At 36.0% G+C, this 72,089-nt stretch overlaps 1 protein-coding gene across 2 annotated transcripts; it reads left to right on the top strand.

Annotated features, from left to right (window-relative positions):
* Positions 1-39,958: 39,958 nt before the first annotated feature.
* Positions 39,959-43,357, top strand: LOC145049940 (cysteine-rich receptor-like protein kinase 15). Of its 2 annotated transcripts, none has more exons than XM_078998277.1 (7): positions 39,959-40,952; positions 41,054-41,164; positions 41,304-41,446; positions 41,523-41,733; positions 41,841-42,078; positions 42,412-42,562; positions 42,802-43,357. In XM_078998277.1, the coding sequence occupies exons 1-7, from the start codon at positions 40,013-40,015 to the stop codon at positions 43,120-43,122; spliced, it is 2,115 nt and encodes a 704-aa protein (XP_078854403.1). In that variant the 5' UTR covers positions 39,959-40,012; the 3' UTR covers positions 43,123-43,357. The 2 variants fall into 2 exon arrangements, with proteins under 2 accessions (XP_078854403.1, XP_078854400.1); XM_078998274.1 differs by having other exon boundaries at positions 39,961-40,952; positions 41,045-41,164.
* Positions 43,358-72,089: the final 28,732 nt, after the last annotated feature.

Genomic DNA, 72,089 nt, shown 5'->3' with positions numbered 1-72,089 from the left:
TTTGGGGCAGCTTTGTTTCCATTGCCCTTTATCATTACAATGGAAGCGTTTTGCTTCCTTTGCATTGGAAGAGGGTTTAGCAGAACCAACTTTGGTCCCACTAGGAGAGGATCCATCATGGGACATTCCATTGTGGCTCTTAGAAGGAGCCTTCCTCTTCTTTCCCTTCCCATGTCCAACTCCCAAGACAGGGGCAGTAGTAGGAGTAGACACAAACATATTTTCCTTTTAAACTACTTTCAGCAGTTCTCAAAAGGCCCTAAAGTTTGCTTAGAGTGACTTCCTCCTTGTTCATATGATAGGTCATTCTGAACTGAACATAAAAACGAGTTACAGTGTAGGATAATGTCAATAGCCAACTCTTTGTCGAAGTTAACATTCAACTTTAGCAAGCGGTCCACTAACCTTTGCATCTTTTGCAAGTGGGTCGTGATGGGCTCTCCATCCTTTATTTTTGTTGAGATCATGGAGGCTATGATTTTTATACCTTTCCTGCCGAGTACTTTGATGGTACCTTTCCATCAAATCTTGGTGCATCTCATAGGGCCAAGTGTCCTCATACGAATTTTGATGCATAGCAGTCATGGTATCAATCATGGTACACAACACCTTTCTCGCGTCTCTCTCATGAGCTTTATATTCAACAATATGTTTAGGAGTGCCAGTGTTTTCATTAATCTCCTTTAGCTCCTTATCGAGAAAATATTTTTTCTCCTTGTAGCGAATGTCCTTGCAAATGGTTTGAATCCATTCATTGAAGTTCGATCTAGCAAAGATGACCCTCCCACATAAGTTCATGAGGGAGAAAGAGACGGAAGGGATTGGGTTTGAAGCAGTTTTTTAAGTAGACATCTGGAAAAAAAAAAAAAAAAGACAAAGTTTAGATTACATTAGGATCGTGAATATAACACTCAAATGAAATATTAAGGCTAGGACCCAACACAATATTCTACAATTCGGAGCAGGGATGTCGTAATCCAATTGTAAAATATTTGAAGGTAGGTAATTGACGATTTACCAATTTCCACCATGAAAAACAAAAATGCAGATTAAGTTTTAAATGAATTGAAATTCATAGATTCTTTTGAGATTCATTGAACCTTTCAATGGCATGTTTAAATCTTTATTATGCCCTTCAAGTTCCTGATTGGGATACTGAGGATCACAAACAAGGTGTGAATAACCATGCAAATGTGCTTGGTACTCTTGATGTTACTTATCACCTAATCAATGTGTCAGTTAACCACATACGCTCCATTGATCCATGATTAACATCAAGCTACCCTTTGCCACTCTTTCTTGTCCCAAATTACTATGTCGGCTAACCACACACACTCCACTAACGACTTAGCAAGGTGCAAAGTGCCATTTCATGGAATGGCACCAACTTTACATTTTTCTAAGGTAACTAAGATTGGGAATATATAAAAGTTTAGTTACTTTATAATATCATTATACTTATTAGTGAGGATTAATGTCCTATCTTTCCCGTTCAACTAACGACTCTCCGCTAGTCAAGAGTACGGTAGGCAAGAGTAGATACCCAATGGCGGTCATATTATAGGCCGCTTCCTTAAACACCCCTTATAGCCTAGCTTCATGAATGATCCCTACAAATGGTAAGACTGACTTGTCATATGTATATATATATATATATATATATATATATATATATATATGTGTGTGTGTGTGTATTAAACTTTTAATATTATAATAGTATAAGGTTGAATTTTAAACTTTTAAAATTCTAGGGTTTGGAATTAAAGTTTCATAAATGTGACTTTTCAAGTTTCAAAACATGAGGGCATATTTTGAAACACTTTAAAAAAACTCTTGAGTTTAAGAATTTAATGTTACATAAAATAGACTTTCCAATTTCCATAACTTGAGGGCAAGTTATGAAACTTTTCAAGAGTTTTGAATTCCATAACTTAAGGAGTTAAAGTTTCATGAATGAGACTTTTCGTATTTCATAACTTGAGGACAAGTTATGAAACTCTTCAAGAAACATTTAGATCAAATTTAAATAATAAAAATAATTATATAATTTATCATTACGAATTTGACCTAATACTACTCATATAGCAAGATAATTTCAAATTCTACAAATAATTAGTTTTTCTCAAAATCAAGTAATTATCTTAAAATTTGACAATCACCAAGTTACTGGAAGAGGATAACCATTACCATATAATTAAAAATGAATTTTATGAACCAAAACAGTTTGTGGTAATGATCCTAATCCAAAACAGACCAAAAACTAGAAAATTTTGCTAACAGATGATCCAACTCGTCAAGCCAAGCAATGGACTCGTCGAGTTCATCATCATATGATACAACTCATCGAGTTCCCTTATGGACTCAATGAGTTCATCTGGCAGAATCCAAAATTGTAATTTTTTCAGCTTTGAAAATCTCACAATTGCATCAATATAACAGAAAACACCCATGGCTCTGATATCACTGATGGGTTTTATGTACCCTAACATCCCTATGGTGCACATACAACCCAAATGATTTAAATCTAAGTTTTCTCTAATTATACATACAATATTCTTTATGCAAAGCATGAACCCTAAATAGCATGCAATTTTGATATATGTATCATAAAAACTAGTTAGAAGATTACCTTTCTATGTAGCTTGTAGAACATGGCCTTATAAGAGCTTAGCACCCCAAGTAAGATGCCTCAAACAAGTCACAAACACCAATAACAATTAGATGAATATGAGAGAGGTTTAGGAGACACGAAAATCGGCTAGCTTCTTCATGAAATGCAAGGGGTGCCAATTTTGGAGCTAAAGCAACACATTTATAGTGTAGAATTCCAAGAGGCATTTGTAAACCCTAATTCATACACTTAGGCTTATAATCCAACAACTGATTTAGACTAACACTTCATGGACTATCTCATAAGCTTAGTTCATCACAAATCAATCATGGATCATTACCCTAAACCATACGTTTCACTAATTTACATAATCAGTCCCTGTTTATTTAATCAGTCTCTTTTGACCACTAAAAAAATTCCAAATTAATTCTTGATCAATACTAATTTAAATAATATGATTTCTCAATTAATATATTATTTTTATTATATATTATTAAATCATAAATAACCTCTTTCTCAAATATCCATCCAATCAAATTGTTCTGATGAAGGCAACCTGAAATGGACCATGCTACTATCAGGTCAAGTACATACCAATTATACTTATGGGCTTAGACACCTAATCCAACACTTTTGGCTTTGGTACCAATTTCCATACTTTATTTATTTCACACTCTATGAGCTCCTCTTGCATTAAAACAATCCAGTCGGGTTCCAAAAGTGCTTATTTTGTTGTTCTTGGCTCGACCAAAGACATGAATGCTACATAATGATAATGGTTATTTAAATCACTAGAGGATCGAGTTTGAATACCTGAGGATGGGTTATCGATGATTTGACCCGACGGGTGATCTCTTGTCCAGACATGTAGTCGGGATTGTTGAAGGTCTGCAATTGCGGTTGAGGGAATGTCTTCAACGTCGAAGGATTTTGTGGTAGTGGAAGGTAGTTCCCCCTTGATTTTAGAAGCAAATCAGATGAGTCATGGTTTGTTGGGGTGGGGATTGTGGTAGATAGATGAAGTTCCTCCTGAATCGTCGATGGTTCCCCCTGTACAATTGACGTTGGTTCCCCATGAACTAATAAGTGATGAACAATCCTTGGCTCTGACCTAGTGTCAATGTTTTCAGCTTCTTCATCGTCTGTGTCTTCAGATATGTTTGAGTGAATGGTTGGTCTGCGGATGGATTCTGGAGCAATTTCTTCAAGTACTTGAACCTCTGCGATTGTAACTTCCAAAGGAACAGATCTTGCCCCCTCAATCGGAGAGGTGGAAGAATTTTGTGATGTGCCTTCAAATATGATTGGTCCAGATACGTGTGTGTCTGTGTGTGTGTTATTGTGTTGAGCCATCGGAGACAACAAGACTGCTGAAAGATGAGCTATTTCGGTAGGATCGTAGATGGTGTTGTAGTTCACTTTAACTATGTTCAATGGACCCAAAGATATTGGGATATCACTTTCCATGACGTACTTGGTTTCGACGGAAGGAGCAGTAAACAAACGTAATAGTCATTAAACATAACAACAAAGCTTTCGACAATCAGTCAGGTATGTCGTATGAGAACTCTGTAAGCAACCTTGTTGGTGGAGTAACCCAAGAATATGTCTTCATCATCAGACTTTGGTGCAAATTTGTTAAGATGATCCTTATTGTTGATCACAAAACATTTGTAGCCAAAAATATGAAAGAAACACACATTGGGTTTGCGGTTGTTGAGGCCTTCATATGGGGTCTTGTTCAGGCGTTTGCAAATGATGCTTTTATTTTGAACAAAGCTTGCAGTTGCCACTTCTTCCGCCTACAAATATAGAGGATGGTTGGCAAAGTTTAACATCGATCTAGCTGCTTCAACCAATGTTCGATTTCTTTGCTCTACTACTCCGTTTGTTGTGGTGTGTAGGGTGCTGAGAAGTTGTGACTGATTCGCTTGGAAACTATGAATTTATTAAAGAGCTGGTTCGGAAATTAAGTACTATTGTCACTTCTTATCCGTCTGACAGGTTGTTTGATCTGGAACTCTATTTCTTATATGAAGTTGATCATGACCTACAGTGTGTCTGATTTGAGTCTCAAGAAGAAGACCCAAGTAAATCGACTGAAGTCATCTACTATAACTAGAATGTATTTCTTATGATGAAGGCTCGCTACAGTAAATGGACCACAGAGATCAATGTGAAGTAGCTCTAAGGGTTCAACGATCGAAGAATTTACTATCATAGGATGACTACCCTTTGTTTGTTTTCCATATTCACAAGCTAAGCACAACGTATCATTTTTGTATTTCAGTTTAGGAAAACCATGGATTAGCTTTTCAGTTACCAGGTTGTTGATGTATTTAAAGTTAAGGTGATCTGGTTTGCGGTGCCGTAACAAGCTTGCTTAAGATACTGCTTTGAACAGAAAGCACAACTATGGTTTCCCAATGATCTAAGAGACATCAAGTGGATACATCGTCCCTTCAGCTTTGGACTTAATAAGGAATGTGTTACTATCACTTGTCATGATGTAGCAATATTCATTGTCGAACTCAACTCAATGCCCAACTTTGCACAACTGACCAATACAAATTAGATTATGCTTCAGTCCCTCTACGTAAGAAACTCTTTGAATTGTGAAGATCCCTGTAGTTAATACTCCATATCCTCTAATTTTTCCATTTGCATTGTTTCCAAAAGTGACGTGTCTACCACTGCTGATTGGCTTGAAGTCTGGAAGGTATGCCAACTTTCTCGTCATGTGCAAGGAGCATACACTGTCATTAACCATTCTTCTTCTTGTTCCTCCTTTCACATTGCCTACAAATCAAAGAGTTAGTTTGGGCACCCAAACGAATTTGCATCCTGGGGTTACATGTGAAAATTTCTTAATGGATGCATGCATAATAGAGTTAGGAACATATTGTTTTTCACAATTTGAAGTTGGCCCCGGGTGTTTCACAACTTTTGGAGCTGAGGTTTGATTGGACATGACGTTTCTAGTGGGTAAAATCCAAAGACGAGATTTTTCTCGTTTATCCAGACACTGTATTTTGTCAACAGTCTGGAAGGTGTGGTAGGAGCCTTGTGACCGGTCCTTCAGCGATATTGGGTTGTGGTGCCCTTGGGACGTGAAAAAGGTTTGTCACGTGAATTACTCTTGGGTTTTGACCTGATAACTGTGACAACCGTCAAAATTCGAGTCGGTTCTAGATTTGACTAGACTTAGTTACACATATAGGCACTACACACACTAGACTTAATAACTGGAAGCTAAGTTATAACCTACTAGAAACTTGGAAACAATTAGAATCAATGGATAGTGTACTTAGATTTCACATTGATATGTGAATTCTACATCTACTAAGCTGTAGTGACTATCCATATTTGGGTCACTCTTTGACTCGAACAACATTTCATGAATCATATACACACATCATGCACTTAACCTAGTAGTAGAAATTAGGTCAAAGTCACATAGAAACTTAAGTCAAAGTTGAAGACTAGGACTAGTATACTTGATTCCTCATTAACAATTACTCTTAATTTATAAGTCAAAAATCAAGAGTTTTATGCATAAAAACTAGGTTAAGGTGCACACTTTATAAAAAGTTGGATAATTTTTATAAAAGATTTGAAATTTTATAAAGAAAAATGAAGGAGAGAGGGATATTATACCCTCAAAAGTCGGATTCCCCTCTCTCTCCTCTCTCTCCTCTTCCCAACACACTCAATCAATTCCCCATTACACTCCATCTTCTCTCTCACTCTACCCCTCATTCTCTCTCACACTCTTCATCACCACCACTCCATTTCTTTCTTCATTTCTCCATGCTCACGAAATTTTCCAAAGAATAAGTCCAATAACACACCTCATACTCAAAATCATCATCATCTAATGGTGTTCATTAAGGTAGAACACGATTTCCTTTCATTTTCCTTCAAGTTTTCATGGATTTTCTTGCATTTCTTTGTTCTTCTACACCATTCTAATGAAATATCATGAACACATAAAAATACACACACACAAACTCACGGTTTTGATGATGATGGTGGTAGTATTTCACCCAAAAACAACATGCATGTTGTTAATGGTGAAATCCATGGACCAAAACCTAAGTCAAAATCAACATAATGCCCTTTTATACAAGTTTTGGGTAAAAATCACCACATGCATCCAAAGTTTTCTATCAAAAATGATTTTTGAACATTTGAAACTCACGAATTGTCTTCAAAACAACATGCATGTGATGATCTTCAAGCTTAGATGCTTGATGATCAAAGTTGTGGTCAAAAAGCTTTCAAATATGTTAATGAAAGATTTATTTCCAAATAAATATCTAAAAATCATTTTCTGACCAAATCCGATTTTTCCCAGATTCTCATAAACAGAATAAGATGCTCTGTAAATGTCCAGAAGATAATTCATTTTTCTCGAATTATTATAATTAATGCAATAAAATAGGGTAATAAATCATATAAAATACTTCCAGAGGTCTATAAATCCGGAATAAATTCGTGGATGACCCCTACGGTAATAATGATCTATCATTAAATTTCATCGATTTATGTTGCTGTTTAGTATGATTTTCGATTTTCTTTTTTTTTGGGTATAATAAATCACAAAACCACTTTAGAAAGTGTGAAAATTGTATCTAACTATTTTCGCAGCTCGTACCTGTGGTGGGAAACTCAGAAAAATAATTTCAGAAGTTTTCATCATGTCTTCCTATTTTTCCCAATTTTTGGTAATTATAATCGCCTAAAAATAGGAAAAATAGTTCTGGTCATCCAAAATTCATGACATTTTTCCAGAAAATCGTGTTCTACAGTAGGAGGTTACATAAAAATTTTGATGATTTTTCTCAACAGTATACTATTTTTCTCCTATTTTCTAAGGTTAAATACACTTAAATACACATAAATACCCAAAACCGGAATATACAATATGAAAACCACTTTTGGAATTTTTTTTCCATATTACGTACACTGTAAATGATGTTACAAATTTTTTTTTGTAATTTACTTTAACTGTTTAATAATTATTCTCCAATTAATGATTATTTAAGAGGATAAAACAATGAAAAATAGAAAGACTAATTTAAAAATATCTTTTATATTTTTCACACCTTCTACATGTATATTAAAAGTGTTACAAACAATTTGGGCAATTTTGGAAACTGTTTCCTATTTATTTCAATTTTTATTTGAATAAATGCTCGAAATCCGAAAATTTAGTTAAACAGTTTAGAAATATATTTTTATATTTTTTTCAGCTTAATAATGTTTAATAACAGTGGTACAAAAATTTTGGATAATTTCGGAAACAGATTTCTATTTTTCATGAATTTGTATCTATTTAGTGAATTAAATATAAGAAAATTGGTTATACATATCTATAAACCATGAAAATTTATATGGATGTCTTTTAATGTAGTTAGAACCAAAATCTGAAGTTTGGTCATTTTTATTAACTTTTTACTATTTTTCCATGATTTTATGATTATTCAAGGAATTAAATGGTGAAAAATAATTAGACAAATCAAAAAGTCAAGAAAATTTATCTTAAGGTCTTTGAATTCAATTAAAACTGAAATGCAAACTTTGGGAAATTTTATAACTAAATTGATTTAGTTTTTGAATATTTAATCATTGGAACACTTCTAAAATGTTAAATATTAACATTTCAATAATGGAAATTTTTCCACTTAAATTGTGATATAACAACTGATTCTTTGACACTTAATTTCCACAGAAAAATGTTTGTAACTTATCAATATTAAATTTTGACACAATATTTGCATAATTCTATTGTAGTAGTATGTATACTAGTGTTAGATTTCGATTAGACACTTATTCGTGTGTAACATCGTTGTAGGAAAACGATAGTGGTAACAGTGGAGCATAGATCAATGCATCATTTGCATCATCTCAATGCATATTGTGAGTATTCACGCACTCCCCTATTTTTAGTTTTTATGTTCTGGGGTGGAAAAGCATGTCCAGAAAAACTACTGTTTGCATGTTGTATTTAAATTGATTATTATCAAACATGATTGCTATTGTATTGCTATGTCTCTCTATGTATGTCTATGCAACACGGAACATGAGAACTTATCGTACTAAGGCCCTTCCTTTATCGCTAACCATTAACTCTTTGAGCCAATGGTCATTATGGATAGCGCTATTAGGAATTGACAACTCCTCACTCGCCCTATTGCTGGAGTGCATGATACCATATTCATCTATGGAACGATAAGCATAGATATCGATAGGGCTTCAGTCATAAGTTTGGTTGAGACTCATTGTTTGCTCATACACATACAAACTTGTTTCTCGTTATAGCAATAAACTTGTTATCAATAATAGCAATCAACTTGTTTCTCATTATAGCAATGAACTTGGTATCTCATTATAACAACGAACTTTTGTTACTAAATACTTATTTACTTGTTTTAGCAACAAACTTGGTTGCCTCTTATAGTAACAAACTTGTTTGCTCCTTGTAGCAATGAAACTTGATTACTTATTTTAGTAACAAACTTTATTTCCCATGAGGATATGATCGTTGCATTTCTTTTGGGCAACATACTTTATTTCTCATGGTGACAAAGAAATCTGAACTTTGTTTATACAAACTTATTTACTCATTTTAACAATATACTTTTGTTATTGGAAACTCTTATCATAACTTTGATTTCAATTCATGAAACCAATATTATTTTCAAACTTGTGAGTACTCACCAACTATTTTCATAGTTGACGCTCGTTTTACATGCTTTTTCAGGAATTATCGAGTAAGTGGCACTTAGGGACAATTCACTTTTAGGAGCATTCGCATGTGTTGTATTTCTATTTTCATTGTAATTTGTTGTAAAAGTTGTTCAAACCCATTGTAAATTTGTAATGATTTTTAATACTATGGTTGGTGTTGTTTTTTAACTTTTGCTATGAAACTCTTTATACTGCAACGCCTCGTGTTTCCGCTTTAGCGAGGTGTGACAGGAAATGGTATCAAAGCCGAAGGTTATAGAGAATACCGGTTTTACTTTGAAAAACCACAACTATAGCCAAAAAAATTTCAAAATGTTTTTAAAATACCGAACGTACTACTAGTATAACTAATTCGAGTACACATTATTGGACTTTAATTAAGTATAGCCTAGCCAACTATGTTTAATTAAGGAAACTTAATGCGAGGCTTGAAATGGTTATAGTAAAATTATGTTCAAAACGATTTTCAGCTTGAACTTTTGAAAAACAATGTTTTTCGGTGTGTGTACGGGCATTGCATATTATAGACATTCATCTAGATACACTTAGAAACTAAGTGCACTTTTATAACAATGCCTTTATTTAGAAATATTCTTACCCCTTATCAAGTGCTAGGTTAACCACTTACGTTATATCACTAGCCGCTCTAGAAGCAATGCACATAGTACTAAGAATGGGTATTCCTTGGTAACTATTGACTTTAGATGTAAGATTAGTAGCTAGATATGCACTAGTAATAATCTTAAGTCGAAACCTATACCAATAATTCCTTAATACCTCTTCATCGTCTTCGTATTAGAGTTACAACTAGGAAAAAGCGTTTCGATATCGACACGAATAATAATTGGAGCATCGCGTAAGGAGATAGGTGAGTCGCCACTAAGCAATCACTTGGATATCGTTGGCGGGCATTCCGGGTTCGAGTCACAAGGAGAAACGGAGGTTGAACCCAAACGTGAGACTTCTCTACTACGCTACGAATTTAGCTTTAGGTTGTTTCCACCTTGAGCTTAAAACTTAACATAGGATATCCCTTTAACCTCTATAAAGGGTCATAAACTGCATTGACACCATAAAACGTCTTACTAACAAATTCTCTTGTTCTTTATCTTGGGGAAAAGACATTGGTACTCGCCTTGTACTCGCCTTAGTATTTAAGTATGATTAGGTATAGTAACATACTTATTCCTTACTTCTTAATCTTCCATCGAAAAATTATTTCGCTTCATCGGTTTTATTTATCATCGATAAAATGTTTTATATCCACTTCATTCAACTTAGTAGACATTTCCTAACAATTTAAGCCATATTCTCGCTAAAACTCTTTTGACAACTTGCTTTAACTTAACGATTTTCTCCAGAACTCAACTTAACCAATATTTGTTTTTACCTTGCTATTTGAATTTCATTTCAAATCCATTTTAATGGATAGATGTGCTTTTAAAGGGCATAGAAACCATTTTAAACCTTGATTACCATTTTGGCACGTTTTCGAAAAACTTAGAAACATTTTCTTTTATAAAAGTGTTTAAATTGTATGCTATAAAACATAGACATATGACATTGAAGTTCATATTACGTGTAAAAGCTTCATCGGATCTTTCAAACCACTTTTGTTTTGACTCTTTGGCTACTTTCTCATTTAGACATTGTAATTTACTTTAATGTGTTTTCTCGAAAACGCAACATGATATTTATGCAGATTTCTACTTCAAACATGTTTATAAGACATATTTAACTCTTGTAATTCAAAACATACATTATTTGTGTACTTTGCTTCAATATAGTTTTATAATCTATAAAGATTCTAAAATATAAAGCACTGTAAAAATTAGTGTTCACTTTCAAATTTCCAGTGGTGCACTTTCGACAATGCACAATTATTCATCTAAATATGTTAAGTCTTTACCTTATCCGTTTAACCATTGTTGGACTCCAGTCAAAAAGGTCAAAGCTGTCGGAATTTCAATTACAAGTTTTAGTGTTTCTTCTTTTTCACAATGAAGATTAACTTAATAGACAACTTGTGAATTTTTAGCAATCCTTGGCAAACACTTTAATACTCGCATATGTTTATTTAATCAGCAATATAAAACAAATATTGAAGTTTGAAATATATTTCAACCTGGTTTTAAATCTACCTATAGGTATTGTTCTTATAATTTTAACAATAACAATCATTGTCGCTGCTACCTTCCTTTTTCTTTCCCCCAAACTTTATTTCTCGCTCTCCTTCTGATTTTAGATCTCGCACACCATAATACTAACATAATACATTGTCTAACTTTGTTTCTGTCTATTTTGCTTCTCGTGGTATCATGTTCATATACATAAAGACTAGAAGTCTACCCTTTCGTTTTGAGCGATTAATACGTGTATAGTCATGAGGCATACTTTAATTTTAGTCAACTTTGATATATTCAATTACGCCTTTTACCATATACATCTTGTTTTTATTTTGAAATCTAGTATAAACAAGTGATCCTTATTTATATTTACTCTTTCGTTCTAAATTCAAAAACTTGATATAAAATGCAATCTTCATTGTATTTTTCCTTATAGCTAATACACAAGATGAATACATTTATGCTTATAATTTTGCTATATCTGAAAAATATATGTGAAGGGTATGTATCCTTATGTTTCTTCTTTTATTTAAATACATCAAAAGTTTTGAATTTTACGATGATCTATTCTCTAAATGATTGTTTTTGTAGAAACACTAAACTATGAATGCACTATTTTCAATGATTGACATTTTTACACCTTTCTTAAAATAGTATTTTACTTTGCAATTTTCAGCGAGTTCCTAAAACTCTCAAACTTGTTTTCATAAGTATTCTGACTTGTCTTAAACTTGTATTTGTTTTGACTTAGACAATTAGTCAATTTTACAAAAAGCGTAATGTCAATATTTCTAAAAAAAATCCCTTAATGAGGACTTAAACATTTAACTTTAATTAAACTTTATATTATTTTACTACTTCGTTTGGTCGCCACACATGTATTTTCATTATCTTGGAATTATTACATATTTTGATAATAGTGAGATTAATTATCATTTCTAAACATACATTTTGATAACAGTGAAATTTTTATCACTTCTAAGCACTTAAAGTGCTATCTACACAATGTGATTTAATTTATCATAAACTTTCACTGCCTTCATTAGAAACAATGACTCTCTAATTATATATATTCTTCGAATATAGTTCCATTATTGTAAGAGTAACCGTAGTAGTAATTATAGCATCGGAGATCCTCAATCATTTCGTAACTTATTTTGTAGGCGACACTTAAAAAGCCTTTACATTCGAGAGGTACCAAAACTTCGTTGCCTACCCTTAGTACGTATCTTTAGGAACTTACCCTTGATCATTTATTTTCTTTCGTGCTACCCATTTTTATTTCAAAATATATCTTTTCCAGATGTAGTAAGCAACCCGGAAGTGAACAAATTGTCCCTAATCTCTTCTTTATTAAGCGGCGAAGTTACACTTAGTGAAAATTTAGAATGCTTCTTAAAGATCAATGCAGATTTAATGCTCAGTGCAATTGGTGCATCATCGAAACTTATACCGCTCTCTTAATTCAGATAATATATAACTAGATAATCTTTTCAACTAGGTCGCCATGGTCGGATCATGATTTCCATGATCAAAATTTCTTGCAATCTAGACTGTAGATAATATATAACTAGATAATCTCTTCAAGTCACCACCTCTCAAATTATACAATTTTGTCCGGCTTAGTTCTAATAGAATGTATCACGAATTGAATTTTAGGACGAAATTCTTTCAACCGGGGGAGACTGTGACAACCGTCAAAATTCGAGTCGATTCTAGATTTGACTAGACTTAGTTGCACATATAGGCACTACACACACTAGACTTAGTAACTGGAAGCTAAGTTATAACCTACTAGAAACTTGGAAACAATTAGAATCAATGGATAGTGTACTTAGATTTCACATTGATATGTGAATTCTACATCTACTAAGCTGTAGTGACTATCCATATTTGGGTCACTCTTTGACTCGAACAACATTTCATGAATCATATACACACATCATGCACTTGACCTAGTAGTAGAAATTAGGTCAAAGTCACATAGAAACTTAAGTCAAAGTTGAAGACTAGGACTAGTATACTTGATTCCTCAATTTCGCTTGAATCTTGGAATCACTACATAAAATGCCAATAAACCGACAAAAATAAATTACAATCATTATTTCTAACTTGAATAAGAGTTAGAAAACACAAAAATAATTTGAAGTCTCAAAATTTAATTAATTTTGATATCCAAGACTTACAAACTCTCAAAAACCCTAAATGCCCTAAAAACTCATATTCACAAACTTTAACCATAAAAATTCTATAAAAATAATTATGAAGCTTCTAATATTATCTTATAATAATTAAAATTATAAAAATGCATTTAAGGAAATAAAATTGAACTCATTTATAATTACTCTTAATTTATAAGTCAAAAATCAAGAGTTTTATGCATAAAAACTAGGTTAAGGTGCACACTTTATAAAAAGTTGGATAATTTTTATAAAAGATTTGAAATTTTATAATGAAAAATGAAGGAGAGAGGGATACTATACCCTCAAAAGTCAGATTCCCCTCTCTCTCCTCTCTCTCCTCTTCCCAACACACTAAATCAATTCCCCCTTACACTCCATCTTCTCTCTCACTCTACCCCTCATTCTCTCTCACACTCTTCATCACCACCACTCCATTTCTTTCGTCATTTCTCCATGCTCACGAAATTTTCCAAAGAATAAGTCCAAGAACACACCTCATACTCAAAATCTTCATCATCTAATGGTGTTCATTAAGGTAGAACACAATTTCCTTTCATTTTCCTTCAAGTTTTCATGGATTTTCTTGCATTTCTTTGTTCTTCTACACCATTCTAATGAAAGATCATGAACACATAAAAATACACACACACAAACTCACGGTTTTGATGATGATGGTGGTAGTATTTCACCCAAAAACTGTTGGATTAGTGTCTAAGTCCATAACTATTTTGGTATGTACTTGACCCGATGGTGCATGGTCCTTTTGCGTTTCTTTCACCAAAGCAACTTGATTGGAGAAATAAATAAAGAGAGAGAGAGGTTATTATGATTTATTAATATGTTATAAGAATAATATATTCAAGGAGAAATCATATTTGTTTAATTAATATTGGTCAATAATTAATTAAGAATTAATTTTGTGATCAAATGTAATTAATTAAACTAGAGGGGCTGAATTGTAATTATGTGATAGTTACAAAATAAGGTAAGAATTATCTTATATATATGGTGGACGAATTTGAAGTGATAATCACTTAGAATTCGACTATGATAAGGATTCAAGGATTATCTTATGGGTTGCTTGGTGGATAAGCAACTAGATAAGGATAATGACTGAAACTCTATCTTTACACCTATATAAAGACCCCAAGGCTCATGAATTCGTGTACAGCTTCCCAAGAGGATCTAAGGAAGAATTCTAACCTCCCTCCTCTCTCTTTATACCTTCTCCACTTGCTTATGGTGTTTGTAAGCCATTAGAGTAGTGACACTTGTGACTCTCAGCATTCCAAGGTCAATTCAAGGAGGAATTGGATTGTTATTACTATATAACAATCAAGGTATGTTCTTAAACCTAATTACATGTGAATTCTGATTTCCATATGCTAGAATTAGGGTTTATAGTCTTGGATTCAAAGTATGTACAATAGAGGAACCTAGATCTGAGCTTTAGGGTTTGTATGAACACATAGGACGTCTTATGACCAAAACCCATCAGTGGTATCAGAGCCTAGCTTGGTTTCAATTGTATTGATGCTTGGTATAACTGGAAAATTCGATTTTTTGGATTCTGGAGGTTGGACTCGCCGAGTCCATGGCTGAACTCGCCGAGTCCATGGTTGAACTCGCCGAGTCCATGCAGACTCGACGAGTCCAAGTCTGACTCGACGAGTCAACTCGTCAGATGGAGGGTACTTCGGGATTTCTTACTGTTTTTGCTTATGGATAGTTACCTTATCATGTTAGATCAATATTAATCCGATTATATGATATATCTGACTGTATTTTTGATCTAATAGAAGATATTTATCAATTAATAAGATAATTGTTTCCTTATAAGATAATTGATTAATTATTTTGACTAAATTGATAAATTATTTTGCAAGAAATCATCAAATATGGATAATTATGTGATTAAATGTTAATTTGAACTATTTGTTATTTGATCCTTGTTGTTGTGAAAAGTTTCATATTTGGCCCTTTAGGTTTTATAGTTTAAATTTGAACCCCAAAGGTTTTGTTGTTTTGAAATTTAAATAGTTGAAACCCTAATGTTTTGAAAAAGGCTTCAAAACTTGCCCTCAAGTTTTGGAATTTAAATTTTGATTAAATAGTTTAATTTTGATGTATATTTAAATTCTAAACCCTAATGTGTTGAAATGTTTCAAAACTTTCCCTCAAGTTTTGGAATTTAAAAGTTGATTAAAAGTTTAATTAGGAATGTTAAATTCTAAAACTCTAGTATAGTTTTGAAAAAGTTCAAATCACACCCTTATGGTTTTATTAATTAATTAAGGTGTATAATTAAAAGAGATTTAATAAATCCATAAAAGTTTAGGTTTACAATTTAATTGAATTAAAATTATAATTGTTAAATTAGACCACATAGTATTTTAAAAGTGTTAAAATACACCCTATACTATATATATAACATTAAAAGTCTAACATTATATATATGTATGAGTAAAAGTCAGCCTTACCGTTAGTAGGCCTCATTCACGAAGCTGGTCTATAAGGGGTGTTTAAGGAAATTGCCTATAAAATGGCGATTGAATGGGTATCCACTCATACCCACCGCACTCTTGACTAGTGGAGGGTCGTTAGCCGAACAGGTAGGATAGGATGAAACCTTCCATTATAAGTATAATGAATTACTAAAGTAACTAAATGTTTTTCATAAAATTCCCAATCTTAGTTACTTAGGCAAAAGTGAATTGATGTAATTCCATGAAATTACACTTTGTGCCCTTGCGAAGACGTTAGTGGAGCGTGTGTGGTTAACCGGCACACTAAATGGTTCTAAGAAAAGGTAGCAAAGGGTGACTCAATGTTTTTCATAGTTCGGTGGAGCGTGTGTGGTTTACTGGCACATCGAATAGGTGACTGTAACATGTGAGGGCACCATGTAAGTTTGCATGGTTATTCACACCCGCTTTGTGATCCTCGGCATCCCAGTCACAAAATAGAGGGGCATATCAAGATTTAAACATGCCATTGAAAGTTCAATGAATCTCAAAGGATCTAGGAGTTTTCATAGATTTAAAACTTAAATTTCTTTTCGTTTTTCATGGTGGAAATTAGTGAATCGTCATTCACTTACCTTCAAATGTTCTGCAATTTGGGTTACGGCATCCCTCTCCCGAGTTGTAGAATATTGTGTTGGGTCCTAGCCTTAGTATTTCCTTTGGGTGATTTACTAAGGACTCAATCAATCAACTAACTTGAATTTGTTTTTTCTCCCGTTTTGTAGATGTCAAAGTTCGACAACTATGGTCTTCCCAAATCCCGTGGAACAAGCATTCCACATGAAGATGGTATTCCACAATTCAATCGAGGAATAAGAAATCATGCTTCACTTCCTCCTCCTCCTCCTATTGTTCTCCCCAACCCACAAGATCGAAGAATTGAAAGGTTCAATATCACTAAAGCCCTATTGGAAATGAAACATGAAGATGGTAAACCCGTGTGTGCCCACGTTCTAGGAATGAAATCACACATTGATAGGTTGATAATGTTGGGTGTGTCATTCCCGAATGAGTTGGCTGTGAATTGGGTTTTGCAGTCACTTCTAGAATCATATAATGAGTTCAAAAGAAAGTATTATATGATGGATCATGACGACAACCTCATTGACCTAACTTACATGCTCATTGTTGCTGAATCAGAAATGATTTGGCGAAACAATGGAGCGTATTTGTTGGGAGAGTCAACCGACCATACTTCCGAGGATGTTCTAGGAGAACCGACCTGCGTTTGCTGCCAAAAGAAAGGGCGTTGGATACAAGTCTGCCCAAAGAGCCTGAAGAGTCCAGAAGATGGGAGTGTCAAAGAGTATGGCTGCGCTTCAGGTAAAATCCACTATCTAACTCCATTAAGTTCCTATTCATTAATTCTTAATACATAATGTAATAAGATTGCATTTGAATGTTTTACAGGATCGGTGAAAAGAAAGGAAGCTTGGTGAAAGAGCAGGATGAATCTAATCACAAGGAATGGATCTTGATCGCATGGACTTGAAGATTAGATTTTGATCTTAGATAGTTATGATAGAGTTGTTAGAAATTTTTCTTTTGAAATACATAGTTTTCAATGGATTTTGCATTGTAAGGACATATGTTTTCCGCTACTTTTATAAATAAAATAAATTTTCGTTTGACTTATTTATTTATTTGTTTATTTCCTTGCAATGAAATCGTTATGAAAATTGGTGTTTGCATATTTCTACAACAAATGGATATGATTCTTATTTATGGTGTTTGTGGAAAAGTCGAGAATTTACCAAATAGGGAGAGTTTTCTCATCGCCCAAGTTTCAATTGGACAGAAATTTGGAATCATGCAACTTGGTTGCACGATGAATGAGAAATTTCATATATGGAAATTAGACTAATTCGTTGACAAGGTGTCAAGTGAAGGACTAAGAGATCGAGCACACAATGTTGTGTGTTGATCAAGTCCACCATAAGAGTAAAAATGATATTCGTCATGATTTACTAAAGGTTTAGTAAATATGATTATACTTACATGATTAGGTGTAATTCTGAATTGATTAAAGGGTTTAAATCAATAGCAGAACGAATAAGAAGAATCAAGTAGGCAGAAAGATAAAAGTGACTCCATTCTAAGATGAAGGGAGAGTACCTTTTATGCTTTATGATAGGTCTTAATGATTAAGAAACATATCTCCATTGATCCTCTAAGTGAGTCTTAGTACAATTGTATGTCTAAGAAGAGGAATCAAGAATTGAAGAAATGGTTAAATCAATAAGTCAATCATACTTCATTCCAATAACAAATCTTAAAGTTAAGATTGTGACACTGAGTGAAAGGTATTAAGAAGGTTTGTAACTTTCATTAAATGTGGAAAGTTGTGATGTCTTGGATAAGACAAAGACCAACTAGGACCAATTTATGAAGTGTTTTGATAAAAACTACACTAACTGTTGAATATTTGTTTGTCAAGAAATGTTTATTGACAAGAGAATCTTATATGTCAAGGAGTCAGTGGGAGTCTTAATGGTCTTGAAAGGTTTCAAGAACAAATCAAATAAACCTTATCGATCATCACTAGCACACGAGTTGAGGTTTACAACCTATCGTGTTGACATTATTTTGATTCTATGCCAATCCAATCGAGTTAATTATGCATGTGAGTTCTATGAGTTCTCATTTTGAACGCATAAAAGGCAAAGCACCTTAATCAATGAAAGGTACATTGATAGGAAAGGGTGAGCTGCTTAACTACTTGGAAGACATGGTGGGCAGCTGTGCTACCATAAAGGCAAGAAATCGAGATCAAGAAAGTTCGATCCATAAGAGTTTGAATTTGTCGTAAACTTTGGTTTTGACAAATTCACATGGATAGGAACACATACACCGCTCAAATCTAAGTGTCATAAGATTTCCTCCTTCATGAAAATGATTGTGAGGAAATGCTTTCACTAAGAAAGATTTAAGAAGATAGTGATTGTAAAATTGCATTCTCGAATTCAATTATGGTTACGGTATCCCTTTCCATAATTTGAATTGTGAGGTTTGGCAATTAGTCTTAATTGTTTAGACACACATATGAACTATCGAAGGCAAATGTGTATAAGTTCAAGAAACCTTGATAAAAGATTATCAAAGCACTAAGTATTAAAAACATGAACTTAAGAAATTCAATAAGTATTGTTTTCTGAAAGTTAAGATGTTTATGAATACATGTCGAAGCTAGTGGGAGCATAAGTGTTATGTTTTATAATAATCATCATGATAGTGGGAGCATAAATGTTATGATTTTATGATTATTAAGGAAAGTATTGCAAGGTTAGCAATATTAATTATAGAAAACATGAGTCATACTTTGCAAAGTCGCAATAGTTGAAGAGTTGTTTTGCTATAATTAAGGGAGAGAATATTATGCTTCATTTCAAATCTAAAGGTTTTGGTTGAGAAATGTTAATAAAATTTAGTCAAAGGTACAAAGTGTGTTCTTAAAATTTCGATTATGATTACGGCATCCCTTTTCACAATTCGAATTTTGAGAACATAGCAAATAAAACATTATGCGTCGTGTCCCATACGCTTCGGGTATAGGATCGATTGCAAATGTTTTAATGTTTGACCATTCTAAAATTTTCCAAATGTCGACCGCATTTAGAGGGAAAAGGGACTAGAATTGGTTTTGACTAAAATAATTAAACAACTATCAAAGGACAATCCAAGTTCGACGAGGATTGGTCGCTTGTGAGTAGTTGGAAGTATAGTATTGGAAAATATGGAAATGTTTCCATATTGGATGGACCATATCGACATCATTACGAATAGATAAGATTCTATTAAGAATGAGTTCTCATATGGAACATATGGAAGTGTGTCCATATTGGGAATTGAATATTGAGAAATCTATGATTAGATTAGAAACTTCTATGCAAAAGGATGTTCAAAGAATGTACTTTGAGTGAGAGACATCACATCTATGGAATTGTCTTGTAACAATCTCCGATAGAGGACTTTGTAATATCATTGGCAATAGTCTTTGTGACTTTGGTGCAGTGAGATTACGAAGGGATAAGTTGCATAGAATGTTAGAATCTAGCATATTCTATAAGTAGCAAGAATTTGATATTCTTTAACTTATGGAAAAAGGATTTGGAGTTGAGAAATGAGAATGATTGGAAATGTGTTCAATATGATCTATTTCACAAAGTAAGAACCATAGGTAAACATGTGTGCATTCTAGGAGCATGGGACAAGTGTTGTAATTCAAGTAAGAAGTTGATTACCTAGAACTACAAATAATGAGTAATCAATATGGTGATAAATAAAAGGTGTTTTATTTATACTCAAAGGGTTGAGGCCATATGGGATTAGTATTATTCTTGTGTTTTCACATTTGCATGTTTTGACTTCCAGAATAATTGAGTTTATTAAGAATAATCGAATTATTCAAACGGGCCACAGTCGTTCATATGTTGGAAGTAGATATGAATGAAGACTGTCGTGAATTGGTGTGTGGATTGTCTAAAGAGCATTAGACATAAGCAAATGTTTGCTGCAACGTTCATGAGTGCTTATAAATATGATTTGAGCATTGGATTAAACCCACGCTCACTTGGATCACTCCATGAATTGTATCACGAGTGATTGGTGAGACGATAACATCTTATATTCTTGAAACCGAGATGTGTGAGTTGTATCTTGCGAATCGGTTGCACATTGATAATATGTAAATGCACTAGTAACTTGGTGTTATAAAACATATTGTTGTGTGTGATTTGGTGCGTGAGTGCAAGCGAGCATTGTATCAAAGTTTATCCATTCCTTTTATTCAAAGTAGGATAAAAGCGATATCTTTGGGCCCCTCGATGGTTTAGTGATGACAAACGTAAATGCTCGGCCGGGCTAGGGCTAATTTGATTTGTTCAATTAGTCAGTCGTCATAAATCGGGAATCGAGATATAGTACAAAGAGAATGATTTGAAATCATATCTCATATGATATCTACAATGGAGGAATATATGATTCCTTATCTAAGGACACGCGTATCTGATATGATCAGAGTTGACAGCGGCTTTGGAAAGCTACGATTGCAGATCGGGATCCGAAGTCATACGCAGAATAGTTATTAGACTTATCCAAGTGGGAGACTGTTGGATTAGTGTCTAAGTCCACAACTATTTTGGTATGTACTTGACCCGATGGTGCATGGTCCTTTTGGGTTGCCTTCACCAAAGCAACTTGATTGGAGAAATAAATAAAGAGAGAGAGAGGTTATTATGATTTATTAATATGTTATAAGAATAATATATTCAAGGAGAAATCATATTTGTTTAATTAATATTGGTCAATAATTAATTAAGAATTAATTTTGTGATCAAATGTAATTAATTAAACTAGAGGGGCTGAATTGTAATTATGTGATAGTTACAAAATAAGGTAAGAATTATCTTATATATATGGTGGACGAATTTGAAGTGATAATCACTTAGAATTAGACTATGATAAGGATTCAAGGATTATCTTATGGGTTGCTTGGTGGATAAGCAACTAGATAAGGATAATGACTGAAACTCTATCTTTACACCTATATAAAGACCCCAAGGCTCATGAATTCGTGTACACCTTCCCAAGAGGATCTAAGGACGAATTCTAACCTCCCTCCTCTCTCTTTATACCTTCTCCACTTGCTTATGGTGTTTGTAAGCCATTAGAGGAGTGACACTTGTGACTCTCAGCTTTCCAAGGTCAATTCAAGGAGGAATTCGATTGTTATTACTAAATAACAATCAATGTATGTTCTTAAACCTAATTACATGTGAATTCTGATTTCCATATGCTAGAATTAGGGTTTATAGTCTTGGATTCAAAGTATGTACAATAGAGGAACCTAGATCCGAGCTTTAGGGTTTGTATGAGCACATAGGATGTCTTATGACCAAAACCCATCAAAAACAACATGCATTTTGTTAATGGTGAAATCCAAGGACCAAAACCTAAGTCAAAATCAACATAATGCCCTTTTATACAAGTTTTGGGTAAAAATCACCAAATGCATCCAAAGTTTTCTATCAAAAATGATTTTTGAACATTTGAAACTCATGAATGGTCTTCAAAACAACATGCATGTGATAATCTTCAAGCTTAGATGCTTGATGATCAAAGTTGTGGTCAAAAAGCTTTCAAATATGTTAATGAAAGATTTATTTCCAAATAAATATCTGAAATTCATTTTCTGACCAAATCCGATTTTTCCCAGATTCTCATCAACAAAATAAGATGCTCTGTAAATGTCCAGAAGATAATTCATTTTTCTCGAATTATTATAACTAATGCAATAAAATAGGTCAATAAATCATATTAAATAGTTCCAGATGTCTATAAATCTGGAATAAATTCGTGAATGACCCCTACGGTAAATAATGATGTCTCAATAAATTTCGTCGATTTATGTTGCGGTTTAGTATGATTTTCGATTTTCTTTTTGTTTGGGTATAATAAATTAAAAAACCAGTTTAGGAAGTGTGAAAATTGTATCTAACACTTTTCGCAGCTCTTACCTATGGTGGGAGACTAAGAAACATGATTTCAGAATTTTTCATCATGTCTTCCTATTTTTCCCAATTTTTGGTAATTATAATCGCCTAAATACAGGAAAAAGAGTTCTGATCATCCAAAATTCATGAAATTTTGCCAGAAAATCATGTTGTACAGTAGGAGGGTATTTAAGAATTTTGATGATTTTTCTCAACTGTATACTATTTTTCTCCTATTTTCTAAGGTTAAATACACTTAAATACACATAAATACCCAAGAACTGGATTATACAATATGAAAACCACTTTCGGTATTTTTTTTTCCAGATTACTTACACTGTAAATGATGTTACAAAATTTTTTTGGTAATTTACTTTAACTGTTTAATACTTATTCTCCAATTAATGATTATTTAAGAGGATAAAACAAAGAAAAATAGAAAGACTAATTTAAAAATATCTTTTATATTTTTCACAGCTTCTACATGTATAATAAAAATGTTAACAAAAGTTTGGTCAATTTTGGAAACTGTTTCCTATTTATTTCAATTTTTGTTTGAATAAATGCTCAAAAATCAGAAAATTTGGTTAAACAGTTTATAAATAAATTTTTATATTTTTCCTAGCTTAATAATCTTTAAAAATAGTAATACAAAAAGTTTGGGTAATTTTAGAAACTGATTTCTATTTTTCATGAATTTGTATCTATTTAATTGAATTAAATATAAGAAAATTGGTTATACATATCTATAAACCATGAAAATCTATCTGAAAGTCTTTTAATGCATTTAGAACCAAAATCTGAAGTTTGGTCATTTTTATTAACTTTTTACTATTTTCCATGATTTTATGATTATTCAAGGAATTAAATGGTGAAAAATAATTAGACAAATCAAAAAGTCAAGAAAATTTATGTTAAGGTCTTTGACTTCAATTAAATCTGAAATGCAAACTTTGGGAAATTTTAGAACTAAACTGATTTAGTTTTTGAATATTTAATCATTGGAACACTTCTAAAATGTTAAATATTAAAATTTCAATAATGGAAATTTTTCCACTTAAATTCTTATATAACAATTGATTCTTTGACACTTAATTTCCACAAAAAAATGTTTGTAACTTATCAATATTAAATTTTGACACAATATTTGCATAATTCTATTGTAGTAGTATCTATACTAGTGTTAGATTTCGATTAGACACTCATTAGTGTGTAACATCGTTGTAGGAAAACGATAGTGGTACTGGTGGAGCGTAGATCAATGCATCATTTGCATCATCATCTCAATGCATATTGTGAGTATTCACGCACTCCCCTATTTTCAGTTTTTATGTTCTAGGGTGGAAAAGCATGTCCAGAAAAACTACTATTTGCATGTTGTATTGAAATTGATTATTATCAAACATGATTTCTATTGTATTTCTATGTCTCTCTATGTATGTCTATGCAACACGGAACATGAGAACTTATCGTACTAAGGCCCTTCCCTTATCTCTAATCATTAACTCTTTGAGCCAATGGTCATTATGGATGGCGCTATTAGGAATTGACAACTCCTCACTCGCCCTATTGCTGGAGTGCATGATACCATATTCATCTATGGAACGATAAGCATAGATCTCGATAGGGCTTCAGTCATAGGTTTGGTTGAGACTCATTGTTTGCTCATACACATACAAACTCGTTTCTCGTTATAACAATAAACTTGTTATCAATAATAGCAATCAACTTGTTTCTCATTATAGCAATGAACTTGGTATCTCATTATAACAACGAACTTTTGTTACTAAATACTTATTTACTTGTTTTAGCAACAAACTTGGTTGCTTCTTATAGTAGCAAACTTGTTTGCTCCTTGTAGCAATGAAACTTGATTACTTATTTTAGTAACAAACTTTATTTCCCATGAGGATATGATCGTTGCATTTCTTTTGGGCAACATACTTTATTTCTCATGGTGACAAAGAACTCTGAACTTTGTTTATACAAACTTATTTACTCATTTTAACAATATACTTTTGTTACTGGAAACTCTTATCAAAACTTTGATTTCGATTCACGAAACGAATATTATTTTCAAACTTGTGAGTACTCACCAACTATTTTCATAGTTGACGCTCGTTTTACATGCTTTTTCAGGAATTATCGAGTAAGTGGCACTTAGGGACACTTCACTTTTAGGAGCATTCGCATGTGTTGTATTTCTATTTTCATTGTAATTTCTTGTAAAAGTTGTTCAAACCCATTGTAAATTTGTAATGATTTTTAATACTATGGTTAGTGTTGTCTTTTAACTTTTGCTATGAAACCCTTTATACTGCCACGCCTCGTGTTTCTGCTTTATCGGGGTGTGACAATAACTGACTGATGTGTTTTTGAAGTTTCAGGTGTTGGCAAAATACCTTTCCACTTTGGATCGTTCAAGGAATATTTTTAAAATGACATGACTTTTTTTTTGAAATTTTGCTGAATTGAAGGATTTTGTCACTAATTGATCTTTTTTACATGATTCATCAACTGCAACAGTTTTTGAAAAGTTTTTTTTTGTAGTGATGGGTGTTTCAAGATTCTTTCTGGAGATTCTGGCTTCTTGAAATCAGCTACTTTCTTTCCACATCAGGATCTGGTCTTTTTTCTACAAAGCCAAATTTGCTTGTAATTTTGGTGATACCACATCAGAAACATTTAGCTGCGATCTTTTGAGAATTTTTATTTGGGATGAAATTGAGGACTTCGATCACCAAAACTAGACAATTCATCATTTGGTGAACATTAGGCAAATTCAAAGTTGTTAATTGGCAGTTCATGCATTATGGGTGATGGATTTTAGCCATAAGAACATCCTATGTGCTCATGCAAACCCTAATGCTTGGATCTAGGTTTCTCTACTGTACATGCAATTGATCCAAGACTTTAAACCCTAGATCTAGCATACTATTAATCATATTAACATAAGAATTGGGTTTAGATCTTACCTTGATTGTTATGTAGCAATAACAATCTCAAATCCTCTTTGTAATGACTTTAGAAAGCTTAGAGTCACAAATGTCACTCCTCTAATGGCTCACAAACACCAAGAGCAAGAGGATGAAGAATGATAAGAGAGGAGGCACCCAAAAACGTGTAGAAACTCTAAGGAATCAGTTGGCCACGTTTTTGGTGTCCTAGGGGTCCTTAAATAGTGAGGCTATTAGGGTTATCTAACAAGGAAACCCTAATTTGATTGCTTAGGCCCTAAGCAACCCATAGACTCCCTCCTTAGAGGCCTTGGACGATTTCTAATGGGTTTCCCCATAGAATTCGTCCACTCCATCATCTATGGAGTCCATCAGCTCAATATTCAAATGTCACACAATTGATAGTTCTAGTCCCTTTTATTTAATTAATGTCTTTTAGCCACAAAATTAATTCTTAATTAATTATTGACTAATATTAATTCAACAATATGATTTCTCCTTTAATATATTATTCTCATAATATATTAATAAATCATAATTAATCCTTTCTCTTCATAATTCATCCTATCAAGTTGCTTTGGTGAAGGCAATCCAAAAGGACCATGCACCATCGGGTCAAGTACATACAAAAAATAGTTATGGACTTAGACACTAATCCAACAGTCTCCCACTTGGATAAGTCTAATTACTATTCTGCGTATGACTTCAGATCCTGATCTGCAATCGTAGCTTTCAAAAACCGCTGTGAACTTTAATCCTATCAGAAGCGTGTCCTTTAGATAAGGGATCATATATTCGTCCAGTCTAGATATCGTATAGACTGAGACATGGATTTAAATCATTCTCTATGTCTATGTGTTGTTTCCCGATTTCTGATTTACGACGACTGACAACAGACTACAATTGAACAAATCAAATTAGTCTCGGCTTGGCCAAGCACTTATGTGTCATCACTAAATCATCGAGGGGCCCATAGATATCGCCTTTATCCCACTTTGGATAAAAGGAACGGATAAACTTTGATTCAATGCTTGCTTGCACTGACTCACCGAATCACACACAACAATATGTTTTATAACACCAAGTTACTGGTGCGTTTACATATTATCAATGTGTAACCAACTCGCAAGATACAACTCACACATCTCAGTTTCAAGAATATAAGATATTATCGTCTCACCAATCACTCGTGATAAAATCTTTTCCAAACTTCACATTTGATGAATGTTATAAACCTTCTTGAGACTTGTCACTCAATTCACAATCTTAACTCTAAGACTTGTTTTTGGAGAGAAGTATGATTGACTTCTTGATTTAACCATTTCTTCAATTCTTGATTCCTCTTCTCAGACATACAATTGCACTAAGACTCACTTAGAGGAACAACTGAGATATGGTTCTTAATCATTAAGACCTATCATAAAACAAAATAAAAGGTACTCTCCCTTCTTCTTAGAATAGAGAAACATTCATCTTTTGCCTACTTGATTCTTCTTTATTTGTTCTGCTATTTATTGAAAACCTTTCAATTAACTGAGAATTTCACTTAATCTCATAAGTATAATCATATTTACTTAACCTTAGTAAATCATGACGAATATCTTTGTTACTCTTGTGGTGGACTTGATCAACACACAACCTTGTGTACTCGATCTCCTAGTCCTTCACTTAACACTTTGTCAACGAAGTAGTCTAATTTCCAAATATGAAATTTCTCATTCATCATGCAATCAAGTTGTATGATTCCAAGTTTCTGCCCAATTGAAACTTGGGCGATGAGAAAACTTTCCATATTTGGTAAATCCTTGACCTTTCCACAAATAACATAATTAAGAATCAAATCCATTATTGCTAACAATAGAAACTTACAAACATCAATATCTCATACACGCCATTGCAAGGATAAATAAATAATATAAAATCAAAATTTATTTTATTGCGGAAAAAATTTTCCTTACAATGCAATTCAATTGAAAAACTATGTTAATACATATTTTTTAGCAATCTTATTCTAACTCCAAGTAGTAGCTCAAGATTCTAATCTTCAAGTAATGTGATCGAAATCCATTTTTTCACGATTAGATTTCGCTCACTTCTTCCCTTAAGCTTCCTCTCTTTTTCTTCGATCCTACAAAACATCGAAATGTAATCTTTTCACATCATGTATTAAGAATCTAGAATAGGAAATTAAAAGAGTTAGTTAATAGATTTTACCTAAAGCAGAGCTATACATTTTGACTCTCCCATCTCTTAGATCTCTTAGGTAAATAGGGCAGCTTCGTCTCCATTGCCCCTTCTCTTGGCAATAAAAGCAAATTGACTCTTTTGGAATAGCACATGGAACTACTTCAGACTTTGCCTTTCTCTTATGACCAAACTTCTCGATCATGGCATGCCTTTCGTTTTCATTGCCTATATCCATAGAGGTCTGGAAGGCTGATTCACCAATCAACTTTTCTTTTCCAGTGCGCCAAACCATTGTTGATTCAGTAACAATAAGCATACAGGTGAGATCAATGAGGGTTACGTCGTGGTTCATCATATAGTACTCTCTTACGAACTCACTATATGAGTTAGGAAGTGACTGAAGAACCCAGTCAACAGCCAGCTCCTCACAGACAACAGATCCCAACATTCTTAACCTATCAATGTGTGACTTCATCTCTAGGATGTGTGCACACACTGACTTTCCTTCTTCATGTTTACTTGCCAAAAGGGCTTGAGTGAGTTTGAACTTTTCAATCTTTTGCACTTGTAGGTTAGGGAGAATAATAGGAGGAGGTGGAGGAAGTGAAGTATGATCTCGTGTTCCTCGATCGAATCGTGGAATATCATCTTCACGTGAAAAGCTTGTTCCACGGGATTTGGGAAGACCATAGTTGTCATACTTTGACATCTACAAAACAGGAGAAAAATTAAATTCAAGTTAGTTGATTGATTGAGTCCTTAATAAATCACCCAAATGAGATACTAAGGCTAGGACCCAACACAATACTCTACAACCTAGAAAAGGGATGTTGTAATCTAGTTGCAGAATATTTGAAGGTAAGTGAATGATGATTCACTAATTTCCACCATGAAAAACGAAAAAGAAATTTAAGTTTTAAATCTATTTAAAATTCCTAGATCTTTTGAGATTCATTGAACTTTTCAATGGCATGTTTAAATCTCGATATGCCCCTCTAGTTTGTGACTGGGATACCGATGATCACAAAGCGGGTGTGAATAACCATGCAGACTTACATGGTGCCCCCATATGTTACAATCACCTGTTTGATGTGCCGGTTAACCACACACACTCCACCAAACTATGACAAACATTGAGTCACCATTTTCTACCTTTGCTTAGAAACATTTAGTGTGTCGGTTAACCACACACGCTCCACTAACGTCTTCGCAAGGGCACAAAGTGTAATTTCATGGAATTGCATCAATTCACTTTTGCCTAAAGTAACTAATATTGGGAATTTGTAAAAGCATGTAGTTACTTTTGTACTTCATTATACTTATAATGGAAGGTTTCGGTCCTATCCTACCCGTTCGGCTAACGACCCTCCACTAGTCAAGAGTGCGGTGGGTAAGAGTGGATACCCATTCAATCGCTATTTTATTGGCAATTTCCTTAAACACCCCTTATAGACCAGCTTCGTGAATGAGGCCTACTAACGGTAAGATTGACTGTTTACTCATACATATATAATACTAGACTTTTAATGTTATATATAGTATAGAGTGTATTTTACACTTTTAAAATACTAGGTGGTCTAATTTAATAAATTATACTTTTAATTTAACTAAATGTGAACCAAAACTTTATGGATTTATTAAATCTCTTTTAATTATACACCTTAATAAATTAATAAAACCATAAGGGTGTGATTTGAACTTTTCAAAACAATACTAGGGTTTTAGAATTTAACATTTCTAAATTAAACTTTTAATCAACTTTTAAATTCCAAAACTTGAGGGAAAGTTTTGAAACATTTCAAAACATCAAGGATCAAATAGCAAATAATTTAAATTACACAATTAATTTGATGATTATCTAAATTTGACCTATTTTTAATTTCTTGCAAGATAAGTTACCCAATTAATACAAATAATCAATCTTTAATCATATAAGGAAGTGATTATCTAATCAATTGGTAATATTCTTTTTGTTTAATCAAGGATATACTCAAATATAAGATAAAATTCGAATATTAAAGACCCAAAACAATTAAGGCTAGTATCCTCAAGCAAAACAACAAGAAATCCCGAAATCTGCTCTTACTAACGCTCGAACTCGCCGAGTTCCTCTATGGACTCGCCGAGTTGGAGCAACTCGCCGAGTCCACATTGGAACTCGCCGAGTTCATCAGTCAGGGAGCCAAAAAATCGATTTTGAAGCTTGAACAAATAACCAAGGCATCAATACAATAGAAACCAATCAAGGCTCTGATACCACTGATGGGTTTTAGCCATAAGAACATCATATGTGCTCATGCAAACCCTAATGCTTGGATCTAGGTTTCTCTACTGTACATGCAATTGATCCAAGACTTTAAACCCTAGATCTAGCATACTATTAATCATATTAACATAAGAATTGGGTTTAGATCTTACCTTGATTGTTATGTAGCAATAACAATCTCAAATCCTCTTTGTAATGACTTTAGAAAGCTTAGAGTCACAAATGTCACTCCTCTAATGGCTCACAAACACCAAGAGCAAGAGGATGAAGAATGATAAGAGAGGAGGCACCCAAAAACGTGTAGAAACTCTAAGGAATCAGTTGGCCACGTTTCTGGTGCCCTAGGGGTCCTTAAATAGTGAGGCTATTAGGGTTATCTAACAAGGAAACCCTAATTTGATTGCTTAGGCCCTAAGCAACCCATAGACTCCCTCCTTAGAGGCCTTGGACGATTTCTAATGGGTTTCCCCATAGAATTCGTCCACTCCATCATCTATGGAGTCCATCAGCTCAATATTCAAATGTCACACAATTGATAGTTCTAGTCCCTTTTATTTAATTAATGTCTTTTAGCCACAAAATTAATTCTTAATTAATTATTGACTAATATTAATTAAACAATATGATTTCTCCTTTAATATATTATTCTCATAATATATTAATAAATCATAATTAATCCTTTCTCTTCATAATTCATCCTATCAAGTTGCTTTGGTGAAGGCAACCCAAAAGGACCATGTACCATCGGGTCAAGTACATACCAAAAATAGTTATGGACTTAGACACTAATCCAACAATGGGTTGAAGTGTGGTTGTACTATGGACTGCTATATGTGGTAGAGAAGAATGAACAACCACAGACTAAATCAAAGATGAATTTGGATTGGGACAAGTTGTAAAAGACTTAGATGGACTATTTTTAACTACTTCAAGTCCTTCCAACACAATTTCTTCTTTCACAATTGAACTTGATTCATAACAAATTGTGCCAACAATGGGTGCGATTTCATTCGAAATATCCAATGTTTCAGGAAGAATTTCATGTATGACATAATTGTTACTTACTTCAAGTAGTCTACCGAAGTGACGGTGGATGTCTTCAGGATATGTCTTACTATTAACAGGAAATTGAAAAGGTGTATGTGGTGGGACATAGGGACTGTCAACATTGAATCGGGGAGAGGAAGACTCATTAATTGAGTATCATTTGGACCATCCCCAATTATATGTGTTGTTTGTGGTCCCATTGTTAAAAAGATTCTCAATTTCATCACTTTCATTAAACAATTTTTCAATTAATAGATTCAAACATACAATCTCTGTTCGGGCTAAATCCAGTTGATTTAAAGCGATATCTAACTGAGTATCATTTAACATCCAAGCATCCTTTTCTAACAATAAGTCCTTTTCTAGCATGGCAACCTTACGCCTTTTGTCTCCTAGTCTTACCCTCACATGGTACATCTCTTGGGAAGCTATGTTCTTTTCATCTAAGGCTTTGTTGTAGTCTGAAAGGACGACAAACCAGGTGTCATTAAGTCTTTTCAAGTAAGGTTCACAATCATGCATGCTATAATTATTAGAATGGATCATGACTTTTACCTACTCGACGATGCTGAGAGTGCCATCGTTGGGCATGTAACAGTAGTTCTTCTATAATTTCGTCGATCCATCCTCTTTGGTGGTTGCTACCATGCAAATATTTCATTTCTTCTTGTTATCAATCTCTTCATCTTCATCTCCTGAGGACCACACCTAACGATGCTGAGAGTGCCATCATTGGCCATGTAACAGTAGTTCTTCTACAAATTTGTCGATCCATCCTTTTTGGTGGATGCCACCATGCAAATCTTTCATTTCTTCTTGTTATCAATCTCTTCATCTTCATCTCCTGAGGACCACACCTAATGATTTCTCCTTGCTTGGGAAACATAAGCTCTTGCCTTCTCTTTTTCCTCCATTTATTGAGCCATACGAAGATAAAATGCTTTGTCTTTAACCATATTTGCTTTGTAGTCTTTTGCATAGTGGTTTTCCTAGTTGCACTTGTGACAAATCACTACTCCATCTTTGTCTTCAATTTTGGTACCGGAGTCTGAAGATCTGTTTTTATGTGGTGGCTTCTTTGGAGAGGTGTTCTATGGTTGTGATTGTGGTAAATGATGATGGTTTCCAGGATATTGTGGATGGTTATTCTGTGGGATGAAGTTGCGGTTGAAGGGTGGTTTTGTGAAATGTTGGTTCTTAGGAAATGATGGTAGTGGAAGCCTGTTGAACTGTTGGCATACCAAGGCAATAGTGTTTTAAAACTCTTATTCATCGTTTAGTTCAGTAACACTACCGAAAATTGCTACAAAATCAAAATTTATAGCTATTTTATTACGAAATATGCTACGGATTTGTTCGTAGCTAGGTCGCCATAAAACTTGTTATGGAGTCCATATATGTAGCTAGTTGGCTACTAACCGACTACAAAATCAATATACATAGTTAGTTGGCTATGATATTGAAGTTCATAACTATTTTTGCTACACAATAAAATTTTGTAGCTAATCTACTATTGAACTTGTTACCAAAAGCTTAATCATATGTATTTTGTGTAAAATTTCTTTTCGTATTTGGAAAATAGTTACGGAATCAAAATTCATTCATATATGGCAACATAATATTCAGTTGTCAAATAGTTATGAAATATTTATTCGTAGCATAATATATAAATGTGTATAACCTACTATTACTAAAAATACATAATCATTCTTAAAAACTCAATAGTGAAAATAAATTTTTACTGTTAGTTAAGTTATTATTTTAATTATATTCCAATTTTTACTATTTAACAATTTTTAGACATAACTAGTTACTGAACACGTAAGAATCCTTATATGCATATATATCTCAAACAATAACTTAATCATCTATTTTTTTTTTGAATAATTTTTAAATGTCGACAAAAAATAAAAAGAAAATTCAAACAAATCGTCGACGTCCAAAGCTGATAAAACTATGTTGATAATATAAACTAAGAACTTTATTTATAAAAAAAAAAAAACTTGGAGATAACATACTTTGAGGGAATTTAAGAAAACCTAACGATTGAAAATGTATTAATTAAAGATAATTTTTTATATCACTTTACAAATTACCAATGACACAATAATAAGCAAACAACATAAAATTACCCTCAGTTCACAGTTTCCCCAAATTCATCCCTCATTCCCCCTCCCTCACTTCCTTACGCCATTAGCGATCGGAAATTACTTTGCGTGCTCCGCCCCCAAATTATCGATCAGATATTACTCTGTGTCATCTTCTATGTAGGAGCTCCTCTGATCAATCTTCTTGTCTGCTCTGTTGTGTGTGGCTTGCTCGATCAATTGCTAGGTATGCTCCCTCTAATTTTCTCTATTCTGGTAACAATATCATAAGTTTAGTTCATTATATTTGATTCTAGTCTTTTCTTTCTCTATCATACTTAATCAAACCTCTGGATATAAAAGTTAATGTGCTATAAGAAAAGTTATATTGAAGTTCATGTTTAGTGACTCCAATATTATATGTATAGTTTATTACAGTTGATTCGGACGACTTCTGTGATTATATAAGCTTTGTTAGATGCTTCTAGGGTTGGATTTCATCCGTACATACACAAAGCGTGTTTTGCTTTGACAATAAAATCCAAATGGAACGCCAACATATAGGTCCTCTTTAACTCTTTCCATGAATCATCAAAAAAGAAATTTGCACTATTGACAACAAATTCACTTCTTCTTCTTCTTCTTCTTCTTCTTCTTCTTCTTCTTTGATTTTGTTACCTTTATCCTTTTGAGATTGTATCATTTCGTGATTTATTTTCATAAAAAAAAATCTTTCATAAATTCATTGTTAAACCTGTAAAAGAAACAAGAGTAAGAGTTTGGTTGTTAATGAGTTGCTAGTATTGTATTAACTCTTCTTTCAGATTGATTTTTGAGATGAAAGGAAAACCTGTTGTGAGAAATCGAAATGATCTTACACCAAATTTAATCTAGGCAACATATTTTTCAAAAATTTAAATTTGATTTGAGTTTAAGTCTGATTTACAGCCACTAGTAATTAACTATATAGCTTTAACAACCGCACAATAAAGACAATTGAATTTAGTAGTGATGATATATTCTTATTTTCTTGTATGCATACTAGGGGATCATTTAGAGTGTTCTAATGTAACCTAATGAAGATAAAAGAAGTATAACATAACTTTTGTTTCCTAAACTAACAAACCATTAATAAACTAGTTTTACTTACGCATATCTTTATTTAGTTTTTTCTTAACTTAGTTAGCCAGAAGAAAGATTATGCCGAGGTAGTTTCTATTTTAATAGATGTTTCACTTTTTACTATATGTTTCACTTTTCTAGGTTGGGGCTTTATTCGAACTAATCAAAGCGCTCATTAAAGATTTGGATGATGATGATGATAATGCCAAGGTTAAATAAGTCAATTCATGGTTTCACTTATATTAATATACATATTATCATATGTTTTGTATGATGCCATTTTTAAAGGTTTATATTTTAAATCAAGTTTTTTTTTTTTTTTTTTTTTTTTTTTTTTTTTTTTTTTTTCCCTTTTTGCCTTGTGTAGATGGATAAGGGCGACTTTAAGGAAAAGCAGAATGCTATTAATGGATGACCTGGTTTTGATATTGGAAGGAGTGTTTAGCAAAATCTGTAGCATGTGATACCCTCACATGGTTTACAACTCTTATAGCCATGGGAGGATACCTTAACAAATATGGTCTCATCTCCTGCTTTAATCAAACTGTTGTCAAGGTATGATGTTCCTTTAATTATAACAAATATGTTCTCACGTCATTGGGTTAATATATTTTTTATAGGTTGTTGGTGGGCTAGGTCTTGGAAAGGGTGTGATGTACCCAAAGACTCTTTATGCCAACTAAACGTGGAAGTGAATGTGGGTTTACCCCCTGATGCAATATACAACATTGTCATTGATATAGACAATAAGAGAGTCTTCAAGAATATTCAAGAAGTTTCATCCACAAAGGTTTTTCTTGATGAAGGTTCAAGGCAAGTTGTTGAAGTTGATAAGCTGCTATATGATGTTATTATCTAAACAATATACACTATGCTTATACTTTTTTATTGGTGATTCTTAGATGAAATTCAAGCAAGTGAGACCATGATTTATGAAAAGATTTGAAGGAAATAGAAGGATTGCATCAAAGGTGTCTTTACAACAACTTATTGAACCTGCAATTGATATCAAAGAAAGATGGGCGTTAAGAAGGCAAAGAACATGCAAATCAATGTAAAGAAGGATTGTTTTTTGAGGTATGCAATCTTCTTTTATGGTTATTGTTACTTATGACATTATTTTTTTAATTCACCGTATGCATATGCTACTTGATGTTAATGTTTAACTTTCAGTTATTTGATCTAGTGCTCAAAAATCTTAACGTATAGTCATGACTAACTTGCAAGAAATAACAATGTACTTTCATTGATTTCGTGTATTATAATTTATTTCATCATAATCTCACTTCTAACTACTATAACATCTTATTTCAAAATTTATTTTCTTATTAAAGCAATATAATTTAAAATTTTGATACTAGTGTAATTCCTCTTTTTTTCATTTTAGGATAATGTACTTTGAAAGTACATTGCTATTTCTTGTGTTTAAACGTATTTGATCATTTTCCATTATTATATTATCATACTTTGATTTTAGATTCAACTTTTTTCTTATTGAGACATTGCACTTTGGAAAATCTACGTAATTATAGTAGGAAAAACTATTTTGTAATTGTATGACATCATTATATGTTTTTTTTTATAACACAAGATGGTTTCTTATATCAGGCAGTTGAGGTTTTGTCAATGGCTCTAGTACCCGATATTGCATTGAGGTTATATTTGAAATGTGCTGAGGTATGTGATGTGATTTCTGTATTTTTTGACATTGGCATAATTATTTTTGTTGTTATTTTATATTGTCTAATCTGCACTACCATTTTAGGCTGCAAACGATTGGTCTTTTCACACAAGCATACATATTATACGAAGAATAAATATTGGTAAATTTTAAATTTTATCTTACTCAAGATTTTTGGTGTCAATGCAGTTCCATTTATTTGCTTGATATAGCATTGCACTTTCCCATGTTATCTTTGAAAAATCTACCAAATTATATCAATGAAAACTAATTTGTATATAGTTGAGTACATTTTTAGATGTTGTAACAAGATGAAATAAAAGTAGAATGTGATAACAAATAAATAAATGAAATGAGGCTGTTATTTCATAACCCTTGTTATCTTATATCTTACTTTACTTTTATTGGTTTTGACAAGATTTTAGGGCACATGTAAGAGCGCTATATCTTATTATAGGGACACTTTAGAGAATGCACATCTTTAGGATCGAAAACAAGGATACCTAACATTATCGCGAAATATCAATAATAAGATCGTTATGCAGGTTCAGTTTTTTTTAATACCTTTTATAATAGAAAATCAAGTGTTATAAAAATAAGTCAATAATCACTATTAAGTTGTTTTCAACTTTATTGCAAATCATGTTGGCATGATGTGACATTTCCATATCCTTTTGGCATCATGTAATAGCTTGGAAAGAGAAAAAACAACCACACTAACATTCAATTTGATGCTTCTCAAAAGGTGATCCATTTTGTTTCTCGTGTACATGTTAATAGTATATGTCAAATAAAAGAGTTATATTGTTGTTTTTATTTTGTGTTTATTTTCAGATTTTATATTTCTAGTTGGTCAAAGACTAGGGAAACCCTCAAACCAAAACAAAATGGGATTTTATACAACAAATTCAATTTGAATCAAGTGGATTGTAAATTTAATTTTGCAGGTTTTGCCATTTTGGTTGAGCATATGTGGTTGTTTGTGTGTACGTGGCAGTTCAAATCTAAATTGTTTTGTTGTATTTGTAATTAGTATCAGTTTTGATGATTGGACAACCTTGTAGAATAATTTTCGATGATATAATTAATATATCTATAAAATTAATGTAACTATTAAATTTATATTTACTATATTTTTATATATTTTTATGAATATTATAATTGGAAATTTGGATTTTCTTGAATATATTTATCAAACTGAATTTGCTATGGAACAAATTACTACGAAACAAATTGTTGTTGAATAAATGGCTACAAAATTTGATACAGAACAAATGGCTATGAAATTTGCTACGGAACAGACGACTATGGAATTTTCTATGGAATAGACGGCTACAGAATTTGTTATGGAACAGATGGCTACGTAATTTGTTACAGAACAGACAACTATGAAAATTGCAACGGAACAGACGGCTACAGAATTTGCTACGGAACAGGCGGCTGCAAAATTTGCTACAGAACATATGGCTACGAAATTTGTTATGGAACTCAAATTGAAACGAAATAGATGTCATAGAAACTTCCATAGCAAAATTGCTACGGAAATATAATTCCATAGGTAATCAATTTGCTATGAGAAATAAAGCTACGGAGTCTAATTGATAAATTGTGTAGCAAATTCCGTAGTTATTCATCTTTAGCTACAAAATTTTAACTTTTTGCTATGGAATTTTTCCGTAGCTAAATTGAAATTTTCTTGTAGTGTTAATGCAAGTGGTCCTCCTAGATCTGCACAATCCTTCAACACCGTTGATTCTTGTGCTTGGAGTTCACCATAAAGTTTGAATAGAGAGAGTGTGTGGATCTTTCTATCGCCTTGGACTATTATTTTTGTTGTGGTCCAGTGTCTACCAAAGCCATTCAGAAAGTGCAGATTTGTTTCGTGATTGCTTCAAACTGTACAGGCGTTTGATAGCTTTGTGATGATAAGATTGAACCTTTTGAAAGAATCGTCAAGACTTTCACTGGGGAGAGCTTTAAATTTGTTAAACTGATTAAGTGCAGTGGGGAGTTTCTTGTCTTGAGCTTGTTCAGACCCTTGATAAAGATTTTTTAGAACATCCGAAATCTCCTTTGTAGATTTGCAGTTGATGATGATGTCAAAATTATCTGGAGCAACACCACATGAGATTTAAAAGAAATCTATGGAATCTTTCTCAATTTTGTCAAGATCATCATTGGTTGGTCGATTCATAGCTGTCTTAGCTTCACCAAGTCGTGGCTATGCACCATCTGCTTGAACAGGAGTGAGAAAATAGACATGGGGTCCTTCTTCTACAAATCTCCATACGTCTCTACCGATCCTCTTAAGATAATTTTCCATTCTTTGGGACCAATGGTGGTATTCATTTGTAACAAGTATGGGAGCTCTGTTTAAGCCTTCAACACTGTTGGAAACGTTTAATGATAAAGCTGGTGCCACATTTCCTTTGTTTTTTTTTTTTTTTTTTTTGTGTTGTTGTTTTTTTTTTTTTTTTTTTTTTTTTTTTTTTTTAAGAATGAGCTTTAGTGGTATAGAAGGCTTTCTAAAATCAGAGTTTTGTTTAGAAAGCAACCACTATGGCTTTGATACCAATTGTTGAGAGAACATTTTTTAAAGAACACATGAACAAACGTTAGTACAAGATAATAAGTTGGGGAATAAGTTAATCTCAATGATCTTTTTAGCTCAACAATAATAAGTTAGAAGTTATTACATTTTGGAAATATAAAGGAAATATAAATGACATCAAGTTATATCAAGTAGAGACTAAGTTGATTCGTAACAAGGATTGCATGCAAACACAAGCTAATAAATGTGATCAACTTAAAGTGAAGAGGAACTCTGATTATTAGTTAAGATAAAATAGAGATGAATGATCTTTTATATTTCAATGATAAATCTGGAAGTGTGTAAGATTACATGAAGTTGGAAACTCTATTAATAGAGTTTCTAAAAGTTATATTGCAAATAAACAAATAATATCCTACTGACTGTAGTGAGCATGCAAGGTTCACTGGGCAAACTAAGCAAACACGCTAAGTCAGTAAACTAACTTTGAAAGTCTTAATTCATTCATCTATGTGGTAGTGGTTGCGGTTGCGGTTCATAAAAGCTTTCTTCAACTCTAGTAGTCAACTCCTGCTGCGGTATCACCAACAATTTTGGGTTGCGGTTCCTTTAACTAAAGAGGGTCACCTTTTTGTATCCACAACGTCATTATCCCTCTTATTAATATTCAACAAGTTAATTATCTGTAGAGTGAAGTTTAATGTTTTGATATAAATTAGAGCATATAATATTAACAAGGTGTAAAACTCATGTATTAAATGGGTTAATTTAAAAGAAAAATTATCTATGAAATTATTAACATATTGAGAAATTTGATGTTATAAGAAAAATTAGGAAAATAATAAATTGTTAAAATTAAAGTGTTTTTTTCTTTTTTATATTTAAACTAATAATTTAGATAAATAAACATAGAAAACTAATAAGGATTTAATTTAGTTAATTTTGAAATTAGAAGAAATATCAATTAATGATTTATTATTATATTTATTGTAATTATTATATTTAAATATTATGTACAAATTTAATAAAATAGAAAAAATCACAAAATGTCATGTAAAAAAAAATTAATTGAAAAATAACTTCAAATGACATGTGGCCAAATAAATAAAAATAAAACATTTAACAAAAAGATTTTTATTTATTAAACTACATTATGGTGTGTGATTATTCGTAACCTCAAGCTTTAATGGACCATGGTCTTAGCCGTCGTACGTAGACTAGTACTCACATTAGAAAAATGTTTGTAGCATTTTATGGGTTGTTTGAATGTTTGACTCCACTCGCTTTCAAATATGTTAGTGCGCATTCATTTCATCGTCCTGTACAATTGCATAAAAGTCACAATTAGCATGGAGTCTCCGGGCACCGTTTACTTGTGCGACCTTAAAGTCATGTTTGAATTTTCGTCGATGCTTCCCAGGCTCTATGATTCAGAAAGCCAAAATTTCTGAACAAACGTGTTGCTATTTATACAGGCTGCACCGTGTACTTTGTGCACATACACACACATACATAAAAACAAGAAATTTTTTAATGGCTTCACCAAATTGGGTGTTGGTTTTATTTCAGTTTCATATTCTTACACATCTTTCTGGTCTCGCCGTTATCCATGGAGACTATGAGTGCGGAAACCGAGGAACCTATACACAGAACGGTGCATATGAAAAGAACCTCAATCATACCTTATCTACTCTTTCTGAAGTGTATAAGGGAGATGGTTTATTTTACACATCTTCAAAATCTTCACCAGAAGATGATACCAACACAGCTTATGCCCTTGGAGTATGCCCCGGAGAATTTCTAAATGATATCTGTATTGAATGTTTGAGGTTTGCAAAGGACCAGCTAAAAAAGGAGTGTCCGAGCCAAAAGAAAGCGACAGGTTGGTATCGCCGTACCTGTATTCTCAGCTACTCTAATAGTAGCTTTGACATCTATAATGGTGAAGATAAAGACATTCTATTCTTTCCGACAACAAGTTATGTCACCAACTGGAAAATTAATTCAATGACTGAGAAACTGACGAACTTGTTCAAACAGTTGGGAAGGAAAGCAGCGTCTGATGGTTACAGTGAAACATATTACTCTAATGCTTTACGTACTTCTGGGGGCAATTATATTTATGGAACGAGTCGATGCATTCAGGCCAACAGATCTCTGAGTTGCAAAGATTGCTTGGTTCTGGCTATTGATTCTCTAGAAACAAGGTATAATGGTGATGCCGAAGGATTACTTTACTATGGATACTCATGTTTACTACGATACACAATATCTGTTATCTACATTGGGGATCCTTCAACCGGTTTGCCACCAACAAATCCTCCAACCCCATCGCCAAACACAAATCATTCCACAATACCTTCAGGTTCATTTTGACTTTCGTTATGAATTTTTATTTTTATTTGCATTTAGACATTTGTTTAGTGGCGCACGAAATGTTGATCTGTTAATATTTAGATGATGAAGGGAAAGAAAAGTTAAATGTTATCCTTCCAGCAATATCAGCCGCAGCAGTAACATTGGCGATCTCGACGTTCTTTCTGTTCCTGAAGGTTTGCAGGATCTGCACTAAAAAAGGTAAACAATTTAAAGAGATGTTAAAATATTTCCTTCTGCATAATTCCGCTATTCATGTAGTAAATTAGATTTTACTGGAAGAATTATGTATCACAACAATGATGATCAATCGAGGAGTCAAATAATATTCTTGTTGTAGGGGAAGAGGAAGAGCTGTTTGAAGCATCAGACGATGACACAGGGGAGATTATTTACTTTAGACTAAACACAATGCATGCAGCTACTAGCAATTTCTCGGTTTCAAATAAGCTTGGAGAAGGTGGTTTTGGTCCTGTTTATTGGGTAATAACCCGAAGTATATCCATATATGATGCTCTGATTTCCGTTTTTAGTTAAAGTTTTATTAATTTAATCACAGGGAGAGCTCTCTGATGGTAAAAAGATAGCAGTGAAAAGACTTTCCGAAAACTCAAGTCAAGGAATGCAAGAGTTCAAGACAGAAGTAAAACTAATCATAAAACTTCAGCATAAGAATTTGGTGAGGCTTTTGGGTTGCTGTATGAAAGGGAAGGAAAGGCTACTTGTCTATGAATACATGTCTAACAGTAGTCTCGATAAGTACCTTTTTGGTTAGTTGTTCATCCATCCCTCACATTCTAATTACGTTCTAAACCTGTTGAAACACCATCGATTTTGTATTATGTGTATTTAATTTACTTCCCTTTTATGATAAAAGATCCAAAAAAAGGAAAGGAACTGGACTGGGCTAAGCGTGTTAATATAGTAAGTGGAATAGCAAAAGGTCTTCGGTATCTTCATGAGGACTCTCGCCTCAAGATCATACATAGAGACCTCAAAGCTAGCAATGTTCTATTAGATGACGAGATGAACCCAAAAATATCAGATTTTGGCACCGCAAGAATTTTTGGATTGAATCAAGTGGAAGCAAATACTGACAGAGTTGTTGGAACCTAGTAAGCCTTCTTTAAAGTTTATAGGAAATCACATACTCCCTATGTGTCAAAATTATTGCGGACAAAAAACACATGCATTAAAAAACATTAATTACTATTAATTTTATATAATAAAATAATAGTTTTATCTTTATCTTTGAATTTAATATTCCATTAAATACTTAATTTGTTAAGTAATAATGAAATATATATTTTGGTAAAAATGTTGTTTATTTTTAAAAGTGGATTAATATTTTGAGAAAAACGAAAGAGGAAACATTTACTAAAATTTTGTCGCGGAAGGAGTATTAAATTATACAGTGTATCTTAAAGTTGTTTCTGAGATTTTCACAGTGGATATATGGCACCAGAGTATGCAATGGAGGGTATGTTCTCAATCAAATCCGACGTATATAGTTTTGGTGTTCTTTTGCTTGAAATAATTTCTGGTAAAAGGAACAGCAGGTTGTTCCACGAAGAGCGTCATCAAAACCTTCTAAGCTATGTAAGCCAATTATGTTCACTCTTACACATAATATATTTTTCCGTATCAAGAACACACACATTAGTTGATATTTATCTATATTGGTATAGATTTCAAAGATTTTATAGGGTTTATCTTTCTGTATAAACATTTTCTTTCATGTTTACAATAATTAGACAAAGTTGAAAGCATATAATTACCACATAAAGAGGCACAACAAATTTAAAACTCTAACCATGGACGACATTTAACAATTGAAGGCATGGATGTTATGGGATGGAGGGAAAGCAGAGCAACTGATAGATGAAAATCTGAAGGATGATTGTCCTGTCGACGAGGCTCTCAAATGGTTGCGCATTGCTCTACTATGCATTGAAGAAGACCCAAACGATCGTCCCACCATGTCCTCGGTTGTTTCTATGCTTGAAGGTGAATGGAAATACCTCTCTGAGCCTAAACCTCCATTGTCTTTCAGCCAATTTATGACCTCTGATGAATCTTTGTCTACTTGGAAGGGTGATAACAGTGAGTTTTATTCATCTAATAGCATACTTGAAGACACTGATCATCGTGGTGCATAGTGAATACACAATAATGTTAAAGAAACAACAACAATTTGGTAGTTACTATTAACTGATCATCCTATTCTTTATCTACATAAAGTGGCATATATATGTAGTCTTTGTCATTGAATAGATTTAAGTAATACACAAATATCTCTCCACATTATTTTACCACATAGATTTTGATTAGCATTTCAATTACTGTATTGTAATTTTTTCATGGTATTAATCAGAAGACATATATTTGTGCCAATGCCTTTGGTCAATGCATCACATTCATTTGAACCACAGCAGTTACATCTTAAAAACTGCCCTACACCCCAAAATTCAAATGGTGACAATTAATTTGGATCAATTTTTTATGTAATATGGATATAAAATGGTTGACAATTTCTCTCGTTTAAAGGTCCAAAATACTACCACACATCCATTTGTCATATAAAATCATCAACACATATAAACCTATAATCACCAATATATATAAACTAAATTATAAATTATATAAACTCATGTTCATTATTCGTAAATCTCTGGGTTTTTAGGGGAAGTAATCTAACTCATATAAACAGGTATTTTAATAAAAATAACCAACTTAATTTTATTTATGTAAAATTACCACTTTCTCCGGAATATAGCATTCTGGAGCAAAGGTATTCATTTCGAAGCATAGGTCTAAAACAAGAAAGTCTGTACATTCCGGACTTATATTCCAGAGTATCTACTATCATAAACAAGAATCTTTGTACGATTATCAGGTTAGTACTTTGAAGTGACAATATGTAGTCACAGACACATGTTCCGGGTGTTATTTTGGATTATAAAAGATCAATTTTTGTCCCGTATATATAACCATTACCTACTGTATATAGACGCTTGTTATCATCCATAATTATCTCGTATAACTACTTTAATATGAGTCTTTCGTAGATTGAGCAGAAAAAAGCTTTACCAACATGCCTATTTACCCACACAACCAGCGTGTGGCAAATAATGTCGACTCTTATACTCGGTTCCTAATGAGGTTCATGGAACCTCTCTAAGAGGGTAGGGAAGTATAGTTCATAAACAATATGGGCGATGTCATTAACTGTTGTGTAGGTCAGGTATTCCTTTATTCTTATCATGGGTATACTTGTAAAAGTGTGTTCATGTATATGCGCAGAAGAGTTGGTGAAAATAGAACCCTGGAACCTTTATTCTGGATGACATCCAACTCATATACTATTTTTTATTTTGAGCAAAACCTTTTTCGGCTAACGCATGATGCAAGGTGCTTGTCAACATCAGTCATGTGTAATGGGCAAGAGCTTATTCCACTAACATCCATTGGAATGTACTCAACATTGATATTCCACAATTTTTGTTAGTATTATCGATTAATCAGCATAATGTATCGATAATAACGATTAATGAGGCAATTCGTGTCAATATTCAATTGGTTGTTGTTGAACGTAATTTCATGGTGATGAGTTTTGATACAAAATATAAGAGTGTTATTCATAAAAACGACAACGGAATCTTGAAAAAATAACAATATTATTTTCGATTTTATAACAAAACCAAATCATCTAGGATACATTTATAGTGGTTAGAATGATATTCGAAAAACAACCATAGAGTGTTTTAGATTGACAACCTTTGGAGCATTTCAGCGCACTTGGTTTTGGGGTGTTGATGAAGATAGACAGATCAAAGAAGATACTATTCTCTACAAGTATCCACCATCAAGAATAAGACACATTGAATGCTAGGTTTTTCTTGTATTCTTGAGTGTCTTACGCCTTTAAGCACTTAAGAAAATTAAGCACTAAATGAGACAACTTAATGGAGATTTAATTACCAAACTAGCTTCAAGAGAGAGAGAGGGGGTGAGCAGTAGAATGTAGTTTTGGCCATAAGAAAGAAAGAGCAAAAAACTAGCCAAAAAACAAGTCTCATGCACTTCTTATAGCAAGACATGCATTTGGATTATAATAAGATAAAGTAATGATAGCCTTAAGGATCATGTGCATCATAAGAAGAAGGTTGACAAGCAACCTCTCCTCTTTAGTTAAAAAATTCGATGATGCTTGATGTAAGAGACAAAATTTATCTCGTAGCTTCTTTATGCATAAACACCAATTAACTAGCTTAATCATGGTTAACCAAAATGTACAAAACTTTATACATCACTTATTAAATCATACAATATGATATAATAACTACTTATACTCACTTTAATTATTACTTTCACAAAAACAATAATTATTCGCTAATTAAATACAAGAATTCTTATTATTTATTAATAATCGTATTAATAATAAATATACAAAATGTGTCAACTTGGTAAATGTGTGACCCTATATGATCATATGTTATTAGCAATATCACTCAATAAAGATTCTTGACCATATAGATCCAACACATGGGATGTAAAATAACATAAAATATTGATTTTCTTTTACATGTATAATGACTATAAATGATCATATTTACTTTTTAGGGAGGTTGACTAGCGTACTAACCAAGTATGTAGAGATGGTGTTTCAGAAGATGATGCAAAAGTATGTTCGGTGACAAACAACAAAGATCCCACGCTGAGATCGTGTCTATGTTCTCGTCCGATATTTTCTGCATTTTTTATTTTTAAAAGAAAGTGTGTTGTATATCTAAACCACCATACATGTTCATGTGGTAAATGCCTCAGTCTGGGTATAGCATGCGGCCATGCTGTTGCAACATCACATTATTCAAACATAATTGAGTATTCCGATATGGTTCTGGTATATTAACGGGATGATGTGATCACAATTAGTTATGTTTGTAATCCATTTGGAGTGATTAATGAAGAACATAATTATTGCCCTAATATTTGTTAGATATTTCAAAGAGAGAAAAAACATAATTTATAAGCACCAAACCTTACTAAACATAAAAATAACAAAATACATAATTTAAAACAGGACATCTCGTAAGATATACCAAGCTTGTTCATATGGAAAATCAACCCCGTTATTCGTTGTTTTTATTCCACCCTTTCCAGCTGCAAAATTACTTGTTCATCTTCATCCAGTAATTCATTGTCGATATGATAAATTTTGATAAAATTCTTTACCTTTGACCGTATATCTAGAATCTTATCCTTCACTTCTTCTTTAGTTTGATATTGTACAAAAGATAACTCAAAATGAAACAAATTTTACAAGCGTGCCTAATGCAATCCAAGCATTAGATGTGGCAACATGGCGACAACCAGAGGACACCAAATCATCCCTAATTAATATCCAAGTGTAACACCCAAGATTTTGAAAGCCAAGAAAGTAAAGGAAACCCTAAATTTAGGAGGGACTCGGCGAGTCCAAGGAAGGACTCGGCGAGTCGGAGCGGGATCCGGGTCGAGGAGTAAGTGACCAACTCGGCGAGTCGGCCAAGTGGACTCGGCGAGTTTGGTCTGTGCGAGGAAAACCCTAAATCCGGGGCTTGGAGCCTATTTAAACGTCTCAATCTTCTTCCTAGGGCTCCTTTACTGCCTCTCACACCCAGAACGCCGCACCCTAAGCCTCCATTGTGATGATTTATGCTTTTGGCCATTTTTGAGTGATTTAGAAGAAGAAGAAGAAGAAGTGGGAATCTTTGAAGCATCAAGGAGTGGCTTTGGATCTGAAGTTTGGGGACCATTTCAAAGCATTGGAAGGTATCAATTCGTTTCCCTCCTTTAGATCTTCTTTGGTTATGAGTTTTGGGGCTTTTAAGCCATGTTTAAGGTCAATTTCGAGCTTGAGGTCCAGATTTGAGGTTGCTACCTCAGATCCATGCTTGTTTTGGTTTAGAATCCCGTAAAGTATCAGCCATTGAGTGGGTTATGGAGCCTCTTGGTCTTAAACCCTAGTTATTGGTGCATTTTGCCTAGATCTCCCTCTCTACACGTAAAGTTTGCAACTTTACGTGGGGAATAGGCTTGGGAAGGGTAGATCTACAGTTTGGAGTTCATGCATGACTCGGAAGTCCTCTGCATGTAAGTGGAACTTATTGGACTCGGCGAGTCCTTCGAGTGGACTCGGCGAGTAGCTTGAAGATGAGGAGGAACTCGACGAGTGGGATGAACAGCTCGTCGAGTCGGATGAAGATAGGCATGAACTCGGGGAGTTGGATGAACAACTCGGCAAGTTGGTTGAAGATTGCCGTGTGCTCGACGAGTCTATTCTTAGACTCGGCGAGTCAGGTCGCATGGTCCCAAACTCTTCGAGTTAAGTCTCGAGTCAGCGAGTCGAGCCAGGACTCAATGAGTTGGAGAGGACAAGAATCGGGAATCAGTAGACTCGGCGAGTCAGGGGCTGACTCGGCGAGTAGAGTCGCGAGTGGAAGGACTCTGGACTTATGAACTCAGCGATTCAGTAGGGTGACTCGACGAGTAGGGTTGACCTGGAAGGTTGACTTTGACCAGGACGTTGACTTTGACCAGAGTTGACTTGGTTGACCTTTGAAGGTCGGTTAGGCTAAGTGTTATGTTGATAGTGGTAGCTCGGGGAGCTAGCAGAGCAGCGATTCGGAGTCAGTGGTCAGGTAGCGGTCAAGGGGGTTAGCAGCAGCAGTTCAGCAGTATCAGGTGAGTTTCCCTTTGTATGAATGGGTCTACGGCCACAATGCCGGCCCATGTAGTTATGAGTAGAAGATCCGGGGGTTAGCCCTAGGCACAGTGTGCTAATATGATATTCGGACGAGGTCCAATGATAGAGGGCGGGTGCCCAAGGAGCGGTTTATATGATAGTTTATACTTGTTGTCTGTGTGATACTTGTATGTGCATGGTAGGGAGGTGAGTGTGGGCGAGGTCCCGTATCTCACCAATAGCAGAGTGTGGATGGTGTTCCACATCTCAGTAGCAGAAGAGTAGGGGCGAGGACCAAGTTAGGAAAGGAGTGAGGGTGGGCTGGGCCCGTATCTCACTATCAGCAGGAGTATGGACGAGGTTCCATGACTCATCAGTAGCAGGACACGGGCGGGGCCCAGAGATAGGCAAGGCCTTAGAACAAGAGTTGTTAGAATATGTTTAGTTTATGTAATGTTATGTGATATGTTTATGCGCTATTATATGTTAGTGGGCGAGGCCCTGTGACAGACGAGGCCTAAGTGAAACAGATCTGTATCCGAGCGGGGCTCGAAGCCAGGCGGGGCCTGGAGCAGCAGGACCGTTGTAGCGGGCGAGGCCCCGGATATGTGGTAAGGTGGGGAAGTCACTAAGCTTCGTGCTTACGGTTTTCAGTTTTGTTTTCAGGTACTTCCGGTAGCGGAGGGAGGAGCTCGGGGTGATCAATGGCACACACCATAGATTAGTCAGCCTGGGAATGTTTACTCTGATAATAAACATGTGTTTTGAAAACTCATACTCAGATTATGTTTTGGAATGATGTCTTTGGTTAAAGTAATGTTTTATTAAAAAGAAATTTTTAGTCTTGAATTTTGGGACGTTACAAGTTGGTATCAGAGCCTTGGTTTGAGGGATTCGGGCATACTCTCGGGTGTGCTTGAACTCAAACTGAGGGGTTGGATAAAAAGTTTTCAAAAATGAAAAGACAGTTTTGTAAAAAGAATTTTGAGAACAAAAAAAAAACAGTTTTAGAAAAGCAAAAAGAATCCAGAAAGAGAAGAATTTTGAAAAGAGAAAAAGGGGTGTGGTGCATGCAATCAGCCGAGCTCAAGTAAGTACCCCAAAATACCCATACAAGTTTATGTTATGATTATCAGTTGATAGAACAGCATGCTAGAATAGGACTAAGGATCTAGGGATGATGCCTTATGTGCCTGTTATTTGTGCTTTTGAGCTGCATGATAGTGCTGATTAGACAGTAGTAGGATAGCCTGTTTAGGTTATGCCTGAGTTATGAGTTTGTGTTGCATGCTAGTTCAGATTCTTGCTATGTGGAGATGATTGCTTGAGTATGTTATGGTTAGATTTTTCCCTTGTTCGAATGCTGCTTGCTTTGTGCATCGTGGGATTCTGAGTGATGGGAGTTAGCCATTAGGTGGATACGACACGTCACATGCGATCAGGGTTGAATAATCTCAGAGTGCTGGATTTGGTCCTATTGTGCAGCTCTTGTCTGAGTCCAACCATTGTAGGAACGAGTCTTTTACTTGAAGGATTATCTGAGCCTCGTCGCATGTGATGGTATCCAGGTGATGGCTAATTGGCATTGCAAGGAGGCCTTCAGCAGCTGAGAACTGCTTGAGATGAGTCAGAGGTTTCCCTAGGGTAAGCCTAGGATGAGATAGTGCTGGGAGCAGTAGTAGTGGATAAGGGACCTGGTGGAGTCAAAGCAATTCCTGAGGAAAGTACGGATAGATGTGGAAGGTAGTATGGGCCCGTACTACTGAAAGCAGAGGATCCGTACTCGATTTGGGAAGGGCCGAGACAAGACCGGGAACCGGGTAGGGTATGTTTGGTCTCGCATCAGTGATGAGTATTCTGATAATGGTTGTGGTATATTTTCAGCATGGTGACATTGCGAGAGAGACCAGCGGGCGGATCAGGCGCCGGAGAGGGATCAGGCTCGGGTTCAGGGGCCGAGCAGCTCGAGGAGCGGATGAGAGAGTTGATATCAGCTGAGGTTACGCGCAGTTTTCTAGCTCAGACTCCTGTGATCTTTGGCACGGTCAAGGAGGGCATACTGGAGATCTTGGATGAGAGGCTGGGAGCCTTCCGTACTGAGATGATGGCATTGATGGGAGCATGTACCTTGATGTTTCGAGAGTTCAGAGCCTGCGGGCCACCAGATTATCATGGGGCTAGGGACCCCATTGCTAGCAGCAGATGGTTGGCTGATGTTGCGAACGCTTTTCGTACGAGCAAGTGTCCCGAGGGGGACAAGGTTAGACTCGCCTCCTGTCTTCTGAAGGACAGAGCGAGGGATTGGTGGGAGGAGATTGGTCATGCTTTGGGGGATGATGTCGCGTTGGACGCGATGACTTGGAGCGATTTCTCGGCCAGGTTCAGGGCGGAGTTTTTGCCGATTATTGAGGTGCAGCAGCTGGCACGAGAGTTTCAGGATTTGACGCAGACTACTGAGACTGTGGCGGAGATCACCGCCAAGTTCAGGGAGAGGGCTCTTCTTGTACCGCAGTATGTCGCGGATGAGGAGATGAAGAAGGCTCGGTACCATGAGATGTTGAGGGATGACATCAGGGCGTTCGTGAGCAGATCCAACTGTAAGACGCTGGAAGATATGATTTCTCGGGCTAGAGAGAGGGAAATTGATTTGGAGCAGATCCGGAAGAGGAAGCCGGATGAGGTTCAGGTAGCTACGGGGTCGGGCAAAAGGCCCAAGGGATCGGATTCGAGATCGAGGGATCATCAGGACCGCAGTCGGTGCGGAAAGTGTGGCAGGGCGCACGGGGGCGCGTGCAGGAGTGGTAGCGGTGGTGAGTCTGGCTGTTTCAAGTGCGGTTGGACTGGTCATTTCAGCAGGGATTGTACGGTTACCGCCGCGCAGGGATCAGACTTGATATGTTTTCATTGCAACCAGCGGGGCCACAAGAAGGCCCAGTGCCCTAGTTTGTCTTCGACAGGACGGGTGATGGCGCCCGCCCCTGCAACTTTGAGGATCACAGATGGCCGTCAGGGCCGGGTAGAATTACCTGCGGCAGGGAGCAGGGCTTTTCAGATGACGACCTTGGAGACACGAGCAGCGCCGGACGTTGCAAGTATGCAATTTCCCATTTTCAGTTCTTTTAATTGTGCATGATTTCATTGTTATGGTTCTGCATCATTAGCGGTAAAAGTATTTTATTTTGATTGGTTGATTGTGATCGGGTTATATGCCATCTGCATACCTTGGATATTTGTATGGTAGTTAGGGGATGTGCTCAATTGAAGAAGGTTTCGAAGGATGCAGTAACTGTAGCATGCTTGGGAGGGATTTGGTACGTTTCACTAGTTCAGAGTGATGCAGTGATTGTAATGGATTGGCTAAATCCCTAGCTATGGCGGGCTTGGGTTCCTCAGTAAATGGGTTATGGAATGGTAGCAAAGATCGGGATCTCTTTGAGTATTGAGCAGCAAGGGGTAAGCAGGATCGAAGTGGGGGAGAATCCTCCGAGTGTGCCCAGAGAGGAGCGCGCAGACCCGGAATGAGTGCGCGACCTCCGAGAAGAAAAGAAGTAGTTCAGTGTTGGATGGTTTGAGGATTCAGGGTTGGGAGTTTGAGAAACTCCCCATCAGTTGTTGTGTGTGTTGGTAATGGTTAATGGGTGATTGGGAGTTCGGGTTGTGGATCGCCCGAAGGACTCGCGGGAGTCGGATTAAGGATCTTGAGAAGCTGATGGCACGTGGGTGCCTTCGTATTAGCAGTCAGTAGTGGAAGTGTTGTAAGACTACAGGGCAGCTGTAGCATTCACTAGAGGTCAGCAATGGATGGTGATGTAAGCCTATGGGTAAGCCGTAGCATTCCTTAGTAGTTCCGTTAGTGGAGTTGGGGCGAGGCCCTTATCTCCTAGTGATCAGGTAGGGATCAAGATTGAGTAGTAGATGAGAATGATAGGGGGTTGCCTGTATAGCTCTAGAGAGGTGAGACCTTGGGAGAGGCCGCTCCAGGATATAGTGGGTGAGACCCGTGGGCGAGGCCCGTATGAGATTAGCAGTGTAGATGAGACCTGGGAGCAGGGTTGCTCAGTAGTATGGTTGGGTGAGACCCGTGGGCGAGGCCCGAGCGAGAGTGACTAGACTAGTGAGACTAGAAGGATAGAGGCGGGTGGGACCCGTGGGCGAGGCCCGTGAGTTTTAGCAGCGCAGGTGGGACCTGGTGGGGACCTTAGTTTCAAGTTAGGGGATCGGGTATCCCAGGTTTGTAGTGTCTGGATGGTAGGACTGATTGAGCAGTTATAGGTGGTCGAGGTTTCTTTGGAAGTCACTGAGAGCGACCAGTGATGGTGTTGGGACTAGCTACCGGTGGGAGCCGGTAATCCAGTCATTGATAGGTTGGTAGGGACCAGGGCGGTCCCAGTTATTAGGGAGTCAGACGAGGAATAGCAGAATTGCCAGTTGGTGGTACTGCGAGTATGCAGCGTATGGTGGAATTCAGTTAGTTGAGTCGAGGAGTGCTCGACACCAAGTGTTGGCAGAAAGGAGTGTCAGTGAGTACTGACGGTGATGACCCGTTCTGGGAATAGCGGGGGGGGGGGGGGGGGGTGGAGTTAGTGAAGGATAGGACCTTCACAGTGTCAGAGGGAAAGTCGGTTATGAGGCTTTGCCTTGGGAAGGCAAGGAAATTGCGCATGGAAAGAAGTGGAGAACCTCTGCGGGTTCAGTGCGGTACTCGGTGAGTACAAGAAGGATTATCGGTTGAGTAAGTTCTGTTTCTAAGTTGTTCAGGGTCAGGTTTGACCCGAGGTTTACCCGTGAGGTTGATGTTAGTCAGAATGACCAGGTGGAAGACCAGCGCAGGTAGGCGGCTGGTGTTGGGTATTGGAGGCAGATCGCAGGCGGTGGGCCATGGTAAACTTCGAGGACAAAGTTCAGTTTAAGTAGGGGAGAGTTGTAACACCCAAGATTTTGAAAGCCAAGAAAGTAAAGGAAACCCTAAATTTAGGAGGGACTCGGCGAGTCGGAGCGGGATCCGGGTCGAGGAGTAAGTGACCAACTCGGCGAGTCGGCCAAGTGGACTCGGCAAGTCTGGCATGTGCGAGGAAAACCCTAAATCCAGGGCTTGGAGCCTATTTAAACGTCTCAATCTTCTTCCTAGGGCTCCTTTACCGCCTCTCACACCCAGAACGCCGCACCCTAAGCCTCCATTGTGATGATTTATGCTTTTGGCCATTTTTGAGTGATTTAGAAGAAGAAGAAGAAGTGGGAATCTTTGAAGCATCAAGGAGTGGCTTTGGATCTGAAGTTTGGGGAGCATTTCAGAGCATTGGAAGGTATCAATTCGTTTCCCTCCTTTAGATCTTCTTTGGTTATGAGTTTTGGGGCTTTTAAGCCATGTTTAAGGTCAATTTCGAGCTTGAGGTCCATATCTGCGGTTGCTACCTCAGATCCATGCTTGTTTTGGTTTAGAATCCCGTAAAGTATCAACCATTGAGTGGGTTATGGAGCCTCTTGGTCTTAAACCCTAGTTATTGGTACATTTTGCCTAGATCTCCCTCTCTACACGTAAAGTTTGCAACTTTACGTGGGGAATAGGCTTGGGAAGGGTAGATCTACAGTTTGGAGTTCATGCATGACTCGGAAGTCCTCTGCATGTAAGTGGATCTTATTGGACTCGGCGAGTCCTTCGAGTGGACTCGGCGAGTAGCTTGAAGATGAGGAGGAACTCGACGAGTGGGATGAACAGCTCGTCGAGTCAGATGAAGATAGGCATGAACTCGGCGAGTTGGATGAACAACTCGGCGAGTTGGTTGAAGATTGTCGTGTGCTCGGCGAGTCTGTTCTTAGACTCGGCGAGTCAGGTCGCGTGGTCCCAAACCCTTTGAGTTAAGTCTCGAGTCAGCGAGTCGAGCCAGGACTCAGTGAGTTGGACAGGATAGGAATCGGGAATCAGTAGACTCGGCGAGTCAGGGGCTGACTCGGCGAGTAGAGTCACGAGTGGAAGGACTCTGGACTTATGAACTCGGCGAGTCAGTAGGGTGACTCGACGAGTAGGGTTGACCTAGAAGATTGACTTTGACCAGGACGTTGACTTTGACCAGAGTTGACTTGGTTGACCTTTGAAGGTTGGTTAGGCTAAGTGTTATGTTGATATTGGTAGCTCGGGGAGCTAGCAGAGCAGTGGTTCGGAGTCAGTGGTCAGGTAGCGGTCAAGGGGGTTAGCAGCAGCAGTTCAGCAGTATCAGGTGAGTTTCCTTTTGTATGAATGGGTCTACGGCCACAATGCCGGCCCATGTAGTTATGAGTAGAAGACCCGGGGGTTAGCCCTAGGCACAGTATGCTAGTATGATATTCGGACGAGGTCCAATGATAGAGGGCGGGTGCCCAAGGAGCGGTTTATATGATAGTTTATACTTGTTGTCTGTGTGATACTTGTATGTGCCTGGTAGGGAGGTGAGTGTGGGCGAGGTCCCGTATCTCACCAATAGCAGAGTGTGCATGGTGTTCCACATCTCAGTAGCAGAAGAGCAGGGGCGAGGCCCAAGTTAGGAAAGGAGTGAGGGTGGGCTGGGCCCGTATCTCACTATCAGCAGGAGTATGGACGAGGTTCCATGACTCATCAGTAGTAGGACACGGGTGGGGCCCAGAGATAGGCGAGGCCTTAGAACAGGAGTTGTTAGAATATGTTTAGTTTATGTAATGTTATGTGATATGTTTATGCGCTATTATATGTTAGTGGGCGAGGCGCTGTGACAGGCGAGGCCTAAGTGAAACAGATGTGTATCTGAGCGGGGCTCGAAGCCAGGCGAGGCCGTTGTAGCGGGCGAGGCCCGAAGTAGGGGGCGAGGCCCCGGATAGTGGGCGTGGCCCAGTATGTGCAGTATGTGGTTATGCATGGTATGTGGTAAGGTGGGGAACTCACTAAGCTTCGTGCTTACGGTTTTCATTTTTGTTTTCAGGTACTTCCGGTAGTGGAGGGAGGAGCTCCGGGTGATCGCATGGCACACACCATAGATTAGTCAGCCTGGGAATGTTTACTCTGATAATAAACATGTGTTTTGAAAACTCATACTCAGATTATGTTTTGGAATGATGTCTTTGGTTAAAGTAATGTTTTATTAAAAAGAAATTTTTGGTCTTGAATTTTGGGACGTTACACCAAGGCTGAATGAGCGTGATTTCTTCTTCTATAGTCCATGATTGGGATTTATTTATTGACATTTCGGAGTTGTAAAGGTTATACAAATCTGGAGTGCTAAAGGTTCTACAATTCCACTCTCTTATTTATAGTGGTTCATTCCGGATTCCATGACATTCTAGAGTTCGAATCCGGAATGTCATTCCTGGATGAAATTATGGACACCATATCAATCATTCATTTCAAGTTAAATCAATCATAAATTTCATATATTCTTGATGAAAATGAGTCACGAATGTATATTCTGGACACGCATTGAGAACGTCTCATTCTTGAGAGACACATTCCAGACATCACGTTTCCGATAATTATTCCCGATATGGCATTTTATATATTTTTTAATATGTAGCTAGCACACATCCTAAACGTAGAATTAACTTGAGAATGAGTCCATCTGAGTTTGGTATTTGGAATTTTGAAGAAGATGATAGATATGTTTGTTGAGATATTAACCCGTTTCTGGAAGGCCTAGATTTCCCACTCAAAGATAAAATGTTTGATGGCATTTCCCAAGCTATGAAGGTAGCTGAAAAAGAAAATGAATAGGATTATGGAACAAGTAGGACACTAAATCAACATGCATACGATCTACCAGAACAAGTAAATGAAAAAGAAAAAAGGGTTACTAAAACTATGAAAAAAGTCAAAGAAGCTGAGAAGTGGCTTCAACATGCAAATACGGAGATTGATAAGCTTCATGTAGAAAGGGAAAATCTAATAGATGTTGTTAAAATTAGAGGAGATTTTATTAACCACGAACAAAATATGTATCTCTTACAATTTCCTAATTTTTGAAAACCAATATAAATATGTATTAGGAATTGTAACGATCTTTGTACTAATGTCAGTGAAAAACATTTTCATTTTAGACATTCTGTTTACATATTAAAGTTTCAAAAGACATTGCGATATTAAATTTTTGTATTACATTTCCCAGATAACTGGGAACTTGCATCCGGTGCAAACCAGCAGAGTCAACATGATTTTCAAAACAATTCCATGTAGGTTTTAGTTAGGTTGAACCCATTATTAGTCAACTGGATCCAATCTTATATTATTGGAGGTGTCCTACGTGCTTCTTTGATGAGGTCCATTGTGTTCACAAACCGTTGTAGATCTTTAGATATCGTAATGAGGAGAACTTTCATATAATACAATGCTAGTTTTCTCAACTCATCGGCCGTATAAGGTGGTAATGAGATTTCTAGTATTGTTATTCACTGTTTTGTATGTTGATAATCACAAATCTACTCTAATGCAGTCGCATCAATAAGATGTCGTTGCTCATCTTCAAGACATAGTATATCATAATTTATTTTAATCTCATCATCATCGATCTAGTCATTGGATGTTGGAAACTAAAAATAAAATATATTAACATACGAATTAAAAACCACTTGTATAAATGTAACCAATAATAAAACCAACTTGCTAAAATATATTCATAAAAAATATAATGTCATTGCAACTAATCTATAATAAGAGGTTTTTCTAAACATGCTGTGGTGCAATCTTGTGGAGTTTCACTTGCTTTCAATTTGAGTTTTAACACCATTTCTAATTTCTTTCTTGATTTTATAGGTACCGTTGCTGGTTTATTTTTTATTTTATATTTTAACTCAACATCCTAGTTTTTTAAATGCAAAAACAAAATTGCAACAACATTTTAATACATTAAAAAAACACCAATATAATTTAACAACAATTTAATCGCTTTTACATTTATCGGGGGTAATTTGAAAGATCTTGTAAATGGAATATAACTTCCTTATCCGTATAACCCGCCTTTTTCAACAACATCCATGTAAATTCGTGTTTGTACTAATAAGGGTTATTAAACAATGCCAGACACTAAAAAAATAATAATTAATTTTCATTCTGGAACATCATTCGCGATTAGATTATCGCATTCTCAAATACGTTCTTCGTATTCTGGACTAAGTTCCTATAACTTCCCGAATATTATGGTAAACTTTTCATTTTTAACCTCCAGCCAAAAGTCATATTTGTTACAAAACATTGTTCCTAAAACCAATTATCACATATCAGAGTATCCGAAAATCGAATAACATACAATCAAAATGATGTATACGATCATGCCTTTGCTTTCCCCCATCATCTGAAGTACCTGAAACATAAAACTTAAACTGAAATCCTAATCATAGTGAGTTCCCGCAAGGTACCACCACACAAACATATAAGAACACGCATATTGGGTCTACAACTAACAGACTGGATTACCCTTGAGTCTGTATCATGAGTCTGGCTTGCCTTTTGGCCCATATCTCATGTATGACTTACTCCCGATCCCACATTATCAGTGTGGCTTGCCTCTCGGGCCCACAACTTATGTATGGCTTGCTCCTAGGTTTGTTGGATTCCACAGAAAGCAGTACTAACTCAACCCAACCATACTATGTCGACATATATATAATCGTTAAACATATAACCAACAAACTGATAAACATACACATCTAATCGATCACTACATCATAGCACCATCCTAAACCAGAATACATAATATACTGGGCCGACATTGGTGCCTTCGACCCCAAAGTACAGTAACGAAAAAGTTACCTCTAAGTATGAAAAGATAGTTGAACACGACATAGCTCCGAGTACCAAATCTACACGTCACCTATACTAAAAACAGTGACATTATCTCAAATAATGGATCAAAATACCCAAAATACCATTAAGTCAAACTAGGTTAAATCCTGGTCAAATTCAAAAGTCAAAGGAGTCAACCAAGCTAACTTAGTTGAGTAGGCCCATCTTACTCATCTTGTACGCGCGATATACTAGGCATCTTGACCATGTTACGGGTTGTTGACCATGTAAGCATAGCGTACCATTAGGTATGCCCAGCGTACGCTTCTGCCAACTTCTCTTTCTAATAAGAACTTAAGCCCTTAAGCCCTTTCTGCCAGAATCCAGACCTAGTCCTCAAATGGCATTCTTAATCCAAAAGTTTCCAACTTTATGATTGTAACATCCCAAAATTTAAGGCCAAAAATTTCATTTTTAAATAAGTTATTATAAAACCATAAGTAATAAAACCTCCATAATAACATCTCATGTCAAAACCAAAGTGTCAATAGTCAAACATGTTATCATGAAATAATATCCGAGAGTAATCCTAAAGATCTCATGTGCGGAAAACATAGTATGATGCGCTGCGATCGAGCCGACTCATTTCCTTTGAAAACGAAGTACCTGAAACCAAAACTGAAAACCGTAAGCACGAAGCTTAGGTGCTGTTTGATTTTTTGAAGCAAAAATTCATGAAGTATGCGGACCACCTCTGCAACCCTCTGCAGTAGAAGAAATGGACCAAACGGCTGCAGACTGTAATAAGAAGCGTGTTTGTTTTGTTAACATCTGCATACTGCTGCAGAAATTAAAAAATTAAAATAAACTAATTTTATAAACCAAAAATAGCTTTTTAATACATAAAATTTAATAAACTATAACATTTCGGTAAAAAATAATGATATTTCAGTAAAAAAAAATAATGATATTTCAACAAAAAAAATAAAGATATTTTAGTAAAAAATAATAATATTTCATCAAGAAATTATCATTATTGAATATAAAAAAACGAAAAGTAAATTCAACAAGAATAAACGAAAAGAAAACGAAAAAAAAATTTGAAAGAATTTAACAACATATAATCAAAATTTCAACAATAAAAAAAGAAGAAGAAGAGGTTGGAAGAGGTTGGAAGAGGCAGTACAAGTGATGCGCCAAACAGAGCACGTGCAGAGATTTTTGACTCAGAAGACTTTTAAAAAACAAACAACTGCGATATGAAAAGTGTTGCGCGTATGCTGCACCGTGCAACAATAAGAGGTTTGAAGAGGTTTTTTCCAAAAAACAAACAACACCTTAGTGAGTTCCCCCATCATACCACACACCATAGAATAACATACTGTCAGGCGATTATGGGGTGCCAGACCTACTCATTTCAAGCCATTCTAGGGTGATTGACTTACCCAGGTCAATCCATTATGGGGTCCTTGACTTACCCATGTCAAGCCATTCTGGGATGTTTGACTTACTCGTCGATTTATCTCAACCGACTACTAGGGAGTATTTCAACCTTACCACTACCACATAATAACATGACATACACATACTTCCAGAAAATTTTGGGGTGCCCGACCTACCGTTCCGTACTTACGACCGTGACACAGGGACTATTCCCCCTACTACCTACTATCACATAACATCATACCATGCTAACACATAAAATGTATTAGGTAGTAGCAAAGCTAGATAATTATCACAAAGATAATCATCTATCAAACAACTCCTGCTAATGGGCCGTCTCTGCGGCCTTAGACCCATTTGTACTGGAAGGTAGCTCACCTCACACTCCTAAAGTCCAGCAAACACAACCCCAGCTGCTGGATGATAGATTCCTGAACTATCAATATCAAAACATCAACCAATTAACAATTGGGTCACAACACATAACCATGATTTCTTGGAGTAACAGGCTACATTACCTCATCTTGGCTTGATTTAAGCCAAAGGCCTAATCCAAAGGCCCAAAAGTCAAACTAGGAATCAAAGCCCAACATATGGACCAATTTTCCAAATTGGGCCGAAATCTTTACATGGTCTTATTCTAAGGCCCAACCATTTAGACCAGTCCCAACAATTGGCATTTCTAATGACCCAATATCTCATAATCATAAATGCCTAATTATGGCCATCTATGGCCCAATTTTCCAATTTTGGCCAAAACCCTCACATGGGCCTTACCCTAAATCCCATTAAATTATTATTGTCCATATGATTGTTCTTAGATGGCCCATCAATATCCCAATTACCAAAGCCCAATAGAAAGGCCCAAATCAAAGCCCAAGTGAAATTAGGGTTTTTACATAAAATGACGATTAGGGTTAAGTGTTTCTCACTTAACCCATTAAGGACTTAATCCATTGAGTCCATCACTTTACTAGATAAGTCATATGGTGTGATTGGGTGTAATTCACAATTCCGTTCCAATGGCCCAAATGTGGGTACCGATATGTCCAAGCCCATGATTCCAAAATTAGGGTTTTTTAAACCCTAATCAAGGTTTCCAACCCAATCATAGTCTAATAGACCCAAAAGTTAAGTCCTTAGATCCATTAGGGTTCATTAGGCCCATTCGGGTTTCACTAGGCCCGTTAGGGTTTCGCTAGTCGAGCACCACCCACTATCACCATGGGTAGTGGTGGTTAACAACGGCTCACGGCGGCAGCCACCACCTTATGATGGCGGTTAGGGTTTCTAGTCCATTTTGTCCAAGCATCCAAAAATCAACTACACGTAAGCAAAAGCACACTGACACCCAACACGATGGTTGGTGGCGGCAAGAGGCGACAGCCACCACCTCACGGTGGTCGTTATGAATTTTCTAGATTATTCCGATCACCAATTACAATTACAACACAATATCCTAAAAATAACACACCTAATGAAATATACACACATCCACTTGATGCGGCAGGCGGCGGTAGAGAATGGCATCCACCACCTCATGGTGGTGGCGGTGGGGTATTTCCTCGGATCTGCGGCCAAGAAACGCGCCTATAGCCTCATACTATCACAACACACGAAAACAAACAACACAACCATCCCACAGCCACCTTTCATGGTGGCTAGCAGCGGCAGAATAGCGAGGCGGCAGCTGCAACAGTTTTTTGATGACAGCCACCACCTCATGGTAGTGGCGATGGTTTATTTTGATCCACATCCCAGCAAAACATCAACGACGTGAGCGGAAAACACACGAACCGACGCCGAATTATCTTCAATGGAAACTTGTGGCAACACCAACAACTATAGGAATGGCGACCTCGAACGACGGCAATCGCAACGGGAGAACAGGACCTGTTGGTTGTCCTAATCGTCACCAACAAACAGTGATAGCATTGGAGGGCGGCATGGACGTCAGCGATTGTTGGCCCAGACGATGGTAAAGGACGGTCGAAGTACCATCGGTGAATGGAAGGGAACGTTGATCCACGACGGCAGCAACAACTATATGCCCGACGACCCATTGATTCAACGTCGTGTGTGGCTCTTCGTCTTCAATGGTGGTGGAACTCGACTAAACAACGACGGCCGGAGGTTGAGGGTGGAAGGGTGGCGACAGATAACACTCTTAGGTTTAGGGTTTACCGGAAGGGTTATATACCCGACACCTTCCAAACTTATTTCCAGAATGATGCAAATGGCCCCTCCTTTCAGAAATATTTCAGAAACTAACCCATAATTTACCATTTCAGCCCTTAGCCTTAAAATTCATCACAAATCAAGTATAATACTTACCATATCAAGTAAAATTCATTACATCCAGGCATTACCTTTTTAACCCCAAACTATCAATTATGACATGTTTAGTCCTTCCTCCTCTTTTCCTTTCAAATGAAATCTGAAATTACCCAAATAGGCCTTAGTCTTCAAAATCGTTTTAAGTTAGGTCTCAATAATTTACCAAGTAGTCCCTACCTTCATAAATATTTACAAAACCAATCCGGAACATACTCTTTTAACCCCTAACTTGTAAATTATGCCAATTAACTCCTCGAATCCAACACCTTGCTATATACTTATTGATTTTAGAGCTATTATACAATCATTAATTAATTAATTATTTTTTTTTAATAAACAGACTGTTACAATGATCTTGAATGGCTATTAAGACATCATAACCCATGCATGGAAGGAAAGTAAGTACCAAGATTACATTTTTATGACTCTAAACACTTCAAAACGTCTGAAAGGACAACTCATATGATTTAGTGTAAGTTATAGTCATAAACACGAAGGTTATGGGACCAAAATGAACACAAATTCATGGCTAACAAGATCTAAGTAAAATATTCCTCAAGATTAGAGATTTTTACCTCCAAGTGGTGTAAAATGACGATGTACTTCTGGATCTAGGTTCTCTTTGAGCTCCTAAAGTGATTCATCTTTTGGATTAGGTGTCTAAGTTCATAACTATTTCTAGAATGTACTTGACCCGATTAGCATGGTCCATTTGGTTTGCATGGCATCATGAATTTGGATAGACCAAAATGAGAGAAATAACACTTAAGGTTTATTAATATATTATAATTTTTAATATACTAATAATATTATTTAATTAGTATTGATCAAGAATCAATTTGGAATTAATTAAGTAATCAAAAGGAGACTAATTAAATATATGGGTTGATTGTGTAAATCACCCATATTTGTATAGTGGGAAAATGCTCCATGGACTATCAAGTTGGGCTAAAACCCATAGGATGCTCCATGGATGCTCCACGGTGTCTTTGTACCTATGGATCATGGAAATGAAGAGCCATGTCAAGTTAGGGTTTACATGGTGTAACTCTATTTATGACACACTATAAAAGGAATATGTTTGCAACCAAAATCAGAACTAGTGTGAGAATAAGAGGGCATAGCCGATTTTAGAAGTGTTCCATTTCACTCAAGATTATTCCAAATGTATTTGATGTTGTGTGAGACATTTAAGGCATCACACTTGAGGGGCTATGCTCACAAGGTTCTCAAGGAATCCAGGCAACTAAAGGTATGTATTTCTTACTAACTTCTATGTTTAAAAGTTCCCCGTGTATGCTAGATAGGTTATGAACCTTGGAAAATCAATTTTGCATGTATCATAGATAAACATAGATCCAAGGTTTCTAGGGTTGCATGTACACCATAGGAGTGTTAGAATGCTCAAAACCCAATATCCTCTTCATTCTTCCTTCTTTAAGATCACCAAAATACACACTCAATGTCAAAAATTCCCAAACAAGAGATTAGGGTTAGCTAGTGTCAAGAATGAGGATGGAGGCTGATGGATGATGGGGTCTTAATGAGTTAAGGATGTTTAAATAGGGTCCAAACCCAAAATATTAGGGTTTAAGTCTCTGCCACATACACCCAACATACCAAATGTACGCCCTAGCATACGTGATCAAATATGGATTTTCATATAAATGCCATTTGCAACCAATTTGCAAACAATTATCATATCAAGGTTAAAAAAGGAAATACCTAAATATCACAATGTTACAATTCTCGCCTACATGAACTAGACTTCGTCCTCGAAATCCGGTGTCGCAAATAAATCATGGTAGTGTTCTAGTATCTCCACCTCTAGTTCCCAAATCTATTCGGAACCATTATGATGCTACTACTGGACCTTGACCAATGATACATGATTGATAGTTTCATTTTATTACTTCTTTTCATAGTTTTTTTTATTAAAACCATCTCATTTTAGTTAATCTTCATGCATATTTCCTATTTTTCTTATTTTTCTCCTTTACCGGGTGCTTTCCAGTCTTTTGAGCTTATTTGCAGGATTTATTAAAGACTATTTGTTATTGGAGGTATGGAAGGAGTGCGGGATTATTGGAGGCTTGCAATTCGTTCATGGACTTTAAGTGGTGTGACTTGGATTGTTGTCAACATGATCAAAGGACCATTAGAGTATCTATGGAGGCTTTGGAATAACACAATTGGGCTCCCAAGAGTTGTGTATGTGGGCTGGAGCATGAATTAGAAGATTGGGCTAGATTGTATTTTAAATTTGGCCAAGGCATGCAAGCAGCGAGACCCACACAGTTCGTGTGGATCCACAAACGGTCCGCGTGGATCGTGTTGAGGTGATTCCGGGGTTTTACTATTTGACTCTATTTTAGGAAGGTTGGTGGATGGCTTTTGTGCAACTTTTGAATCCGGGATAATCACCTTTTTTTGCTTGAGATTTGAGGCATTCTTCACATGAACACTTTGAGGAACCACTCATTTTTCTCCCAAGAAGGTTTTGGAAGATTTGATGATTTTGAAGACTAGTGTTATTTCCGTCTTGCATTAAGAACAATGTTTGGTATTTCTAAACTACCTTGTATTTCTTTTATCTTGGCCATGCTTGGCTAAATTCTCATTTGGTTGATTAGAGTTTAATCCCATGGATGATTGGTTGTTTTTAAGACTGTTATTACCTTGTGTTTGAAGTTTATTGAAATCTTCTCCAGTTAAACATCTTTTTATGTTTGTTTACCTTTGATCATGAGCTTAGAAGAATAAACATATATTTTTGTTAATCAATGTCATGGTAAAGTAATGGACTTTGAGACTGGTAAGCAAGAAATGATTTCTATGTTTGTCTTCATTTCATTTAAACCATGGGAATGTTTCCTCCATAATGATAATATAAGCATTTGATTATCTTATGGACTTGGTAACTCTTAGAACTCAAAGCTAATTGATTTTCACAAGATTACATGCTTTATTTATTTTGTTACTTTAATTAAGGAAATGTGTAAGAGCTCCTCCAACCATTTTAATAGCTAAGAAAAGTTGAGGTAATTTGTGCTTATGAATTGCTATAGTCAAGGTAAACCATTTCCCAAATGTTGTTCCTTTTAGTCTAATGATAAGTCAACTATGTCATCCATGTGGTGTACCCCAAAATCAACCAATTCCACTTCATTGATTTTAATAAAATCTTTTACTTGTTTACTTATCATATTTACATTCTAGCTAGTTTTAATTTTTTGAAACAAGCAAAAAGAATTACCCCCCTAATTTTACTTTTACTTTTGTTTTACAAGTAATTAAACAAGTGATTTGCATAGAGATTTAAATTGAACCAATCTCCATGGATACGATCCCTTTACCACTATACACTATTTTAGTGTGTAATATTTAGGGTATTAATTTTGTTGGCCTCGACAACCACCAATGCTTGTTGCGCAAGGACTACATCTTCCTATCCATAATCGCCACTGGTCTCTCAACATAATTCAGGTAATCATGAACCTAAATATCATTTAGAGGAACAACCACTACATCCTAAACCAGGCACTTCCAAAGGTAAGAAACTTGGAATGTATTCTGAATCTGACTGAGCTCCTCCGGAAAATCCAACCAATTAGCTACCCTACCAACCCTATCAATCACTCAAAATTGCCTAATATATTGGGGCCCCAACTTGCCCCTCTTCCTGAAGTATATTAGATCCTTCTAAGGTGATGCCTTCAGTACTACCATATCGCTAGCCTGATGGGTTTTAGGCAGAACAAAACAACTTCAAACTCTCAAGTGTACATGCAACCTAAAACAAGATCCATGTTTTCTTTATTGAACCTATAACTATGTACATCAAAATAAGAACCCTAGAAGCTTTGCAAGTAAGCACCACAAATGTCGTGCCTCTAGTGGTTCATACCCAATACAAGCAAGAAAGAGATAATGGAAAGAGAAGGACGGAGGTAGAAATTTTTCCAACCTTCTTATGAGCAAGAGTGGGTGAAATCTATAGGGTTAGGGTTAGCGATACATGGAAACCCTAGATACCCTTGATTTGAATAGTTAATTAATATTTCAAATATGATAATTATCCAGTTCCTTATTATCCACATGCGATAATCAAGAAACCCTAGATTATCCCTCGAAACCGTCCACCCTCTTGGTGGAAGTTTTTAGAGCCTTTTGCTCAATTATTAAACAGTTTCACTTTAGACCTTGCACTTTTAATTAATTCCATTAACCTCGAAACTAATTCCAATTAATTTATGAGTAATTATTAATTAAATATTACTATTTCTAATTAATATATTATTCTCATAATATAATAATAAATTATCTATTTCAATTTATTAGTAAAATAATAAATCAACCTCTCTCTGCAAAAAATCATCATGTCTAGTGGCTAGGTTTGAGGGCAGCCCAAAAGGATTATGCTACTGTCAATTCAAGTTTATACGAATTATAGTTATGAGCTTAGACACCTAATCCAACAGTCTCCCACTTGGATAAGTCTGTAACTATAATCGACAGTATAACCTCTAAACTAATCAGAAAATTGTTGCTTCCAAAAGTCATTATCGTACTATGACCTAGTAAGTTACGTGTCCTAAGATAAGTGACCATACAATCATCTATTCTGCAATATATCATTCAGAAATGAGACACGGAACAAAATTATTCTCATTGTCCAATACTTTGTTTCCCGATTTCTGACATGGAACTTCTAATCAAACACATCAATTTAGTCCTGGCCAGGATCGTCACTATAAGTAAACACGAATTCACCAAGGGGCCAAATTATATCACTTTTCTCGTTAGGAAAAAAGGAACGAATAAACGTTGAATTATATGTTTTAACCATTTACTCATCAAATCATACACAACAATATGTTTTATAACATCAAGTTACTGATGCGCTTACGTATCATCAAAGCACAGCTGACATGTAGAGAACAACTCGTATATCTCCGTTTAAATATTATAAGATATTATCATCTCAAAATTACTCATGATAAATTCCATGAAGTAATTCTTTGAGTGTGGATTAATCCAATACTTAAATCTACATTTCTAAGTACTCATGAACATTGAAGCGATACTATTGATATGTCTAAAACTCTTTAGACAATCTATAATTTAATTCATGATAGTATTAATTCACTACTTACTTTCAGAAGTACGAACGACTATGGAATTTGAATAATCAAATTATTTGGGAAGTAAAACATGCAAAATGAAACACATAAATAAAAAAATGACAAAATTGAGTAAAGAAACTCATAAGTAATTCTCTATTATTTAATCACCAAAAGTAAATTACATTTACATTGTTACAAGTTTCAAACTAACTATCTAACTACTAAAACCAATATCATCTTTCAGACCAATGCACCTTACATGCTGAATATGTTTAGATCTACTCAGACCCTTTGATAGTGGATCTGCAGAATTCTCTTCACATGATACCCTCTTCACTACGAGGGGACCTTCTTCTACTCTGTGTTTGGTGAAATGGTATTTTCTATCGATATGTCTTGATCTGCCATGATCTCTTGGTTCCTTTGTCAAGGAAACCGCTCCTTCATTATCATTAAAATTTCATTGGCTCCTTCATGGTTAGCACAACTCAAAGATTTCTGATGAATTTTTTCAACCAAATTGCCTCATTTGATGCTTCGTTGCCACTATGTACTCTGATTCGCAGGTAGAATCAGCCACTATCTTTTTCTTGGAACTTTTCCAAGTAACTGCTCATCCATTTAAGGTAAACACCGAGCCAGATTGAGAACCGAAGTTGTCTCTGTCAGTTTGAAAGCTGGTTTCACTACTAGGACCTAGTCCTTAGTCCTTCCCAGATACTTGAGAATATTCTTAACTGCTATCCATTTAGCTTTACCTAGATTTCCCTATTAACGACTAATCATGCTCAAGGAAAAGGACACATCAAGGCGAGTACATGTCATAGCTAGATCCAACTGCGGAATAGTATGGAAGTCTACTCATTTATGCTATCTCTGCAGCGGTACTTGAACTCTAAGTCTTACTCAGTTTGGTATTACTCTGGATAGTCAGGTGTAGAGAATTATGAACATTGGTTTGGCAAGCATAAATAAAGATTACACAATGAACATGGTGATTTCGTTGTTTAAGAGATGTATTGAATATGTATGGTGTTACAAAAAGGGACATAGATCTACATCTACATAAATAACATACACTAACACACTTAAATTTTACACCTCTCAAGCACACCTCTACAAAGTGGACTAAACCCACCTTATATAGAGGTGTTTACATGTCTCTCTCTCACTCTCTATCTCAGGAGTCAAAAGGCTAATGTACCACATGTAACGCCCCGATTCTCAGGTATTGCTTAATAAGATTATTGGATTATGTGACATCCCCATTTTCACGGCCAGAAAAGACCGATTTTGTTTATGCTTTATAAAAATCAGAGTACTTCATTTTATAAAAATGTTGCGGAATTTGTTCCCAGAAAAACATGGTAAATACGTTATTAAAACATTTTCGAAGAAACGTATTTATTTCATTTTAAAACGTTTGGGATGTCATCGTTAATACAGAAACATAAGCATAAACAGAACTTACAATTATTTACACTAGTGATCTACATCTCTTTAAATCTCTCAGTGTAATGTCACTTCATATCGTCACCTGTGATGTAAACAAACTGAGTGGGTCAGGTTGGGAAACCTGGTGAGTACATAGGGTTTTCAACCCACAATAATATAGTTATTATGTTTAAACAATCAAACAATCAACCCAATTACCCATCCCCGTTATCTTCTTTTAGTCTTCCCTAAAGATATTATCTCAAGGGTCATCTCCTATATCATATTTACTTTTCATCTCCTTACATCGTATTTCCTTATATGATTGTTCTTACGAACTTTACTTAAGGATCATCGCCTACATTGCATAGACAATACTAATCCGGGGATTACTCCCTCAATATGTGTCTAGCAAGAGTTAGGGTATCATCGCATGATTACGTAGCCACAACATCACCTGGACTTGTAAATCATGATAAGGGTTAGTCTATCATCGCATGAATACGTAGCCACAACATCGCCTGGACTCGTAATTCATAATAAGGGTTAGACTATCATCGCATGAATACGTAGTTACAACATCGCCTGAACTCGTAATTCATCACCTACAGGTTACTAGCATGCTGGTGTTTCCACGGGGTTGTCTATAATAGTCCGTGGTCGCCATCTATACTTTGGTAGTTGACTACATCTCCAAATTGTCGGACAAGGTAGTAGTATCCTACATCACCGATTCATAATCACCTATCTATCATCACCTTCCTATCATCACCTATCTCTCATTATTTTATTTCATCACTCACCAACTATTTCATCTACCCATGTTTTATCCCAACATATTTGTAGATATAAAATACTTTACACAGTTTACATCATTTAAAACATGTATAAAAATCTTTCACCAGCATAGACAGCAAGTATTCAGACAATATGCACACATAGCACGTAATTAATAATAAAATACTTCATATCTATGTGTAAGATGAAAGGGACCATGCACTCACCTGAGTAGGTGGTGACTCAGCACTCGGACAGCGCTTCGATACTCTCAAAACGATATTCCTTCGATAAAACCTAGTATCGATACCACTAGGGTTTAGTTTAACGATAACCGCAACAAATTCATTAGTCCGAGTATTATTAAGTGTTAATAATACTCGATATAACTCATTTTAATAGCCCAAATAATTATTTTAAGGACCTAATAACATTCCTATAATTATATGAAAGCTATATTAAAAATTGCGTAAGCGTAGCACACTTACAGCGAATTTTATCGAAAACCGGAACTTAATTGGAGCAGCTTTTCGAAACCGAAAAACTCCTTTTTCTCGGGACTCCGGGAGCCTCGGGGCTTCCCTAGGGTGCTAGGGGTTTAACTAGGGCTTAGGGGAGGTTTGGAACTCTAGAGAGAGAAAGAAACTAGAGAGAGAAGTGGAAATTGTGTGAAAAATGCGAAGGCCCTCGCCCCTTTTTATACCCTGCGAGGCCTCAGACTACGCTGGGCGTAATCCTTGGCTACGCGGGGCGTAACTTCGGATGGGGCTGCCACATCGATTCTAGCTGTCTTGCACTCGGAAGGGATTAGACCGAAGGGTACGCTGGGCGTACCGAACTCGGACGCGGGGCGTAAGGCGAAGCGAGGCGACGTGGCGAGATCCGAAGGGCGCTCTGTTGATCGACGATGGACGGCTGCGATGAGGCCACGTCATCTATCTCGCATCAGATTTCGCAACTTGCATGCTCATCTTTAAAAATTCGTAACTTTCGCATACAAGCTCCGTTTTCGACGTTCTTTATATCCACGCGAAGGTGGGAGCGTACTCTACAACTTTCGTTTAGACTTCGTCGGCTAATTTTGGCTCGATTTTAAATTTTGTATTATTAACGGGCCGGGACATGATTGGTCCGTTAAATCCTCATAACTTCTTCATCCGACATCCGTTTTCGCCCATCTTTTTCTCGTTACGCTACTCTCAACGAGATCTTCGATTCTCGTTTAGGTCGTGTCAGCTAAAAACCGCTCGATCAAATATTCGAATTTCGGGCTGTACACTTCTAGTCCGAAATTTCGAAAAATCATAACTTCTTCATACGGAGTTAGATTTAGGCGTTCTTTTTATCGATGTTCTTAGTTTAACATATTCTACGACTTTCGTTAAGATCGCTAAGGCTAAATCTCGCTCTATTGTAAATTCATTATTTACGCTTTTCGGTATCGTGCCGGTTCTGTCGCGAAACTTCGACGGGTCATAACTTCTTCGTTATAACTCGGATTTCGACGTTCTTTATATGTACGGAAACCTTGTGACATACTCTACAACTTGGTTAAGATTATTTATTCTAAATAATCTTTTGTCGAAAAGTCGTTTTCGACCCCTATTGCCTCTAATTTGACTAGCCCGGATCTACGGGCGTTACATATTAAGCTCTACTCGATGAGTTGGTTTACCTACTCGTCAAGTAGCAGCGAGGTGGGATCACGTGTTAAGTGACCGACTCGACGAGTCCATATTAGGACTCGACGAGTAGGAGCTGGAAGATGAAACCCTAAATTCCGGGATTTGCACCCCTATTTAAAGGGACCTTAGCCTCCCTTGGGCCTCTTTACAGTTCTAGAGAGTCCTGAGAGTCCTTATTAGTGTGTGTGCGCCTTTGTGTGGTGTTTGAAGCTTGAAAAGACAATCATGGAGGAAGAAAGCTAGGAGTGCAAAGGAATTGAAGCAAGGAAGGCGTGGGAAGCAGGATTTACCTCAACTAGCATCCTTTGGAGGTATCAAAGTGCCATTCTTACTTCCTTTTTTCCTTTTGTTGAGTTTCTAGGGCTTTTTATGGATTTTCAAGTTGGTATGATGAGCTATGGGCTAGATCTGAAGTTGTAACTTCAGATCTGGACCCTCTTTGGATTTTAGAAGCATAAAGTTACAGTTTTGGTCGTGATTGAGGTCCTTCTTGTGCATGAAACTCCGTTAAGAGCTTAGATTTGGCATTTTAAGCCTTTAAAGCGATGCATGCACGTAAAGTTTTCAACTTTACGTAATAATCATGCCCTAGAAGCTTGGATCTGTGATTTGGAGCTCCTGCATGGCTCAAAGTTGGTTTGTATGGAAAAAGGACTGAAGGGACTCGTCGAGTCGCAAGGTTGACTCGGCGAGTCACTTGAAGATGGCCGTGAACTCGACGAGTTGGATGAACAACTCGACATGTCCGATGAAGATTACCATAAGACTCGACGATTTGAAGAACAACTCGGCGAGTCAGATGAGTTTTCCCTGTATCATGTATGCACTTGTATCCGTCGAGTTGCAAGGAGGGAACTCGACGGGTGGCCTTAAAGTTTGAGCGAGAATCAAAGGAACTCAATGAGTCACCCCAATGACTCGGCGAGTTGGAGTGTACTTCAAGGAACTCGGCGAGTAGCCGAAGGCACTCCGCGAGTTGGGGTCAACATGGACTCTTGACCTTGACTAAGGACTTTGACTTTGACCAGGGGTTGACTGGTGGGTTATGGAGTACCTTATAAGGTTAAGGACTTATGGGTATATTGTACTATGATCATAGGTGGTGGAGCCTGTGTCGAGTGATCCGACAGTTGGAGTTTACGTTCCGAGTCGACATCTATGAGGTGAGTTATCCTCACTATATCGATAGGGTCTACGGCACCAAGGCCGACCTTTTAGTTGTTATTGTATGCTACTTTCGGTTATGATCTGTTAGATCGGAATCAGGGTAGACAGTATGTTATGCTCTTATGATCCGTAAGGATTTGTATGTTAGTGACCTGCTAGGTCGGTAATCTAGTTACGAAAGAATTCTGTGATTGATGGTCAGTATGATAGATATGTTTTTTTGTTTGTATATGCCAGTATATGATATATATGTGCACAGTGTTATTTGCTTGATTAGTTGGGTTGATGCGGTCCTACTTTGTGTTGAAGGCCAACATACCCTATGAGCCGTCCGGGGAGACTGCAGGCCCATGAGGCAAACTAATCATGCCGAAGGGTCGGGATGGATTTAGACAGACTGTAGGCCCAGTAGGGCGGTCCAGTCAGGCCGATGGCCAATATGCATGTTGATTGATTGATTGACTGATTGTTACTGATATGGAATTGTCAGTGTGGTATTGGTATTTTGGGGGGAGCTCACTAAGCCCTCGGGCTTACAGTTTTCAGTTTATTGTTTCAGGTACTTCAGGAGATCATGGAAAGGAAAATGCGTGACCGTACCGCTCGTCATCCTTATGTTATGATTTTAGGACACTCTGATGTATATTGATTTGAAAACGTTTTTGTAACCAATGCTATTTGACTTTAATTTATGATTGAAAAAGTTTTAAAT

This window comes from Lactuca serriola, chromosome 1 (assembly GCF_051521515.1).
Source record: "Lactuca serriola cultivar US96UC23 chromosome 1, Lser_US96UC23_V15, whole genome shotgun sequence".
NCBI lineage: Eukaryota > Viridiplantae > Streptophyta > Magnoliopsida > Asterales > Asteraceae > Lactuca > Lactuca serriola.
The sequence above is the reverse complement of the archived record's forward strand: the minus strand, read 5'-3'. Positions and strand labels throughout refer to the sequence as shown.

Bases quoted from the DNA above. Each gene is read 5' to 3' on its own strand.
- LOC145049940 (XM_078998274.1), top strand. From the start codon at position 40,013: ATGATTCAGAAAGCCAAAATTTCTGAACAAACGTGTTGCTATTTATAC. The intron at 40,953-41,044 runs GTTCATTTTGAC...GTTAATATTTAG, and splicing joins TCATTCCACAATACCTTCAG to ATGATGAAGGGAAAGAAAAG. The intron at 42,079-42,411 runs GTAAGCCTTCTT...AGATTTTCACAG, and splicing joins GACAGAGTTGTTGGAACCTA to TGGATATATGGCACCAGAGT.